Source organism: Lichenostomus cassidix, unplaced genomic scaffold, assembly GCF_008360975.1.
Source record: "Lichenostomus cassidix isolate B80296 unplaced genomic scaffold, HeHo_3.0 HiC_scaffold_664, whole genome shotgun sequence".
Taxonomy (NCBI): Eukaryota; Metazoa; Chordata; class Aves; order Passeriformes; family Meliphagidae; genus Lichenostomus; species Lichenostomus cassidix.
The window spans coordinates 1,004-67,640 of record NW_028147922.1 but is presented as its reverse complement, the minus strand read 5'-3'; the positions used below and the strand labels follow the sequence as shown (position 1 = coordinate 67,640).

The 66,637-nt window shown below is 53.4% G+C and overlaps 3 protein-coding genes across 3 annotated transcripts; 2 read left to right on the top strand and 1 right to left on the bottom strand.

The window, feature by feature from the left end:
* Positions 1-7,709: 7,709 nt before the first annotated feature.
* LOC146420547 (large ribosomal subunit protein mL45-like) lies at positions 7,710-18,147 on the top strand. Its single transcript, XM_085048143.1, has 8 exons — positions 7,710-7,853; positions 8,073-8,268; positions 9,316-9,433; positions 11,576-11,674; positions 13,213-13,261; positions 13,824-13,973; positions 15,396-15,569; positions 17,719-18,147. The coding sequence occupies exons 1-8, from the start codon at positions 7,797-7,799 to the stop codon at positions 17,776-17,778; spliced, it is 903 nt and encodes a 300-aa protein (XP_084904269.1). The 5' UTR covers positions 7,710-7,796; the 3' UTR covers positions 17,779-18,147.
* A 2,450-nt stretch (positions 18,148-20,597) lies between these two features.
* LOC146420546 (uncharacterized) lies at positions 20,598-38,378 on the bottom strand. The gene is made up of 10 exons (XM_085048145.1): positions 37,436-38,378; positions 36,600-36,708; positions 35,135-35,237; positions 34,274-34,632; positions 33,227-33,336; positions 31,707-31,945; positions 29,589-29,727; positions 28,293-28,398; positions 27,424-27,570; positions 20,598-27,174 (listed from the first exon to the last, which is right to left on the bottom strand). The coding sequence occupies exons 1-10, from the start codon at positions 38,278-38,280 to the stop codon at positions 21,091-21,093; spliced, it is 8,241 nt and encodes a 2,746-aa protein (XP_084904271.1). The 5' UTR covers positions 38,281-38,378; the 3' UTR covers positions 20,598-21,090.
* A 1,056-nt stretch (positions 38,379-39,434) lies between these two features.
* On the top strand, positions 39,435-59,598 carry LOC146420545 (suppressor of cytokine signaling 7-like). Its single transcript, XM_085048144.1, has 10 exons — positions 39,435-40,357; positions 45,160-45,224; positions 47,333-47,437; positions 48,645-48,740; positions 49,922-50,052; positions 51,904-52,072; positions 54,367-54,495; positions 56,059-56,194; positions 57,517-57,708; positions 59,441-59,598. Exons 1-9 carry the CDS (start codon positions 39,525-39,527, stop codon positions 57,683-57,685), a joined length of 1,833 nt encoding a protein of 610 aa, XP_084904270.1. The 5' UTR covers positions 39,435-39,524; the 3' UTR covers positions 57,686-57,708; positions 59,441-59,598.
* The last annotated feature ends 7,039 nt before the right edge of the window (positions 59,599-66,637 follow it).

The following is a 66,637-nucleotide window of genomic DNA, read 5'->3' as shown; positions in this document are numbered from 1 at the left end:
TTCGAGGAGGGAAGCAGGAATTCCAGAGAGGGTGCAGGGATTTGAGGAGGGGAATGGGATCCGAGATCGGGAGAAGGAGTTCTGGGTGGGGAGCAGGAATTCGAGTGAGGGAGATGGGATTTGAGGAGAGGAGCAGGAATTCTGGAGAGGGAGATGGGATTTTGGGAGGGAAGCAGGAATTCAAGTGATGGAGATGGGATTTCGGGAGAGCAGGAATTCAAGAGAGGGAGGAATAATTCGAGGAGGGGAGCAGGAATTCTGGAGAGGGAGATGCGATTCAAGGAGGGGAATGGGATCCGAGGCCGGGAGAAGGAGTTCGAGGTCGGGAACAAGGACCGAGCCGCGATTCCCTGCCAGCCGGAGGAGCAGGAGGAGCAGGAGGAGGAGCAGGAGGAGCAGGAGGAGCAGCAGCACTCGGCGGCACGAACCGCGGACGGGTCGAAAGTCCAGCCAGCTCTCAGCGCATCCCTCCAAAAAAACAACCCAGCCCGGGTTCATCCGGGGCTGCCGCGGGGCCGCATTGTGCTGCAGAGCCGCGGGGAGGGAAAAGGAGACAAGGGGAACAGCTGGAAACAGCTGGAAACAGCTGGAGCGGCGCGGGGGGTTCGGGCAGCTGCCGCCCTGCTCCGTCCTGCCACCACCCTCCGGGCGCGGGGACGCTGTGGCGTGTCGCCCGGGGAGTGTCCCCAGCTTTTGTGGCATCCTGGCGGCAAAGCCCCGCGGCCAGGGAAGGGCTGTGTGGCGAGGAGGCTCCCCGCGGGGTTGGTAGCCAGGATGGGGGGAATGGGAGCCACCCGGCTGTGCCGCGCTGGGGACAGCGCGGAGCCACCGCAGCCGGGTGACAGCTGTGTCACAGCCCTGCCGGGGGGCTTTGCCGGGGCTAAAATCCGCCTGGCAGCCCTGGGCAGGCTTGTGACCACCGGCGAGTGTCCTGGTGGCCAGCGGCGAGTGTCCTGGTGGCCACCGGCGAGTGTCACCGGCGGAGCCGCGGGGAGGTCAGCGGCGGGATCAAGCTATTCCCGGAGCAGAGCTGCTCGGCCCGGCGGGGATTGTCTCCTCGGAGCTCTAATTCCCATCCCGGCTGGCCGCGGGGTCACCGGGTGACATCCCGGCGACACTTGGTGGCCGCAGGGCTCGCGCCGGCCGAGGGCGCTTTGAGCTCCGCGCGGGAGGTGGGAGATGCTGCTGGCAGCCGGAATTCAGGGGGAAAATTAATTTTAAAAAAAGGGAAAAAGAGCGAGCCGAGGGGAAATCTCCTCCTCCTCCTCCTCCTGTCCCGGGTTGTCCTGCAGTGCCAGCCTGGGGACAGCCTGGGGACAGCCTGGGGACAAACGGGCGGCGAGCAAGGCAGGAGCTGGAATTAGCCCACCGAGCGCTGCCAGGGCTCCTTTCGAGTTAGTGAAAACAAGGGGAGGAAAAAAAAAAAAAAAAGCGAAGAAAGGGAAAAAGAAAATTCCCGAGAGATTCTTGTCTCTTTTCTTTTCTCTTTTCTTTTTTCTTTTCTTTTCTTTTCTTTTCTTTTCTTTTCTTTTCTTTTCTTTTCTTTTCTTTTCTTTTCTTTTCTTTTCTTTTCTCTTCTGTTGTCTTCTCTTCTCTTCTTTTCTTTTTTCTTTTCTTCCTCTTCTTCTTCTTCTTTTTCTTCTTTTTTCTTTTTTCTTTTTCTTCTTCTTCTTCTTCTTCTTTTTTTCTTCTTTTTCTTTTTCTTTTTCTTTTTCTTTTTCTTCTTCTTCTTCTTCTTCTTTTTTCCTCTTCTTCTTTTTCTTCCTCTTCTTCTTTTTCTTCCTCTTCTTCTTTTCTTCCTCTTCTTCTTCTTCCCTTTTCCTTTTCCTCTTTTCCTTTCCCTTTCTTTTCCTTTTCCTTCTCCTTCTCCTTCTCCTTCTCCTTCTCCTTCTCCTTCTCCTTTTTTTTCCCTTTCCCTTTCTTTTTCTTTCCCTTTCCCTTCTCCCTTCCCTCCCTCTCCCCGGACTTTCCCCTCCCCTGGCCCAGGGAGCAGCCGGAGGCACTTTGGGGCTAATCCCGCCTGGCTTAGCTCAGGAATCTCTGGCATTCGGCGGCGCGGGGAGAGCAGCGCTCCGAGCTCCCGGGGGGCTGGGGAGGAGCTTTTCCCTGGGTTTTCCCTGTTTTTGTTTTTTTTCCTGGTTTTCCCTGGCTTTCACTCTGGTTTTTCCCTGGTTTTCCCTGATTTTTCCCTGCTTTTCCCATTTTTTCCCTCTTTTTCCCCCGTTTTTCCTTTGATTTTTCCCTCTGATCAGGTTTCCCCCTGGTTTTTCCCTGGTTTTTCCCTGGTTTTCCCTGATTTTTCCCTGGTTTTTTCCTGCTTTTTCCCTGCTTTTCCCATGCTTTCACTGGTTTTCCCCTGATTTTTCCCTGATTTTCTGTGGTTTTTCCCTGGTTTTTTCCTAGTTTCCCCCTGGTTTTTCCCTGGTTTTATTCCCTGGTTTCCCCCTGGCTTTTCCCTTTTTCTTTTTCCCTGGTTTTCCCTGGTTTTCCCCTGGTTTTTCCTGGTTTTCACCCTGATTTTTTCCCTGGTTTTCTCCTGATTTTCCCCAGCTTTTCCCATGCTTTCCCTGGTCTTTCCCTGCTTTTCCCCTGGTTTTTCCCTGCTTTTCATCCTGATTTTTCCTGGTTTTGCCTGATTTTTCCCTGGTTTCCTCTGGTTTTTCCTCGACTTTTCCCTGTTTTTTCCCTTTTTCTTTTTCCCTGGTTTCCCCCTGGCTTTTCCCTGGTTTTCCCCAGCTTTTCCCCTGATTTTTCCCTGCTTTTCCCATGCTTTCTCTGGTTTTTCCCTGGTGTTTCCCCTGGTTTTTCCCTGGTTTTCCCCTGGTTTTTCCCTGGTTTTTCCCTGTTTTTTCCTTGGTTTTCCCTGTTTTTTTCCTGATTTTCCCGGTTTTTCCCCTGATTTTTCCCTGCTTTTCTCGTTTTTCCCGTTTTTCCCCATCCCCGTGTCCGTGCAGCTCTCCCGTCTCCCTCCCTCCCTCGGGCGAGTTGCGCAGGACGAAGGCAAACGCCGCCGATCCCCGCCGGGAGCTTTGGGGACACTTTGGGGGACACTTTGGGGACAGTTTGGGGACACTTTGGGGACACTTTGGGGTCTGCCGAGCCGTGCCACCCCCGAGCCGCTGTCCCTCGGGCGATTCTGCAAAAGGGAGGTCACGGCTTGGGGACATCACCGGTGACATCTCCATCCCCAACTGTCACAGCCAGGCCCCGAGTGACCCCAAAACCCCGGATTGATCCCAAACCCCAGAGTGACCCCAAAGCCCTAGAGGGACCCCAAAACCCTAGAGTGACCCCAAAACCCTAGAGTGACCCCAAAACCTCAGAGGGACCCCAAAACCCCCGAGTGACCCCAAAACCTCAGAGGGACCCCAAAACCCAGAGTGACCCCAAAACTCCGGAGTGACCCCAAAACCCTGAGTGATCCCAAAACCTCAGAGTGACCCCAAAACCCTAGAGTGACCCCAAAACCCCAGAGTGACCCCAAAACCCCGCAGTGACCCCAAAACCCTAGCGTGACCCCAAAACCCTGGCGTGACCCCACAACCCCGCAGTGACCCCAAAACCCCAGAGTGACCCCAAAACCCGGAGTGACCCCAAAACCCTAGAGTGACCCCAAAACCCTAGAGGGACCCCAAAACCCTAGAGGGACCCCAAAACCCTAGAGGGACCCCAAAACCCCGCAGTGACCCCAAAACCCCGCAGTGACCCCAAAACCCTAGAGGGACCCCAAAACCCCAGAGGGACCCCAAACCCCAGAGGGACCCCAAACCCGAGTGACCCCAAAACCCTAGCGTGACCCCAAAACCTCGAGTGACCCCAAAATCCCGGCGTGACCCCAAAACCCCGGCGTGACCCCAAAACCCCAGAGTGACCCCAAAACCTTAGAGTGACCCCAAAACCCCGCAGTGACCCCAAAACCCTAGAGGGACCCCAAAACCCCAGAGTGACCCCAAAACCCCAGAGTGACCCCAAAACCCCGCAGTGATCCCAAAACCCCGCAGTGACCCCAAAACCCCAGAGTGACCCCAAAACCCCAGAATGACCCCAAAAACCCGCAGTGATCCCAAAACCCCTGGAGTGACCCCAAAACCCCGAGTGACCCCAAAACCCTAGAGGGACCCCAAAACCCCAGAGTGACCCCAAAACCCCAGAGTGACCCCAAAACCCCAGAGTGACCCCAAAACCTCGGCGCTTCATCCCTGTTTTCCAGAAGATCCACTTTTCCCACCGGGAGTGCAGCGGGGCTCTCTCCTGGTTTTCCCCCTTCTCCAGTGAGCATCGAGCCAAAATTTTGGGATGGAGGTGCCACACCCACATCAAAATTTTGGGATGGAGGTGCCACACCCCCACCTCCGGAGGCCTGAACAGCGAGCATCACCCCAAAATTTTGGGATTTTAGTCATCTCCCCGCCCCGGCTCCCTGCCAGTGAGCGTCGAGCCAAAATTTTGGGATGGAGGTGCCACACCCACACTCACGGGGACTCGGCTCCTGAGCATCACTCCAAAATTTTGGGATTTTAGCCATCTCCCCACCCTGGCTCACCCCCAGTGAGCATCACCCCAAATTTTTGGGATGCCGCTCCATCCCCCCACCCGGGCTCCCTCAGCCGGGAGTATCAAGCCAAAAATTTGGGATGGAGGTGCCACACCCCCACTCACGGGGGCTCAGCTCCTGAGCATCACCCCAAAATTTTGGGATGCAGCTCCATCCCCCCCGGCTCCCCCCGCAGCCAGCATTACCCCAAAATTCGGGATGCAGCTCCATCCCCAGCAGTGACCATCACCCCAAATTTGGGATACAGCTCCATCCCCCTGGCTCCCCCAGCAGTGACCATCACCCCAAATTTGGGATGCAGCTCCATCCCCAGCAGTGACCATCACCCCAAATTTGGGATGCAGCTCCATCCCCAGCAGTGACCATCACCCCAAATTCGGGATGCAGCTCCATCCCCAGCAGTGACCATCACCCCAAATTTGGGATGCAGCTCCATCCCCAGCAGTGACCATCACCCCAAAATTTGGGATGCAGCTCCATCCCCCCTCTCCCCGGCGCTCGGCGGATCATCGCTCCGAGCGCAGCTCAGCCGTCAGTACACATTAACCAGCTGGCCCAGGAGCCAAAATCAACAGCCCCGGGCCAGCTGGGAGCGCGGCCAGGCTGCCCCCGAGCCCTCGGGCTAGTCACCGCCCGGCTGGGCTAGTCACCGCCGGGCTGGGCTAGTCACCGCCCGGCTGGGCTAGTCACCGCCGGGCTGGGCTAGTCACCGCCCGGCTGGGCTAGCCCGGAGCTCCCCGCGGCCAGGCTCCCCTCCCCGAGCCCCCCGGGCTAGTCACCGCCGGGCTGGGCTAGTCACCGCCGGGCTGGGCTAGCCCGGAGCTCCCCGCGGCCAGGCTCCCCTCCCCGAGCCCCCTGGGCTAGTCACCGCCGGGCTGGGCTAGCCCGGAGCTCCCAGCGGCCAGGCGCTGCCCCCGAGCCCTCCGGGCTAGTCACCGCCCGGCTGGGCTAGCCCGGAGCTCCTCGCGGCCAGGCTCCCCCCGGGCTAGTCACCGCCGGGCTGGGCTAGTCACCGCCCGGCTGGGCTAGCCCGGAGCTCCCCGTGGCGATGAGCATGGCCAGGGTGTCCCCGCGGGGATTGGGGTTTCCAGGGAATGGGGTTTGGGGTTTGGGGTTTGGGATGAGATGGGTTGGGGTTGAGTTCTGGGGTGTCGCCGGGGGGAGTTCGGAGAGACCCCCCGGGGACATTCGGGGACATTCGGAGGGATCCCCGGGGACATTCAGAGAGACTCCCGGGGACATTCTAGGGACCCCCAGGGGTATTCAGAGGGACCCCCGGGGACATTCAGAGGGACATTGGGAAGGACCCCTGGGGACATTCAGAGACACTCCCGGGGACATTCGGAGGGACCCCCGGAGGACATTCAGAGGGACACCCGGAGTCATTCAGAGAGACCCCCGAGGGACAGTCGGGGACATTCGGAGGGACCCCCGAGGGACATTCAGAGGGACACCCGGGGACATTCAGAGAGACCCCCGGGGACATTCAGAGGGACACCCGGGGACAGTCGGAGAGACCCCAGGGGTATTCAGAGAGACCCCCGGGACGTCCGGAGGGACCTTGGGGACATTCGGAGGGACACCCGAGGGACACTCAGAGAGACCTCCGAGGGGCATTCAAAGAGACCCCCGGGGGACATTCGGAGGGACAGCCGGGGGACATTCGGAGGGACCCCCGAGGGATATTCGGGGACATTCCCAGGGACCCCCGAGCGACAATTCAGAGAGACCCCCGGCGACATCCGGAGGGACCCCCGCGGATATTCGGAGGGACCCCTAAGGGACATTCAGAGGGACCCCTGGGGACATTCGGGGACATTCAGAGGGACCCCAGGGGACATTCAGAGGGACCCCCGGGGACATCCGGAGGGTCCCCAGCCCTCGGTCCCCCTCGCCCCCACCCCAGGAGCTGCGGGGATGTGAAACCCCAAAAGCCTCAGACAAACCCCACTGAGCTCTTGGGGGGGCGGGAGTTTGGGGGGCTCTGAGTGTCGGGGGCTTTGTGGGTCAGGGGGTCCTGAGGGTTTTGGGTCTGGGGGGCTCGGAGTGTCCGGGGGGCTTTGTGGGTCCGGGGGTCCTGAGGGGTAACTCTGCAGGAATTTGGGGGCTCTGAGTCAGGGGGCTTTGGGGCCGGGGGTCCTGAGGGGTAACCCTGCGGGTCTGGGGGCTCTGGAGTGTCCGGGGGGCTTTGTGGGTCTGGGGGGGGTCCTGAGGGGTAACTCTGCAGGAATTTGGGGGATTCTGGGTGTCCGGGGGGGCTTTTAGGCAGGGGTCTGGAGGGCAGCCTCTGCGGGTCTGGGGGTCTGAGTGTCCGGGGGCTTTGTGAGTCCTGGGGGTCTGGTGTCCGGGGGAGCTCTGTGAGTCCTGGGGGGCTCGGAGTGTCCGGGGGCTGGGAGGGTGCGGGGAGCTCTGGGGAGGCTCTGTGTGACCGGAGGGGTCCTGCGGGTCTGGGGGGACAAATCTGGAGGTTTGGGGGGCTTTGCAAACCTGGGGGCTCTGTGGGTCTGGGGGCTCTGTGTGTGTCCTTGGGGGCTCTGAGTGTCCGGGGGGCTTTGCGTGTCCTGGGGGGGTCTGTGCAGGTCCAGCGGGGGTCTGTGCAGGTCCGGGGGGGCTCTGCGTGTCATGGGGGGCTGTGCGTGGCCGAGGGGGGCTCTGTGTGTCCTGGGGGGCTCTGAGTGTCCAGGAGACCCCTGCTGATCTGGGGGGCTCTGCGTGTCCAGAGGTGACCCTGCTGGCCTGGGGGTCTCTGCTTGTCTGGGGGGCTCTGTGTGACCAGGGGGGTCCTGCGGGTCTGGGGGGGTTCTGCATGACCAGGGGGGTCTGTGCATGTCCTGGGGGGCTCTGCGTGTCCAGAGGTGACCCCGCTGCCCCGGGGGTCTCCAACCCCCCCAACACCCCCGCACGGGGCAGGGTGCGGATCCCCCTCCTGTCTCCCGTGCCCCGAGAGGGATCTCCCCCCCATCCCCCCATCCCATCCCCCCATCCCCCTTCCCCACCCCCCGCACTGCACCACACTCCCCCCCAGCTCTCACGGTGGGCGGAGCCTCCCCTTGGCCACGCCCCCCGCGCTCCGCAGCCGATGGAATTTTCCACTCTCGGGCGCGCCGCGTGCTCCCGCCGGCCACGCCCCTTCCCGCGCGCGCGCCCCGCTCGGCCCCGCCCACCGCGCCATGGCCCCGCCCACCCCGCGCTGGCCCCGCCCACACCCCCACCTTCCCGCCATCCCCCGCGGCGGGTCAAGATGGCGGCCGCCATGGCGGCGGAGTTAGGCCGCAGCGCGCCGCGGCTCTGCTGGAAGGTGCGGCCGAGAGGAGCGGCTGAGGGGCGGCGGGGAGCCGCGGGAGGCTGCGAGAGGCTGCGGGGAGCGGCTGCGGGAGGCTGGGAGGGCTGTGCGGCCGCGGGGTGAGCGCTGTGGGTGAGGCAGAGCGCGGAGGGCCGCGGCGCCTGCGAGGCGTGAGGGGAATTTAATAAACGATTAACAAACGTTGGCTCACTCACTGCTGTCGCCTTTCCTCAGGCTGCGCAGTCCCTGCTGCGGCCCGGCGCGGCTCTGTGGGGTGTCACCGTCCCGGTGAGGGGCAGGAGGAGATGCCCGCGGGTGCCCGAGTGGGCCCGGGAGCTGAGCCCGGCGGAGAGGGACCGGAGACTCCAATCCGCCGCGCCGGTGTTCCCCGACGAGCGCGTTGAGCGAACCTTCTACCTGGCGTGCACGGGTAAAGGGGAGCCAGCCGGGGTGGGGAGGTGTGTGACTGAGGGAACTGGAGCGATTCGGGGTGAATTGGAGAGATTCGGGGTGAATTGCTCACTCTGCCTCCTGCTGCTCTGCCTGACCTCCGGAGGTGCCTTTGTGCCTTGAGGTGTGGAATCCCAGAGTGGTTTGTTGGGAAAAAACGTCCAATTCCATTCTCTGCCATGGCAGGGATGCATTCCAGTATCACAGGACACTTCCCAGTGTCTCAGGGACACCTCCCAGTATCCAGGGGACACCTCCCAGTATCCCAGGCTGCTTCAAGCCCTGTCCAGCCTGGCTTTGGACACTTCCAGGGAATTCCATCCCCATTCCATCCCATCCCATTATCCCATCCCATTATCCCATTCCATTCCCATTTTCCATCCCATCCCATTCCATTCCAACCTCTCCAACCCATCCCCATCCCATGTCCATCTCCATCAATCCCATTATCCCATCCCATTATCCCATCCCATCTCCATCCTATCCCATCCCATCCCATTATCCCATCCCATTCCATTTCATCCCATCATCCCATCCCATTCCATCTCATCCCATCCCATCCCATCCCATTATCCCATCTCCGTCTCCATCAATCCCATTGTCCCATCCCATTGTCCCATCCCATCCCATTATCCCATCTCCATCTATCCCATTATCCCATCCCATTATCCCATCCCATTTCCCATCCCATTGTCCCATCCCATCCCAACCTCTCCAACCCATCCCATGTCCATCTCCATCTCCATCAATCCCATCCCAATTCATAGATCCCATTATCCCATCCCATCCCATCCCATCCCATTATCCCATCCCATCCCATCCCATCCCAGTACCCAATTCCCTCCCACCATCCCACCTAAACCCCAAATTTAACCCATTTCCCCTCTCCCTCCACCACATCACACATCCCAGCACCACCCCACGCCACAACCTCTCTCCCTGTCCCCACGTCCCCTCCCTGTCCCCTCCCTGTCCCCTCCCTCCCGCTGTCCCCAAGGCTCCTGCTGAGCAGTTTTCCTGTCCCCAGCTGAGATCATGGATCCCTATGTCCCCCCCGAGGGTGACGCCCGCCGCAGCTCGCTCTCCAGGGACGGCGTCAGGCAGCAGATGGACAGACTGAGGCAAACTGCTGCTTCCCAGCTGGCGTGAGTTAATGACGTTCATTAGCTCCAAGGCGGTTCATTAGTTAATTAGCTGCTGGGGAGGTTTGTTAGGTTGGGGTTGGGGGGGTTTTTGCCTGGGGTTTTGAGGGGTTTTTGGGGGGTTTTTGGGGTTAGGGGGTTGGTTTTCCTGTTTGCTTTTTGTGGTGGTGGTGGTGGTGTCTTTCCCCAGATGGGAGAATGTTCTCACCTCTTCTCATGGGAATTTCCACTCCAATTTTTTTGGAATTTTTTTGATTTTTTTTGTGGATTTTTAAAAAAATTTTTTGGATTTTTTGGATATTTTTGGATTTTCAAAAAAAAATTTTTTGGGATTTTTTTGGAGATTTTTTTTTTAATTTTTTGGGATTTTTTTTATTTTTTTGGATTTTTTGATTTTTTTATTTTTTGGATTTTTTTTTATTTTTGGATTTTTTTGGATTTTTTGGATTTTTTGGTTTTTTTTTGATTTTTTTGTTTTTTGGATTTTCTTGGATTTTTTTGGATTTTTTTGGATTTTTTTTGATTTTTTAAAAAATTTTTTGGGGATTTTTTTTGGATTTTTTGGGGGGATTTTTTTGGATTTTTTGGGTTTTTTTGGATTTTTTTGGATTTGTCTGCTCAAAGAGCTCCAAATTTTTTTTTGTTCTAGTGGGGGATCTCCAATTCTCAGCCGGGCTGAGATCTCTCTAGGATCTTTTTAATTGTTTTGATTAATTTATTTTTTATTAATTTTTTATTAATTTTTAATTAATTTTTAATTATTTATTAATATATAGATTTGTATATACAATTTTATATATATGAAACATATATATGAAGTATAATATATGGATATGGGATATATATGGCGTAATATATAATAATAGATAAGAAAAATAAATATTAAATAACATTTATTAGTATAATAAATAAATTAATAATAAATGTTAAAGAAATAATATTATTGATAAAATTAGTTACTAAATAAATTAATTTAATTAATCTTAGCTGGGCTGAGATCCCCTTTAGGATCTTTTTAATCGTTTTAATAAATTTATTTTTGTTTCTTATTACTTATTTTTTATTATTTATTTTAATATGTATATTAATATATATATATTATATTTTATATATATTATATTTATATGTTATTTTAAATGTGTATGTAACATTTTATGAAACAATATATGGATATGGGGTATATACATGGGATAATATAGAATAACATATAATAACATAATATTATTTATTAATAATAAAATTAATTATTAGTTTAATTAATCTCAGCTGGGCTGAGATCACTTTAGCATCTTTTTAATTGTTTTAATCAATTTATTTTTATTTCTTATTACTTATTTTTTATTATTGATTTTTAATATATATTAATATATATATTGTGTTTTATATATATAACATTATATATATGAAACATAATATATGGATATGGAATATATATGGGATACTATTGAATAATATATAATAAAATAATAAATATTTATTAATAATGAAATTAGTTATTAAATAAATAAATTTAATGTAATTAATCTGAGCCGGGCTGAGATCACCTTTAGGATCTTTAATCGTTTTAATCAATTTTATTTTTGTTTCTTATTGCTTACTTTTATTACTTATTTATTTTAACGTATATATTAATATATATTATATTATATTAATATATATATAACATTATATATTGAAACAATATATGGATATGGGATATATATGGGATACTATGTAATAATATATAATAAAATAATAAATATTATTTATTAATAAAATTAGTTATTAAAGAAATTTAATTAATCTCAGCTGGGCTGAGATCACTTTAGGATCTTTTTAATTGTTTTAATCAATTTATTTTTTGTTTCTTATTACTTTTTACTATTTATTTATTTTAATATATATTAATATATATTATATTTTATATATATATAATGTTTTATATATGTCAAACATTATATATATGAAACATAATATATGGATATGGAATATATATGGGATACTATTTAATAATATATAATAAAATAATATTATTTATTAATACTAAAATTAGTTATTAAATAAATTAATTAAATTTAATTAATCAGAGCTGGGCTGAGATCCCCTCTAGGATCCCTGCCCTCCCCCAGACCCCCAGCACAGCTCCAATTCCCTCTCTCCTCCCAGCCTGAGGAAGATCAAAGATCACGACCCAGATTTCAGCACCAAAACCTTCCCAGAAAAGGCTCAGGAGATCTTCATCGAGGCTCACAACTCCCTGGCCAAGTGAGAACTTCCCTGAGCCACAGGATGGTTTGTTTGCCATGGAATCACGAAATCCTGGGATGCTTTGGGGTTGGGAAGGACCTAAACCTCATCCAGTAGGATTACCAGGACAGAGAGGAACACCTTGTTCCCCTTAAATCCCTGGGAATGTCCAAGGATGGTTTGTTTTCCATGGAATCACAAAATCCTGGGATGGTTTGGGCTTGGGAAGGACCTGAACTCCTCCAGAAGGACAGAGAGGAGCACCTTGCTGGCCCCAAATCCCTGGGAATGTCCAAGGATGCTTTGTTTTCCATGGAATCGTGAATTTGTGGGATGGTTTGGGGTTGGGAAGAACCTAAACTCATCCAGTGGGATTAACAGGACTGAGAGGAACACCTTGGTGTCCCTAAGTCCCTGGGAAGGTCCAAGGATGGTTTGTTTTCCATGGAATCATGAAATCCTGGGATGGTTTGGGGTTGGGAAGGACCTGAACTCATCCAGTGGGATCAGGAGGACAGACAGGAACACCTTGGTGCCCCTAAATCCCTGGGAATTTTAAAAATTCTTAAAAAAGCAAGGATGGTTTGTTTTCCATGGAATCACAAAATCCTGGGATGGTTTGGGGTTGGGAAGGAGCTGAACTCATCCAGAAGGACAGAGAGGAACACCTTGCTGGCCCTAAATCCCTGGGAATGTCCAAGGCCAAGCAGGAATTAGTGGGGGAAAATCAGGAATTAGTGGGGGAAAGCAGGAATTAGTGGGGGAAAGCAGGAATTAGTGTGGAAAGCGGGAATTAGTATGGAAAGCAGGAATTAGTGGGGGAAAATCAGGAATTTGGGGGGAAAATCAGGAAATTGGGGGGAAAGCAGGAATCAGTGGGGGAAATCAGGAATTTGTGGGGAAAGCAGGAATTAGTGGGGGAAAAGCAGGAATTCCTGGGGGATAATCAGGAATTAGTGGGGGAAAATCAGGAATTGTGGGGGAAACCAGGAATTCCTGGGGAAAAGCAGGAATTAGTGGGGAAAGTCAGGAATTTGTAGGGAAAAATCAGGAATTAGTGGGGAAAAATCAGGAATTCCTCGGGGAAAATCAGGAATTATTGGGGAAAATCAGGAATTCCTGGGGGAAAATCAGGAATTTGTAGGGAAAAATCAGGAATTCCTGGGGGAAAATCAGGAATTAGTGGGGAAATCAGGAATTTGTGGGGGAAAATCAGGAATTTGTGGGGGAAAATCAGGAATTTGTGGGGGAAAATCAGGAATTAGTGGGGGAAAATCAGGAATTGTGGGGGAAACCAGGAATTCCTGGGGAAAAGCAGGAATTAGTGGGGAAAGTCAGGAATTTGTAGGGAAAAATCAGGAATTAGTGGGGGATAATCAGGAATTCCTGGGGGAAAATCAGGAATTAGTGGGGGAAAATCAGGAATTAGTGGGGGATAATCAGGAATTCCTGGGGGAAAATCAGGGATTATTGGGGGAAAATCAGGAATTAGTGGGGAAATCAGGAATTAGTAGGGAAAGCTCCTGTGCTGAGTTGACAGAGTGTTTCCTTTGCAGCTTTAACAAGCAGAAGCTTCACTCCCTGGTGACCGAGCGCTGCTACCCTGTAAGTTCTGCAATTTTGGGATTTCCTCAGCTGCCAGGAACCCACAGGGATCATCAATCCAACCCCTGGATTGGTTATCCCTGCCCAGGATAATCCCAGAAATCCCATCCTGGAGCTCTGGCAGGTTTGGGATCATGACCATGCCTGGGGAGCTGTTCCAGGCTATATTTTGGGGTTTCATTCCACCCTCTGGATGAAAATTTTCCCTAAAATCCATCCTAACCCTCCCCTGGCACAGCTCCAGCATTCCCTGGATCCTGTTTTTTCCCTTGATCACCTCCATGATGTGTGAAACTCCAAACTCAACCATCTGCCTCATTTTAGTGGATTTTTTCGGTGTTTTTTTGTTTTTTAAGGCTCTCAAAACCTGGTGATGCTTCATTTTTTTTCTAGATACAGCAAAAAGCTGGAAGGGAAAACCCAAAATGATTGAATATTGCTGGTGCACAGCAGTTTTTTTGTCTCATTGACATCCAAACCAAATCCTGTGCTGTTTTTTGTAGTCAGGAACGACCGAATTGCTAATTGTTGTTGTTAATTTTAAACTGATTCCTCCTGGCAGGACATGGTGCGTGGGAACAGGTACAAAACCATCCGCTGGAGGTTCCTGGAGTCCCTGGAGCCCCCCAGGGTGGTCCATGTGCGCTGTGACAGCCTGATGAACAAGGGCAACCTCTACGGGCAGGTGACAGTGAGGATGCACTCGAGGCAGGTGAGCCCTTGCAGGGAAAGGACCTTCAGTGCCATCCAGTGCCACATTTTGTCAGCCTGGGATGCTCCCAGGGATGGGGTGGCCACAGCTTCGGTGGGAAATCCATCCCAGCCCTTCCCAGGGTGGGATTTCATCTAAATTTCATCTAAATTTCAGTTTGAAGTCATTTCTCCCTGTCCTGATCAATAGTCCCTCTCTGTCTTTACTGGAAGGTCATGGTTGGGTCAACCTGGAACCTTCTCCAGGCTGAATAATTTCAGTTTTCCCAGCCTTTTCTCCTAGGAAAATCCATCCCAGCCCTTCCCAGGGAGGAATTTCTTCCCAATATTTCATCTAAATTTCAGTTTGAAGCCATTTCTCCTTGTCCTCCCATTCCTTTTCAATAGTCCCTTTCCATCTTTACTGGAAGGTCATGGTTAGGTCACCCTGGAACCTTCTCCAGGCTGAGCAATTCCAATTTTCCCAGCCTTTTCTCCTAGGAAAATCCATCCCAGTCCTTCCCAGAGAGGAATTTCTTCCCAATATTCCATCTAAATTTCAGTTTGAAGCTGTTTCTTCCTGTCCTGGTCAGTAGTACCTTTCCATCTTTCCTGGAAGGTCATGGTTGGGTCAGTCTGGAACCTTCTCCAGGCTGAGCAATCCCAATTTTCCCAGCCTTTCCTCCTAGGAAAATCCATCCCAGAGAAGAATTTCTTCCCAATACTTCATCTAAATTTCAGTTTGAAGCCATTTCTCCTTGTCCTGCCATTCCTGGTCAGTAGTCCCTCTCCATCTTCCCTGGAAGGTCATGGTTGGGTCAACCTGGAACCTTCTCCAGGCTGAACAATCTCAATTTTCCCAGCCTTTCCTCCTAGGAAAATCCATTTCAGAGAAGAATTTCTTCCCAATATGCAATCTAAATTTCAGTTTGTAGCCATTTCTACTTGTCCTCCCATTCCTTTTCAATAATCCTTCTCCATCTTTCCTGGAAAGTCACAGTTGGGTCAGTCTGGAACCTTCTCCAGGCTGAATAATCCTAATTTTCCCAGCCTTTCCTCCTAGGAAAATTCATCCCAGAGAAGAATTTCTTCCCAATATTTCATCTAAATTTCAGTTTGAAGCCATTTCTCCTTGTCCTCCCATTCCTGGTCAATGGTTCTTCTCTGTCTTTACTGGAAGGTCACAGTTAGGTCAACCTGGAACCTTCTCCAGGCTGAGCAATCCCAATTTTCCCAGCCTTTCCTCCTAGGACAATCCATCCCTCCCCTCAGTGACACCAACCCCACCCTGCTGCCAGCCCAGCACACCAAATTCCATCCTATTTCAAGTCAAAACCACCTTAAATCCCATCCCACCCCACCCCACCCCAGGCAGGACCACCTCCCACTCCCCCAGCTCACTCCTAACCCCATCCAACCTGGATTTTTTCCCTCTTTTTCACAGATTTTGGCCATTTATGACCGCTTTGGGCGCCTGATGTACGGCGGGGAGGATGTTCCCAAGGATGTTCTGGAGTATGTTGTGTTTGAGAGGTACCTGGTGAACCCCTACGGGACGTGGAGGATGCACGGCAAGATCGTCCCCGAGTGGGCGCCGCCCAAGGAGCCCATCGTGAAGGTGAGCAAGGCTGGGAATTTGGGGGAATTTGGGAGAAAGCTGAGGTGCCTGTGGGGAATGGAGTGGGTTCAGCCATGGGCTGAGCTGGTGGGTGACAGGGATTGTTCTTGGAGTGTCTGGGAGGTGGAATGGAGGCTGAGGGGTGGAAGGGAAGGCTGAGGGGTTGGAAGGAGAGGCTGAGGGGTTGGAGTGGCTGAGGGGCAGAAGGTGAGGCTGAGGGCTGGAATGGAGGTTGAGGGGTGGAATGGAGGTTGAGGGCTGGAATGGAGGTTGAGGGGTGGAATGGAGGCTGAGGGCTGGAATGGAGGTTGAGGGGATGGAAATGAGAGGCTGAGGGCTGGAAGGAGAGGCTGAGGGGTGGAATGGAGAGGCTGAGGGCTGGAAAGAGAGACTGAGGGGCTGGAGGAGAGGAGACCTCCTTGACAGTGAGGTCTGGAATGGAGACTGAGGGGTTGAAAAGGGAGGCTGAAGGGCTGGAAGGGGAAGCTGATGGCCTGGAATGGAGGTTGAGGGGCTGGAAGGAGAGGCTGAGGGGTTGGAAAGGGACAATGAGGCCTGCAAGGGGAAGCTGAGGGGCTGGAAGGGGAGGCAGAAGCCTGGAAGGGAGGTTGAGGGGCTGGAAGGAGAGGCTGAGGGGTTGAAGAGGATGATCAGGCCTGGAAGGAGAGACTGAGGGGTGGAATGGAGGCTGAGGAGTGGAAAGGGACAATGAGGCCTGGAATGGAGGCTGGGGGGTGGAAGGAGAGGCTGAGGGGGTGGAAGGGAAGGCTGAGGGGTTGGAATGGAGGCTGAGGGCTGGAAAGAGAGACTGAGGGGCTGGAGGAGAGGAGACCTCCTTGACAGTGAGGTCTGGAATGGAGGCTGAGGGGTTGAAAAGGGAGGCTGAGGCCTGGAAGGGAGGTTGAGGAGCTGGAAGGAGAGGCTGAGGGGTTGAAGACGAGGCTGAGGAGTGGAACAGGATGATAAGGCCTGGAAGGAGAGACTGAGAGGTTGGAATGGAGGCTGAGGGCTGGAAAGAGAGCCTGAGGGGCTGGAAGAGGAGACTGAAGGACTGGAATGGAGGCTGAGGCTTGCAAGAGGCTGGAGGCTGGAAGGAGAGGCTGATGGCTGGAATGGAGGCTGAGGGGGTGGAAAGGGAGGTTGAGGCCTGGAATGGAGGTTGAGGGGCTGGAAGGAAAGGCTGAGGGGCTGGAAGGAGAGGGTGAGACCTAGAATGAGATGATGAGGCCTGGAAGGAGAGGCTGAGATGCTGGAAAGGGACAATGAGGTCTGGAATGGAGGCTGAGGGGTTGGAAAGGGAGACTGAAGCCTGGAAGGGGAAGCTGAGGGGCTGGAAGGGGAGGCGGAAGCCTGGAATGGAGGTTAAGGAGCTGGAAGGGGAGGATGAGCGGTGGAAAGGGACAATGAGGCTTGGAATGGAGGCTGAGGCCTGGAAGGGGAAGCTGAGGGGTGGAACAGGACAATGAGGCCTGGAAGGAGAGGCTGAGGGGTTGGAATGGAGGCTGAGGGGTGAAAGGGGACAATGAGGCCTGAAATGGGAGTCTGAGGGGTTGGAAGGGGCGACTGAGGGGTGGAAGAGGATCATGAGGCCTGGAATGGAGGCTGAGGGGTGGAAGGAGAGGCTGAGGGGTTGGAAGGAGAGGTTGAGGGGCTGGAATGGAGGATGAGTGCCTGGAATGGGACAGTGAGGCCTGGAAAGGGAGGCCAAGGGGCTGGAAAGAGAGGCTGAAGCCTGGAATGGAGGCTGAGGGGCTGGAAGGAGAGGCTGAGGGGTAGAATGGGATGATGAGGCATGGAATAGAGGTTGAGGGACTGGAAGGGGAGGTGAGGGGTGGAAGGAGAGCCTGAGGGGTGGAACAGGACGATCAGGCCTGGAATGGAGGCTGAGGCCTGGAAGGGGAGGCAGAGGGCAGCGCTGTGCTAATTTTGGGGGTTATTTCCTCTCTTAAAAAGTTTCTCTGCCTCCTTGTGTCACTAAAAGTAGATCTTGGAGGAGCAGGAGGTGAGAATTCCAGCACAGTTCAAGGCTTCCCCTCCCCTTATCTCCATCTGATCCCACTCCTTTCCCTTTCCAAAACCCTCTGCTTTCTCCTTTTCCCCTTTTTCCTGCTCTGCCTCCTTTTATCCCCTTTATCCCTTGCTTTTGCAGACGGTGATGATTCCTGGCCCAGCCCTGGATCCCTCCCAGGAGCACCAAGGAGTCAAGTAGGAATTCCTGGGATATGGACAGCAAACAGCCCAGGAGGGAGGACTGGAAATCACATTTGGATGTGGCTGTGGAAGCAAAATTCCCTCAGGAATGGATTTGTCACTCCAAAATTGCCCATAAAGGAGTGGGAAAGAATTGGGAGAGGGATTTGGATGAGCTCTGGGCTCTGTCCAGGCAGACTGTGTTTGGAGTTTGCTCAACCTCACCCTTGCTGAGTTTCCATGAGGATGAGGAACCTCAGGAGCATCCACAGTCCTGGAATTCCATCTGGGAATTCTGTCCAGACGTGGGATATTCCTCCCTTCCCTGGGAGGAGTCACAGACCTGCTGCTCAGTCATTAAAACTTCCACCAGTGGCTGTTGGCACAATTTTTTCCCCATCTCTCTTTTTTCTCTGTTTATTCCCAAACTCATTTTTTTTAACAGAAACCAGGGAAAAGCTGGAAAAGGAGACTCTAAATCCAATCCTGTGGGGAGTGGGTGGCTGTGATTTGGCTCCTGAAGGGAGATTCCTGGAGGAGCAGCAGCACAGCCCTGAAAATTGGATTTAATTCCCTTTTTGACTCCTCTCAAGGGTTTGGGGTTTGTTCAGCAGAGCTGATCCCAATTTCAGCAAGGGACTGCCACCATCCTGTGGACTTGGTGACGTTTGCAGCTGACCCTGGTGCTGCAGGAACCAGGAAAATATTGGAAAAACACTTTTTTTTTCACGGCTGGGGATAAACCTCCTCACCCATCCCTGCTCTGCTCAGCCAATTCCCCTCACAAAATCCTCACTCCTCACCCACAAACAAACCCTTTTCTCCTCCTTTGCCTTGCTTTTTAAACTCAGCCACTTCCAGGCCGTGGGAGAGTTGAGGGAGTTTTTATTTCCTCCCTTGAGAGCGATTTTGCAGAGCTGTAAAAAAGGGAATTTTGGCTCTTTTTTTGGGAGGGCAGAACCTCCTCTTTGTGCCTTGCCAGGAGAGCAGCCAGCACTGGAATCCCTGCCATCCCCTTTGGAAGTCACAGAGGTGTCACAATCCCAAAAAAAAAAAGCTCAGGAGCTGAGCCAGGAGCTTGGAATTCCTCCTGGATGTGTCTGGAATTCTTCAGCCCAGAGGGAGCAGAAAATTGGGATTTTTCCAGCCTGGAAATAGGGGAGTTTTGGGGTCACATTGTGGATTTCACTCCCTGAAGGAGATGTGGAGAGAGAGTTTTTCCAAGGGATGGAAGGATGGAGGGAATGGGTTTAAATGGGAATAGGGTTGGGTGGGATTTTGGGATGGAATTGCTCCCTGTGAGGGGTTGGGATGGAATTCCCAGGGAAGTTCTGGCTGTCCCTGGATCCCTGGGAATGTCCAAGGATGAGTTTTGGGATCATGGGAGGTGACCCTGGATGGGATTTAAGGTCCTTTTCCTCCATCCCTGGGATTCTGTGTGGTTTTTTCCCAGCCCTGGCTCTGGATGAAAAGGGGGATTTTGGGGTGGAATGTGGATTTTTAGGGAGAATGGGGTTGCCAGCTCCTCTCCAGCCTCTGCCTCTCAACCCTTTCCCTGCTGGATTTCTCCTCCAACCTCCCCCAGTGCCATCCCAGCTCTTCCCCACCCCACAAGGAGCCTCTCGGAGCACAATCCGTAGATAATTCCATTTATTTCCTGTATTTACACCTAATTACACCACCGGGAGCTGCTGGGCCTTCAACCCCACAGCCCCAAACCCCAAATTCAGCTCTGGGGCTGGGCAGGGGGAGCAACTTGGAGCTCCAGGCTTTCCCTCTGAGAGCCTTGGGTGCTCCTGGAGGGATGGATGGATGGATGGATGAATGATTGGGTGGAGAGATGGATGCAGGGATGGAAAGATGGATGAATGATGGAAAGATGGAAAGGTGGATGGATAAATGGATGGATAAATGGATAAATCAGGGATGGATCCATGGATGGATGGAGGAAGGGATGGATGGATCATGGAGGGATGGATCCATGGAGGGAGAAAGGGATTGGTGGATGATGAATGAATGGATGGATGGAGGAAGGGTTGAATGGATCCATGGATGGATGATAGATGGATGGATGGATCAGGGATGGATCCATGGATGGATGGAGGAATTAATGGATCCATGGATGGATGATGGATGGACGAGTGATTGGGTGGAGGGATGGATGCAAGGATGGAAGGATGGAGGGATGGATAAATCAGGGATGGATGGAGGGATGGATGGATGGAGGGATGGATCCATGGTTAGATGATGGATCAGGGATGGAACCATGGATGGATGGATGGATGGATCATGGAGGGATGGATCCATGGATGGAGAGATGGAGGGATGATGGATGGATGGATCAGGGATGGATGGATGATGGATGGATCCCTGGATGGGGGGATGGAGGGATGGGGGATGGATGGATAGATGCATCAGGGATGGATGGATGGATGGATGGAGGAAGGGATTAATGGATCCATGGATGGATGATGGATGGATGAATGGTTGAGTGGAGGGATGGATGGATAAATCAGGGATGAGTCCATGGTTAGATGATGGATGGATCCAGGGATGGATCCATGGATGGAGAAAGGGATGGAAGGATGAATGGATCCATGGATGGAGAGATGGAGGGATGGTGGATGAATGGATCTATGGATGGATGGATCAGGGATGGATGGATGATGGATGGAAGGATGGATAGATGGAGGAAGGGATGAATGGATCCATGGATGGAGGGATGGAGGGATCAGGGATGGATGAATGATTGGATGGATGGATGAGGGATGGATGGATGGATGATGGAGAAATGGATGTAGGGATGGATCCATGGATGGATGGATGGATCAGGGATGGATGGATCAGGGATGGATGGGTGATGGAGGGATGGATGGATAGATGGATGGATGGATGGAGGAAGGGTTGAATGGATCCATGGATGGATGGAGGGATGGATCATGGAGGGATGGATCATGGAGGGATGGATCCATGGATGGAGAAAGGGATGGAGGGATGATGGATGAAAGGATGGATGGATGGATGGATGGACAGATGGAGGAAGGGATGAATGGATCCAGGGATGGAGGGATGAGGGATGGATGAATGATTGGATGGATGGATGGATGCATCAGGGATGAATGGATAGATGGAGGAAGGGATTAATGGATTCATGGATGGATGATGGATGAATGGCTGGGTGGAGGGATGGATGGATAAATCAGGGATGGATCCATGGACAGATGATGGATGGATCAGGGATGGATGGATCCATGGATGGACAGATGGATGAAGGGATGAATGGATCCATGGATGGGTGGATGATGATGGATGACCCCACTGCTGCTGGCACTCACTCCCCATCCCCATCCCGGTCACTCCCAGGACAGCTCCTGGTGACATCCATGCTCTCCTCCTCCTCCCACGGACACACCTCAGAGCTTCTCCCTGTGCCCATGCTGGCTTTGGCAGACACTGCAGCATCCTCTCCAGCTTCCCATGGACAAACCTCAGCCAGGCCACGGCCTGGGCTGGCCCTGCTGCCCATGGCTGGCTCCTGGACAGTGGGCAGCAGCCTGCAGAGGGGTTTGTGCTCAGCTTGTGATCTGCCCTTGGATTTTTCCAGCTGGGCTGTTCCAGTGCCAGCTCCAGGCTCTGCCATCCCTGCAGGGGAAGCTCTGGGGGATCCCTGTGGCTGCAAACCCGCCTGGGAGCTTTGCTGCTCTGACCCAGAGGGCTCTGTGGCTTCCCAGGGGCAGATTTCAGATTTCCTGCTCTCCGTGCTCTCAGATTTCTTGGATGGATCCTTCCCTGGTGGAGTTTCCAGGGGGAGCTGCTCAGTGTCCAGGCTCTCCCAGGGACAGATGGATTCCCGATCCTTGCTGCTCTTCTCCAGAGGTTTTGTCACTTCTTTTTGTGGGATTTTCTCCTTCCCTGGAAGTGTTCCCTTCTCTAGCTGAGGCTCAGCCACTTCCCAGGGGCAGATTTCAGCTTTGGCAGTGGATTTGGACTCCTGAGCCTCCCAAGGACAGATCTCTGACTTCTCACTGCTCTGGGATTTCCCTGAAGGAGCTTTGGGCAGTGCTGAGCTCCCAGTTTGGGGTTTGGCTGGAGGCTGCTCAGTATCCAGGCTCTCCCAAGGACAGATGGACTCTCGACCTTTGCTTCCTTTATCCAGGGGTTTTGTCACTTCTTTTCCTGGGATTCTCTCCTTTCCTAGAAGTGTTCCCTTCTCCAGCTGAGGCTCAGCCACTTCCCAGGGACAGATTTCTGCCTTATCCCTGGATTTGGGCTCCTGATCCTCCCAAGGACAGATCTCATCCTTCTCCGAGCTCTGGGATTTCCCTGAAGGAGCTTTGGGCAGTGCTGAGCTCCCAGTTTGGGGTTTGGCTGGAGGCTGCTCAGTGTCCAGGCTCTCCCAAGGACAGATGGACTCTCGATCTTTGCTTCCTTTATCCAGAGGTTTTATTTCTTCTTTTGGTGGGATTTTGTCCTTCCCTGGGGCTGTTCCTTTGTCCGGCTGAGGCTCAGCCACTTCCCAGGGACAGATTTCACCTTTGTCAGTGGATTTGACATCTTGAGCCTCCCAGGGACAAATCTCTGCCTTCTCCGAGCTCTGGGATTTCCCTGAAGGAGCTTTGGGCAGTGCTGAGCTCCCACTTTGGGGTTTTCCCGGGGGCTGCTGTGTGTCCAGGCTCTCCCAGGGACAGATGGACTCTCGATCTTTGCTGCTTTTTTCCAGGGATCTCTCTGGGCTGGCCAGAGCTGCCTGGCGAGTGAGAGGTTTGTCCCCCTTGGAGCTCCCAGGAGGGACTTGCTTTGCCTTGGGCTGCTGGGAGGGAGGCTCAGCCACTTCCCAGGGGCAGATTTCAGATTTCCTGCTCTCCGTGCTGTCGGCTTTCTTGGATGGATCCTTCCCTGGTGGAGTTTTCAGGGAGAGCTGCTCAGTGTCCAGGCTCTCCCAGGGACAGATGGATTCCCGATCCTTGCTGCTCTTCTCCAGAGCTTTGGAGGCTTTTTGTGGGAGTTTCCCTGGGGCTGTTCCTTTCTCCAGCTGAGGTTCAGCCACTTCCCAGGGACAGATTTCAGATTTATCACTGGATTTGGACTCCTGAGCCTCCCAGGGACAAATCTCAGCCTTCTCCGAGCTCTGGGATTTCCCTGAAGGAGCTTTGGGCAGTGCTGAGCTCCCAGTTTGGGGTTTGGCTGGGGATTGCTCAGTGTCCAGGCTCTCCCAAGGACAGATGGACTCTCGACCTTTGCTACTCTTCTCCAGAGCCTTGGAGACTTCTTTTCTTGTGAGTTTCTCTTTTTCTGGGACTCTTCCTTTCTCCAGCTGAGGCTCAGCCACTTCCCAGGGACAGATCTCAGCTTTGGCAGTGGATTTGACATCCTGAGACTCCCAAGGACAGATCTCTGCCTTCTCTGAGCTCTGGGATTTTCCTGAAGGAGCTTTGGGCAGTGCTGAGCTCCCAGTTTGGGGTTTTCCCGGGGGCTGCTCAGTGTCCAGGCTCTCCCAGGGACAGATGGACTCTCTGTCTTTGCTTCCTTTATCCAGAGGTTTTGTCACTTCTTTTCCTGGGATTCTCTCCTTTCCTGTGGCTGTGCCTTTCTCCAGCTGAGGCTCAGCCACTTCCCAGGGGCAGATTTCAGATTTATCATTGAATTTGGGCTCCTGAGACTCCCAGGGACAAATCTCATCCTTCTCCGAGCTCTGGGATTTCCCCGAAGGAGCTTTGGGCAGTGCTGAGCTCCCAGTTTGGGGTTTTCCTGGGGACTGCTGTGTGTCCAGGCTCTCCCAAGGACAGATGGACTCTCGATCCTTGCTCCCCTTGTCCAGAGCTTTGGAGACTTCCTTTTCTGGGATTTTCTTCTTCCCTGGGACTCTTCCTTTCTCCGGCTGAGGCTCAGCCACTTCCCAGGGACAGATTTCAGATTTATCACTGGATTTGGACTCCTGAGCCTCCCAAGGACAAATCTCTGCCTTCTCACTGCTCTGGGATTTCCCTGAAGGAGCTTTGGGCAGTGCTGAGCTCCCAGTTTGGGATTTTCCTGGGGACTGCTGTGTGTCCAGGCTCTCCCAAGGACAGATGGACTCTCGATCTCTGCTGCTCCCCTTGTCCAGGGATCTCTCTGGGCTGGCCAGAGCTGCCTGGCGAGTGAGAGGTTTGTCCCCCTTGGAGCTCCCAGGAAGGACTTGCTTTGCCTTGGGCTGCTGGGAGGGAGGCTCAGCCACTTCCCAGGGGCAGATTTCAGATTTCCTGCTCTCCGTGCTGTCGGCTTTCTTGGATGGATCCTTCCCTGGTGGAGTTTTCAGGGAGAGCTGCTCAGTGTCCAGGCTCTCCCAAGGACAGATGGATTCCCGATCCTTGCTGCTCTTCTCCAGAGGTTTTGTCACTTCTTTTCCTGGGATTCTCTCCTTTCCTGTGGCTGTGCCTTTGTCCGGCTGAGGCTCAGCCACTTCCCAGGGACAGATTTCAGCTTTGGCAGTGGATTTGACATCCTGAGACTCCCAAGGACAGATCTCTGCCTTCTCTGAGCTCTGGGATTTCCCCGAAGGAGCTTTGGGCAGTGCTGAGCTCCCAGTTTGGGGTTTGCCCAGGGGCTGCTCTCCTTTTTCCAGAGCTCTAAATCCCGCTTTTTCTCCCCCTTTGGAAGTTCCTCGCGTGTCCTGACTCCATCTCTCCTTCCCCGGGGGAGCTGCAGCCTCCTCCCACGGGCAGATCTCTGATTTTGGGCGCGGCTCCTCCTGCACTTCCCAGGGACAGACATTTGCCTTTTTGCTCTCTGCTGTTCCAACCTGCCGGGATGAAGATTTGGGCACAGCTGGGGATTTTCCTGCCAGCTCCACGCCTTCTCGTGTTTTGGGGAATCCCTGCCGCTCCGGTGTCCCTTCCGGTGTCCCCTCGGTGTCCCAGGGACAGATTTCTGCTGGGACACTCCTGCCCTGCTCGCGGCTCTCCCACGGGCACACCTCAGCCCTGCTGCCCTCCGCTCGCTCCGGAGACACTTCGTGCAGCTCTGATGGTTTTTCCCCGCCCGGAGAGCGCTGGGGATGTCCCTCCTGGCCGCTTGTCCCCGAGGCTGAGCCCTCCGGCTGCTCCCCAGGGATGATTTCTGGTTCAGAGCCGGAACCTCCCGCAGCACGGAGCTGTCGCTGCGCTCCCTCCTCGCTCCAGCTCCTCCCCGGCGCAGTGTCCGAGCTGTCCGGGATCCCCCCGTCCTCCCGGGGGGCGATCGCCTCCTGGCGCAGCAGGGCTGCCCTTCCTGCGGGCATTCCGAGCCATCCGGGCGGGCAAACCTTGTCCCCGGGCGGCCAAACCTTGTCCCCCGGCGCTCCCCGCACGCTGCTCGGTGGGCGCTTCTCCTCCTCACGGTGGTCCCGGGGCTGGGGTGACCTCCTGGTCGCCTCGAGCCTGCCCGGTGTCCCTTGGTCGGGAATGTCGTTCCCCACATCCACCGCAGGAGCTTCGTCGCCTTCCCGGGGCTGTGCCCGCGCCACCTCCGGGCTCTCGGGGCGACATCCTTGGTGGCCCTCGCTGGGTGGCTTCAGACCTCCATCAGCATCCGCGTCCTGCCGGGCAGCGCTGGGCTCTTCCGCCGCTTTGTCCCCATGGAGTGTCCCCTCGGCCAGGCTGTCCCCCTGTCCTGTCCCTCTGTCTCCCCAGCCCGCGCTGGGCTCTTCCGCCGCTTTGTCCCCATGGAGTGTCCCCTCGGCCAGGCTGTCCCGCTGTCCTGTCCCTCTGTCTCCCCAGCCCGCGCTGGGCTCTTCTGCCACTTTGTCCCCTTCGCCTGTCCCTTCGGCCAGGCTGTCCCGCTGTCCCTCTGTCCCGCTGTCCCCCCAGCCCGCGCTTGGTTCCTCTGCTGCTTTGTCCCCATGGAGTGTCCCCTCGGCCAGGCTGTCCCGCTGTCCCTCTGTCCCGCTGACCCCCCAGCCCGCAGCCTCCCCGGGCATGGCGGCATTGTTGTTCTGCTGCAGCGCGGGGCTCTCGGGGCTCTTCCCGCTGCTCTGGGGGCTCCTGGCGGTGGGCTCCGCGCTGAGCCCCCCGAGGGACTCCCCAGCCGGGCTGGGCTTCTCCCTCCTGCCGCTGCCCCTCTTCCTGAGGCTGCCCTCGCTCTCCCTCCTGCCCTTCAGGATGCTCTTCCCCCTGGAGCGGTTCAGGGCTTTGATGGCGAGCCCCAGGCTCCGGAATGACTTTTGGGGTGGCGCTTTGGGGCCGGGGGTGGTGGCCGCGGTGTCGCCGGGGGTCCCTGAGTCTGCTGCCGCCTCGGCGGCTTTTTGTTTCCTGCTCAGGATCTCGTCCTGGATCAACTCCCAGGGACAGACGTGAGCCGAGCTGGCGCTCGGGGTCAGCCGCCTGGCCTTCCCCGGGGGGGACGCGCGGCTCGCGGTGTCCCCTGCTGTCCCCTCCTCCTGTGCCGGGAGCTCCGGGGGTGGCTCCGGGGGTGGCTCGGTGCTGTCCCCGCGTGTCCCCGAGCGCTGCAGGCTCTGGTAGCGCACAGGAGGAGGAGGAGGAGTTTTCCTCACGGTCACCCGGACCCTCCTGGCCGGGTGGGCGCTGTCAACGCTGACGCTCTTGATGGGCGCGTAGGTGACATGTTTGTGTCCCTTAGCCTCACCCGGCGGGACCGTGTCCCCCGGAGAGTCCCCCCGGCCGGCGCTCGGGGCTGTCGCTGTCCCCTCGGGGAGCCCCGGCGCCGAGAGGTGGCGACTGCCGTGCCAGCCGTCCCGGGCGGCAGTGCGGGCGGCCAGCAGCGCCACTTCCCTCGCCCCGGTGACAACGCTGTGCGACTTCTGCAAGGGTGGGGCGCGGCCGGGGGGTCTCCGCCAGGACCCCGCCAGGTTCTGGGCGCTGGCCGATCTGCACACCAGCGGGGCCGCGTCCAGCGAGTCGCTGTCCGACGGCTCCACCTCCGTCACCTCTGTCACCTCTGTCACCTCTGTCACCTCCGCCACCTCCCGAGGCTCCTCGGGCGGGCTGGGGCTGCGCGACCCTGGCCGGGAGTCCCTCGGGTGTCCCTCGGAGCTGCGGGATTTGCGCGGGGCGGAGGAGCGGCGCCGGGAGCTGTCATCCCGCACCCTCGGGATGCCATCCCCCAGCCGCTTGGCCGACGAGCTGCGGCGGGACAATGTCCCCGCTCTGTCCCCGGCGCTGCTCCGGCGGGACAATGTCCCCGCTCTGTCCCCGGCGCTGCTCCGGCGGGACAATGTCCCCGCTCTGTCCCCGGCGCTGCTCCGGCGGGACAATGTCCCCGCGCGGTCCCCGGCGCTGCTCCGGCGGGACAACGGCTCGGCCAGTTCAGCCCCGCCGCGGCGGAGGATGGAGCGGACGAGGCTGCGGCGGGAGCTGCGCTTCCTGGGCAGGTGAGGGTTGTCGGTCGCCATCCGCCACGTCTTGTGCGCCTCCAGCTGCCGGTAGAGCTTCTTCAGCTCCTCCTGCGCCGCGGGAGGGGAGGACGCGGCAGAGAGAAGGGAAAGGAGAAACCCTACAGCGGGGAGCTGCGGCCGGAGCGCCCCGCCAGCCCCGCCGTGTCCCCTTGTCCCCAAACCCCCCGCGCCGCTCGGGTCCTCCCACCCTGCTCCCCCTCGTCCCCTCCCTCTGCTTTGCGCCAGGAAAAGATTGCGACAGGCACCTCTTACTCTGCGCGGCTAGCGTCAAAAGAAGGTCCTGAGTGTGCCACCCACCCGAATGTCATCGGGGTCGAGACTGCGCTCGCTCCAGGCGGACGCGATGCTGCTGTTGAGGCAGGAGCCCGAGCGCCGCATGTCCAGCTCGTCCTCGTACACCTCGGCCGTGATCTCCTCCCGCAGCGGCGAGCCCGAGTGCAGGAACTGCGCGGGGACAGGGGACAAGTGACCCGCGGGGGTGTGGCAGCGCCCCGAGTCCCGGGGGGAGTGATGGAGGTGAGGAATGGTGGGATTGGTGAGGTTGGGAAAGCTCTCCGAGGTCACGGGAGTTCTCCAGCACTTCCAAATTCCCTCAGGAGTTCTCCATCTCCTTCTCCAGCTCCCTCAGCCTCTCCTGGTGCTCCATTACCTTCCCCATCTGCCTCAGGAATTCTCCAGCCCTTCCCCAGCTCCATTCCCAGCTCTCCATCCTTCCCCAGCTCCGTTCCCAGTTCTCCAGTCCTTCCCAGCTCCATTCCCAGCTCTCCATCCCTTCCCCAGCTCCATTTCCAGCTCTCCATCCCTTCCCCAGCTCCATTCCCAGCTGTCCATCCTTCCCCAGCTCCATTTCCCAGTTCCATTTCCAGTTCTCCAAACCCTTCCCAGCTCCATTCCCAGCTCTCCAGCCCTTCCCCAGTTCCATTCCCAGTTCTCCATCTTCTTCCCAGCTCCCTCAGGAGTCCTCCATCCCTTCCCAGCTCCATTCCCAGCTCTCCAGCCCTTCCCAGCTCCCTCAGGAATTCTCCAGCCTTTCCCATCTCCCTCAGGAATTCTCCATCTCTTCCCAGCTCCACTCCCAGTTCTCCAGCCCTTCCCAGCTCCATTCCCAGCTCCCTCAGGAATTCTCCAGCCCTCCCCAGCTGTGTTTTTTCCCCCAGACTCCTCACCTTGGGGATGAAGAGCAGCGCCAGGGTCATGGTGATGGTGCCGTGGGTGTGAGCAAAGAAGAGCAGCAGAGTCCAGTCGGGGTGCAGCGAGGGGACAATCAGGAACCTGCAGGGGACAGGGAGGGCAGCGCTGGGGTCACACTGCAGCCCCCTCCCCACCTAGAGACACCACAGTCTCTCCCCTTCCCATCTCGGGATGGTTCCTGAGCGTCCAAACCCCATTTCCTTTGGGGTCCAGAGCACCCAAACCCTTCCCACCTCGGGATGGCTCCTGAGCACCCAAACCCATTTGATTTTGGGATTCATAACACCCAAACCCTTTTTCTGTTGGGGTCCAGACCACCCTTCCTACCTCGGGACAGTTCCTGAGCACCCAAATCCCTTTTATTTTGGGGTCTATAAGACCCAAACCCTTCCCACCTTGGGAGAGTTCCTGAGCACCCAAACCCCATTTCCTTTGGGGTCCTGAGCACCCAAACCCTTCCAACTTTGGGATGGTTCCTGAGCACCTAAACCCCTTTTCCTTTGGGGTTCCTAACAGCCAAACCCCTTTTCCTTTGGGGTCTACAAGACCCAAACCCTTCCCACTTCGGGATGGTTCCTGAGCACCCAAACCCCATTTTTTTGATATCCAGAACACCCAAACCCCTTTTCCTTGGGGTCTACAAGACCCAAACCCTTCCCACCTCAGGACAGTTCCTGAGCACCCAAACCCCATTTCCTTTGGGTTCCTAACACCCAAACCCCATTTCCTTTGGGGATCCAGAACACCCAAATCTCTTTTCCTTTGGCGTCCTGAACACCCAAACCCCATTTCCTTTGGTATCCAGAACACCCAAACCCTTCCAACTTCAGGACAGTTCCTGAGCACCCAAACCCCATTTCCTTTGGGGTCCAGAGCACCCAAATCCCTTTTTTTTTGGAGATCCAGAACATCCAAACCCTTCCCACCTCAGGACAGTTCCTGAGCACCAAACCCCATTTCCTTTGGGTATCCCAAACACTCAAACCCCATTTCCCTTGGGGTTCCTAACACTCAAACCCCTTTTCCTTTGGAGATCCAGAACACCCAAATCTCTTTTCCTTTGGTGTTCCTAACACCCAAACCCCATTTCCTTTGGGGTTCCTAACACTCAAACCCCATTTCCTTTGGGGTTCCTAACACTCAAACCCCATTTCCCTTGGGGTTCCTAACACTCAAACCCCATTCCCTTTAGGGTATCCAGAACACCCCAACCCCACTCCAGGACGTTTCCCCATCCCCTCCAGGGTGTCCATCCCCTTTCCCAGCCCTACCTGACCAGGTGGAAGGCTGAGGACACCAGGAGCTCGTTGTGCAGGGCGATGCCCATGTAGCGTGGCTCGTGGAACGCCGAGGGCACGGAGCGGGTGGCGAAGCACAGGAAACTGCCCCAGAGCAGGAACAGCATCTCGGCTGTGGGGACAGCGGGGTGTCACCCTGAGACCCCACAGCAGGATGTCACCCTGAGAACCCACAGCAGGGTGTCACCCAGAGACCCCACAGCAGGGTGTCACCCTGAGAATTCACAGCAGGAACAGCATCTCGGTCTGGGGACAGCAGGGTGTCACCCGGAGAACCCACAGCAGGGTGACACCCTGAGAACCCAGAGCAGGAACAGCATCTCAGCTGTGGGGACAGCAGGGTGTCACCCTGAGAACCCACAGCGGGGTGTCACCCTGAGAACCCACAGCAGGGTGTCACCCTGAGAACCCACAGCACGGTGTCACCCAGAGACCCCACAGCGGGGTGACACCCGGAGAACCCACAGCAGGAACAGCATCTCAGCTGTGGGGACAGTGGGGTGTCACCCTGAGACCCCACAGCGGGGTGTCACCCTGAGAACCCAGCGGGGTGTCACCCTGAGAACCCACAGCAGGAACAACAGAACCCACAGCAGGAACAGCATCTCGGCTGTGGGGACAGTGGGGTGTCACCCTGAGACCCCACAGCGGGGTGTCACCCTGAGAACCCACAGCAGGAATGGCATTTCGGCTGTGGGGACAGCACGGTGACACCCTGAGACCCCACAGCAGGAACAGCATCTCAGCTGTGGGGACAGCGGAGTGTCACCCTGAGACCCCACAGTAGGGTGTCACCCTGAGACCCCACAGCGGGGTGTCACCCTGAGAACCCACAGCAAGAACAGCATCTCGGCTGTGGGGACAGCGGGGTGTCACCCTGAGACCCCACAACCCGCGGTTTTGGGGGGCTAGGCTGGTGCTCTACACCTTCACCCCAAGTGCTGGGTGGGGTTTGGGGTGTCCCACGGCACAGGTTTCCCAAAATACCAACTGCTGGGCCAGGGGGTTGAGTTTGGGATGGTCAAAAGTGAGCTGGGGCACCCCGAGGGACAGGGGAGGGAAAATCCCATATGGCACGTTTATGGGATGAGGTGCTGGGGCTGTGGGAACACTCAGATTATTGCAGCTTCACTAGGGAATGAAAACCCCATTTATGGGATGGGGACCACTAGGTCTTTGCAGCTTCCAGGAGGATTAAAGGGACAAGGGAGTGAAAACCCCACATGGCACATTTATGGGATGGGCTGTGGGAACACTCAGGTCCTCACAGACTTTGGGTAGATTAAAGGGACAAGGGAACAAAAACCCCACATTTATGGGATGGGGTTCTGGGGCTCTGGGGTCTCCCAGGTCCTTGCAGCTTCCAGGAGGATTAAACAAACAAGGAAATAAAAGTCCCACATTTATGGGGTGAGGACTACTGGGTCCTTGCTGCTTCCAGGAGGATTAAACAGACAAGGGAACGAAAACCCCACATTTGTGGGATGTGGTCCCAGGCCTGTGGGGACTCCCAGGAGGATTAAACAGACAAGGGAATGAAATCCCCACATTTATGGGATGAGGACCCACAGTCTCCAGGAGGATTGCACATTCAAGGGAACAAAAACCCCACATTTATGGGATGTGGTCCTTAGGCCATGATGACCTCCAGATCCTTGCAGTCTCCATGAGGATTAAACAGACGAGGGAACAAAACCCTCACATTTATGGGATGAGGACCCCCAGCCCCCACGAGGGCTGCACATTCAAGGGAACAAAAACCCCACATTTATGGGATGAGGACCCCCAGATCCTTGCAGTCTCCATGAGGATTGCACATTCAGGGGAACAAAAACCCCACATTTACGGGATGAGGACCCAAAGCCTCTCTGAGGATTGCACATTCAGGGGAATGAAAACCCCACATTTATGGGACGAGGACCCAAAGCCTCCCTGAGGATTCCACATTCAGAGGAACAAAAACCTCACATTTATGGGATAAGGACCCACAGCCTCCACGAGGACTGCACATTCAAGGGAACAAAACCCCCCATTGCTGGGCTGGCCTCCTCAGGCCGCGATGACCCCCAGGCCACGTGCAGAGCCCCTCACCGATGACCATCATGTAGTCCCAGCAGTCGTGGCCGCAGATGCTGAAGCGCTGGCCGCGGGCGGTTTGGGCGCCGATGACCAGCGGGATGTTCCGGCGGGAGTTCTGCAGCATGCCGATGGTCCAGGCGGCCAGGAACCACAGCACCAGCAGCAGCACGGGCGCCAGCAGGCGCAGCACCCGCGGGCTGGACACCGGGGCAGAGCGGGGCGCCGAGCGCGACAGGAACAGCTTCAGCACCCTGTAGGAGAGACCCCGGCCCACTGAGAGACCCCCGGCTGTGAACTGAGACCCTTGCCCAGGAACTGAGACCCCCACCCAGCCCACCAAAACCACCCCCTGCTCGACACTGCGGGAGAGCGGGGCGCCGAGAGCGACAGGAACAGCTTCAGCACCCTGTGAGGGAGAGAGAGAGAGACCCTGCTGTGAACTGAGACCCCAGCCCGGGAACCGAGACAGGAACAGCTTCAGCACCCTGCAGGAGAGACCCCGGTCCACTGAGAGACCCCCGGCTGTGAACTGAGACCCCTGCCTGGGAACTGAGACCCCCGGCTGTGAACTGAGACCCCTGCCCAGCCCACCGAGACAGGAACACCTTCAGCACCCTGCGGGAGAGAGACCCCAGCCCATCCTAGTGAGACCCCAGCCCACTGAGACCCCCGGCTATGAACTGAGACCCCTGCCCGGGAACCGAGACAGGAACAGCTTCAGCACCCTGTGGGGTGAGAGAGAGAGACCCCAACCCATGAACTGAGACCCTGGCCCACTGAGACCCCCGGCTGTGAACTGAGACCCCAGCCCACCGAGACAGGAACAGCTTCAGCACCCTGCGGGAGAGAGACCCTGGTTGTGAACTGAGACCCCCACCCAGCCCACTGAGACCCCCGGCTGTGAACTGAGACCCCCACCCAGCCCACCGAGACAGGAACAGCTTCAGCACCCTGCGGGAGAGAGACCCCAGCCCACTGAGACCCCAGCCCAGCCCACTGAGACAGGAAGAGCTTCAGCACCCTGCGGTGTAGGGTGTGAGACCCCTGCCTGTAAACTGAGACCCCCGGCCGTGAACTGAGACCCCTGCCCATCAACTGAGACAGGAACAGCTTCAGCACCCTGAGGGCGGGAGGGTGAGACCCCCGGCCATGAATTGAGACCCCCGGCCATGTACTGAGACCCCCACCCGTGAACTGAGACACTGTGGGGTGGGAGGGTGACACCCCAGCCATGAATTGAGACCCCCGGCCATGTACTGAGACCCCCACCAGTGAACTGAGACAGGAACAGCTTCAGCACCCTGTGGATGAAGGGGTGAGACCCCCGGCCATGCAATGAGACCCCAGCCCAGCCCACCCAGACCCCTGTCCATCCCAGTGCAGGGAACCCAAACCCCCAGCTTGTCCCACTGAAACCCTTGCCAATCCCACTGAGACCCCAGCCCAACCCAGTGTGGGGGTCCCGACCCCCCAGGCCGACCCCCAAACCCCCCAGGGCGGGGGTCCTGCCCCCCAGCCCCCTCCCCAGCCACCTGTAGAGCTTGAGGGTGATGGTGCCATAGACGATGGCGAAGCCCAGCATGCGAACCCAGCGCAGGACGATGCAGCGGAAAATGCTGGGCTTGAAGTACAGGATGAACACCTGGAGCGGCAGAGAGAGGAATTGGGGCTGGATTGACCTGGCAGGGTGTCAGATCAGGGGCTGGATCCACCTGCCAGAACCTCGGGATTAGGGGTTGGATCCACCCTCCTCATCCTCAGGATCAGGGGCTACATCCACCCTGTGGCAGCCTCGGGATCAGGACTGGATCCAACCTCCAGAATCTCGGGATCAGGGCTGGATCCACCCTGTGACAGCCTCAGGATCACGGGTGGATCCACCCTCCAGAACCTCGGGATCAGGGGTTGAATCCATCATCCTTGGCCTCGAGATCAGGGGTTGAATCCCACCCTCCAGAACCTCGGGATCAGGGGCTGGATACAAACACCAGAACCTCGGGATCAGGATTGGATCCTCCAGAACTTTGGATCAGGGGTTGAATCCACCCTCCTCATCCTCGGGATCAGGACTGGATCCACCCTCCAGAACCTCGGAATCAGAGATTGGATCCACCCTCCTCATCCTCGGGATCAGGGGCTGAATCCGTCATCCTCATCCTCGGGATCAGGATTGAATCCCACCCTCCAGAACCTCGGGATCAGGATTGAATCCCACCCTCCAGAACCTCGGGATCAGGATTGAATCCCACCCTCCAGAACCTCGGGATCAGGGTTGAATCCCACCCTCCAGAACCTCGGGATCCACCTGCTTTCCAGGCCAGCCCCACGCCACCCTCCCCGCTGACCCCACAGTCCCCCGGGCAGCCCGTGCGGGCGGGGATTTGGGATTTGGGCAGGGATTAACTCCCGCAGCCAGCGGCAGAAAAGGGATTTGGTTTTCCGAGAAGGTTTATACCGCAGCCCCCAGGGGCCGCGCCAGCCAAATTAACAATTAGCTGGAGCCGTGCCCTAATTGGGGCAGCTCCATCCTGGGATCGCATCCTGGAGCTTCCCGGCCCTGCGGCCAGCTGGACACTCACGGGGAAGTAGAGGAGGAGGGAGCCGAAGAGGATGGTCTCCAGCAGGATGATCCCTGAAGTCCGGATCCTCTGTGGGGACAGCGGGGTGAGGGTGGGATGGAGCCCTGCGGGGCAGGGTGACAGCAGGGGACACGGGGACAAGGGGACAGGGGGACAGCTTGCCTTGCTGCGGCGGAAGTGGTAGGAGACCAGCATGCTGAGGAAGATGGCCAGCATGCAGCAGGCCTGGCAGGACAGCACGGCTGCCCGCAGCACCGGGTCCTCCTGGATCAGGCACGGCGTGTCGTCCTCGCAGGTGGGACAGCCCGGGCGGCACGGCCGGCAGCCCAGGCGGGACATCCCGTCTGTGCCTGGTGGCCCTGGGGACAGAGGGGTGGCTGGTGGGGTCACTGCAGCCAGGTGGGGTCAGTGCATCCCAGGTGGGATGTCCCCATCCAGGTGGAATCACGACAACCCAGGTGGGATCACCATATCCCAGGTGGGATCACCACGCCCAGGTGGGATCAGCACACCGAGGTGGGATCCCCACATTCAGGTGGAATCACCTCATTCAGGTGGGATCACCACATCCCAGGTGGGATCACAGCATCCCAGGTGACATCCAGGTGGGATCATGACAACCCAGGTGGGATCTCCACATCCAGGTGGGATCCCCACATTCCAGGTGGGATCACCTTATCCAGGTGGGATCCCCACACCCAGGTGGGATCACCTCACCCAGGTGAGATTCCCCACATCCCAAGGCTTGGTGGCACCTCCCACACCAGGGCACGAGTTCTGTGTCCCCAAAGCCGCCCAGCCCTGTCCCCACCGCTGTTTCCACGGGGACAGCAGTGACCCCAGGCCGGGCATGGCACCCACCTGCCCAGGCACCGCTGGCCGCTCCGCCGGCCCGGTAAAAACCCGGCTTGCACCTGCACAGGTACCTCCCGAGCACGAAGCCGCGGCTCTCCTGGGGGACACACTGAAGGAGACAGCCTGAGACACGACCCCCGCTGTCCCCCTGTGTCCCCGCTGTGTCCCCCTGTCCCCTCCCGACCACCTGACCCCTCACCATCCATCCTCCCCCACAGCCGCCAGGTTAAACATTGGTTAAACATTTCAGAATTAAAAGCCCAAGCTTGGCCCCAAATCCCTCCCTAAAACCTAAATGGACACCTAATGCAGCCGAGCGCCCTAATCCTGCCCAGCCGTGACGGCAGCCCGGGGCCGGCCGCTGCTCCCTAATCCCCGCCGCGGCATCACCCCGCCCCGAGCGGGCAGCGCTGGCCGCTCCGCCGGGCATTGTTGTCCCCTGGAGCCATGCCCGGAGCCATGCCAGCAGCTCGGCCAGGCCCTCTGCAAGGCATGGCCGGGAGGAAACAGGAGCTGGCGGCGCCTTTCCCGCTTGGGGACAATTCGGGTGACAGCTCGGGGGGACAGCGGGGTTCGCCCTGGTTGTGCCAAACCCCGAACCGCTCGGGCAGCGCTGGGTGGGCACGGCTGGAGGCACCCCCCCGATGTCACTGTCACCCCCCCGATGTCACTGTCACCCCCAGCCCCCGTCCCTCGGTCCCCGCGGTGCCCGGGCAGGGAACAGCAGGGTGACACTGGCGGTGGGGAGGGAAGATTTGCACAATAAACCTCTCGGCGCGGGGCGAGAGCAGCTGAGCGGAGCAGATGGATCGGCAGCGAGAGAGGATAAAGCTCTGGCCGGAGGGAGGGATGAGGGGCGCGGGCAGCCCGGTGGGGCTCCGGGGGTGGCTGGGTCTGGGGTCTCCCAGCCCTCCGGGGGTCCGGGGGGATTTGGGTGCGGGGTCAGGGGTGATTTGAGTGCTGAACGGGTGATTTGGGTGCTGAACGGGTGATTTGGGTGCGGAGTCCGGGGTGATTTGGGTGCGGAGTCCCGGGGTGATTTGGCTCCGGGGGTGATTTGGGTGAGGATTCCGGGGTGATTTGGGTGCTGAAGGGGTGATTCGGGTGCGGGGTGATTTGGGTGCAGGCTCCAGGGGTGATTTGGGTGCAGGCTCCAGGGGTGATTTGGGTGCGGAGTCTGGGGTGATTTGGGTGCAGGGTCCGGGGGTGATTTGGGTGCGGAGTCTGGGGTGATTTGGGTGAGGAGTCAGGGGTGATTTGGGTGCCGAACGGGTGATTTGGGTGCAGGGTCCGGGGGTGATTTGGGTGAGGAGTCAGGGGTGATTTGGGTGAGGATTCCGGGGTGATTTGGGCCCGGGGTGATTTGGGTCTGGGGTGGTTTGGGTGAGGATTCCGGGGGTGATTTGGGTGAGGATTCCGGGGGTGATTTGGGTGAGGATTCCGGGGGTGATTTGGGTGACGATTCCGGTACCTGGGTGCTGTTGAGGTCACAGCGATGCGTGTCCGAGAACCAGCCCGGCCCGCTGGAGCACTGGTCGATGGCCACGTCCCGCAGCTCCACGTCCACCCGCACGACCCCTCTGCGCCCAGGGTCGGGGTCAGCCCGGGGGGTGGCGTGGGGTGTCCCCGTGTCCATCCCGCGTCACCCATCCAGCATGGCCGAACCCCAGCGGTGCCTCTGGGGCAGCCGCGGTGGGCGTGGGGCGATGACAGGGGTCAGGGGTGTCCCCAGAGCCCCGGACAGGAGTCAGCCGTGTCCCCAGAGCCCCGGACAGGGGTCAGGGGTGTCCCCCAGAGCCCCGGACAGGGGTCAGCCGTGTCCCCAGAGCCCCAGACAGGGGTCAGGGGTGTCCTCAGAGCCCCGGACAGGAGTCAAGGGTGTCCCCAGAGCCCCGGACAGGAGTCAGGGGTGTCCCCAGAGCCCCGGACAGAGGTCAGGGGTGTCCCCAGATCCCCGGACAGGGGTCAGCGATGTCCCCAGAGCCCCAGACAGGGGTCAGGGATGTCCCCAGAGCCCCGGACAGAGGTCAGGGGTGTCCCCAGATCCCCGGACAGGGGTCAGCGATGTCCCCAGAGCCCCAGACAGAGGTCAGGGGTGTCCCCAGAGCACCGGACAGGGGTCAGGGGTGTCCCCAGAGCCCCGGACAGGGGTCAGGGGTGTCCCCAGAGCCCCGGACAGGGGTCAGCCATGTCCCCAAAGCCCCGGGCACAGAGGGACACGGGCAGGACACTGTCACACCCCGCGGTGGGCGACACCCCCATCACCCACAAGGGACACCCCCAACCCCTCTGGCCATCCCCACTCACTTGAACTCGGGGCTGAGGTCCGGCTTGAGCCCGTAGAAGGCAGAGGAGAGCGTCACCACCCAGGTGGGCACAAAGCGACCCTCGCGACACTCCAGGAACGGCGGCGACCACCTCACGTGGCCCGCGTCCCCCACGTAGCTGTCCCCGCGCTGCCACTTGGGGGTCTCCAGGCTGCGCAGGTCGTTGCTGAGCACTCGCTTGCGGAGCGCCGGCAGCCGCTGCGACTTGAGCGCGTTGAACCACTCGTTGTCCCAGCTGAGGTTGCCCAGGCTGGGCGCGGCGCCGGACACGTCCTGCAGCAGGAGCTGCCCGTCGCCTTTGGTGGCCTGCAGCATCAGCCGCGGCTTGGGGGCCAGCGGGTGCGCGTCGAGGGCCAGCACCGCCCTGCGCACCCACGGGTGGCCCTCGGCCAGGCTGCGCACCAGCGCCTGGTACCACTCCACGTCCTCGGCCACGCTGGCCTCGCGGATGTCGTTGGTCTGGAAGAGCATGTTGAGGAAGTTGGCGGCGTGGGCCAGCGCTTCGGGGGCTGCCCGCAGGGCTGTCCGCACCGCCGGGGGAGGTCCGGCACCGGGGGCAGCCGCCGCCGCCACGGCCCCGCTGCAGTTGGCCCGGGCCAGGCGCTGGACATCGCCGGTGCGCAGGAAGGCCAGCGCTGCCGCCGAGCCCTCGCCGTCCGCCGGCGCTGCGGGCTCCGGGGTGGGCGCCCACGAGGATGAGGGGGCCGGCGACCATCCCGCCGGCCGCGGGGGTCTCTCCGGCGGCCGCTGCCCCGCCGCGAGGATGGAGAAGTGCACCAGCACCGCGGGGAAGCCGCAGAGCAGCGGCCAGCGGCGCGGCGCCATGGCTAGGGCTCAGCGGAGCCCCCCCGGCCGGGCTGGGGGGCGCATGGCGGGCAGGGACCCCCGAGCTGCCCGGAGCCCGCCCCGCGCTCTGCCAGCCCGTTCTCCTCCCTCGGCGATGCCGGAGCAGACGTCACCGGCTGCGAACGGTGTTCAGCGGCTGGCGCTGCCCGGAGCCCCCCCGCCCGCCCCCGCGCCGCCGCTCTGTCCCCAGCGCTGCCCGGAGCCCCCCGAGCCCCGGGAGGACCCCGCTCCGAGCCCCGGGGACCCCCTCAGCCCGGCCCCTCGGGCTGGCCGCCGTGCGAGCGCATCCTGATGGGAAGCCATGGCAACGGGACCGGGAATTTTCCTGCCCGTGTCGCTCTCCCCGCCGCCCCTCGGCAGCCGGAGGGGACAGAGCGCCCGCGGGGTCCCCTGAGGGTCTGGGGATCCAATGCGGGGTGTCACCCACTCGGGATGTCCCTGCGGGGCTGGGATGGGTGGGCAAGGGCAGCAGCTGAAGCCCACCTTCCCCCCGCTGTGGTGTCCTGACTCCCGCGCAGCACTGCCCGCGGTGCACAGGGGAAACTGAGGCACGGCAGGCTGCTCGGCTTCCCTGCTCCGGCCTGAAGCGACGGTCACCTTCCCCTTCCCGCGGGGAGTGCGGGGAGAGCCGGTCAGCTCAGCTCCGCTCCGGTTAGGATGCGCTGCCCGGGAGAACCGGACAGGAGCCGTGCGGGAGCCGCGTGCCTCAGTTTCCCCACCGCATCCCGCGCTCCCGGCGTGCGGGATGAGTCCGGCGTCCTCCGCCGCCCCCCGACCCCGCCATCCGTGTCCCCCCTGTCCCGGTGGGTGCCGGTGCCGCCGGTGGGTGGGGGCTCGGGGAGGGTCCCGGTGCTCGCAGCGGTTCTGCCCGCGGCTGCGGTGGGTGAGGGAGCTCGCGGCGGTTCCCGGTGCCCGGTGCGCGTCCCGCCGCATGTCCCCGCGTGTCCCCGCGTGTCTCCGCGTGTCCCCGCGTGTCCCCGCGCCCCTCCACGTGCGGCCGGGGGGCTCGGGGGCGCGGCCTGCGCACCGGGGCGGGACCACAGCCACCGGGAGAGGCGGGACCGGCGCCGGGGGGCGCGGCCAGCGGCGGAAGCGCGGGGGCGGGGCGGCGGCGGCGGCGGAGTGGGGGGGGGCGCCGCGGCCGTGCGAGGGCGGCGGCGGCGGCCGCCGGTCCCGGTGCGGTGCCGGTGCCGCTCCCCGCGGGCCATGCGGCGGCCGTAGCCATGCAGCGCGACGGGGATGCGGCGGCGGCCGCCGCGGCCTCGTACCGGGTGCTCAGCCGGCTGCTGGGCTATGGCACCGGGCCGGAGGCGGGCGCGGCGGGCGGTGCCGGTACCGGTACCGGCGCGGCGGGCGCGGCGGGCGCGGGGCGGCTGGCGGGGGTCGGCCCGGCGCTGCGCAGCCCGCGGCCGCAGCTGATGGTTTTCCGCAACGCGGCGGCCGACGCTCGGCCCGGCGAGGAGTGCGGCCCGGCGGCGGCGGCGGCGGCGGGCGGGGGGGTCCCGGGGGGCGGCGGGGCCGAGCTGTGCCCGCGGCACCGCTGCGCGCTGGAGCCCAAGGCGGCGGCGGCGGCGGCGGGCTGGGGAGCGGCGGCGCAGAGCGGGCTGGAGCTGCAGCTGGCGGCGCTGGGGCTGCGCCCGCCGGGGCTGGGGGCGAAGGGGGCGGCGGGCGCGGCGGGAACCCCCTGCCCGTGCCTCGGGCCGCCCGCCGGCGAGGAGACCAGCGACGCGCTGCTGGTGCTCGAGGCGCTGGAGCCCGACGAGGGCGGCAGCGGCTCCGAGGACGAGCAGGGATCCCCCGGGCGCGGAGCCGCCCGAGCCCCCGGCAGAGCGGCGACCCCCGGCCCCGCACCGCCGCCCGCAGCCCCCGCGGGCACCGGCACCGCTACCGGCACCGGCGGCAGGAAGGGCTCGCTCCGCATCCGCCTCAGCCGCCTCTTCCGCACCAAGAGTTGCAGCGGCGGCTCGGCCACCGGGGACGCCGCCAGCGCCGCCGCCTCGGCCGGCAGCCTCACGGATGTGTGCGGGGCCCGCGGCCGGGAGCAGGAGCCGGGCAGGTACGGCGGCACCGGGAGCACCGGGGATGCGGCGGGGACACCGGGGATGCTCTGGGGACATCGGGGATGCGCTGGGGACACTGGGGATGCGGTGGGGGCACCGGGGATGCGCTGGGGACACCGGAGATGCGGTGGGGACACCGGAGGCACCGGGGATGCGCTGGGGACATCGGGCGTGCGGTGGGGACACCGGGGATGCGCTGGGGACACCGGGGGTACCGGGGACACCGGGGATGCGCTGGGGACACCGGGCAGTGTCCCCATGCCCCGGGGGTGACGCGGCGCCGCTCTGCGATGCTCTCCCGGAGGCACCGGAGCATCCCGGAGCGGCTGCCGAGGCCTCGGTGCTCTCCCGGCTGGAGCAGCCGATCCAGGCCTGCATCCTTCTCCCGGAAAATCCTCGGGAGAAGGACCGGGAGCAGGGCTTGGAGCTTCCCTGGAGATCAGGAACCCCGAGGAGCACATTTTGCTCCCCAAATTCCTGGCAGGAATTTGGTTATCCGGGTGAGGTTTGGGCTCTGCTCTCCGGGGATGAGGGATGGGGTGACTCCGGTTGTGCCCAGGGGAGGTTTAGGTTGGATTTTTAGGGGAAAAAATTGGATTTTTGGGAGGATTTATCCGTGGGGAAGGTGGCTGGGCACTGGGAGAGTGGTGTCCCCATCCCTGGAAGCGTCCGGGATGCATGGATGTGACACTTGGGGACATGGCTTGGTGGCAATTGGCAATTCTGGTGGCACTTGGGGACATGGCTTGGTGGCAATTGGCATTTCTGGTGGCACTTGGGGACGTGGCTTGGTGGCAGTTCTTGGTGGCAATTCTGGACTCGCCGATCTCGGAGGGTTTTTCTGGATTTTGTGATTCCATGACTGAGGTGACAGCTGCAGGAATCGCTGTCCCCTCTGGTGACACTGCTGTCCCCAAGGGACACATTCCCTGTCACCTCCTGCCTGCTGCAGGATGGTCTCCCGAGGTTCTGGTGGTTCTGGTGGTTCTGCTTTTGCTCCTCAGCTCTTCCACGCAGGAGGAATCATTGGGACGAGGTGACAAATCCCGGGATTTCCTGGTGTGGGACACCACTGTCCCTCCTGCTCCTCATCCCTGTCCCATCCTGCTGCTCCAGTGTCCCTGCTGAAACCACTTCCCACAACATTCCCACCCCAAATCTCTCCAGCTCCGAGTTTTGGGAATTACTGGGATGGTTTTGGTGTCACCCCACAGCCTGTGGGGTTCACAAACCTCCAGGGATTTGGGGTGTGGAGCAGCAGGAAGTCTTTCCTCCAGGCTGGAGCTGCTGGCCTGGGGTCAGGTGTGACCTGGCGTTTGGGGGCAGAGCCCTCAGGGGCTGAAATGACCCCAAAACGACCCCAAAATGATCCCAAAATGATCCCAAAATGAGCTCTGCTTCAAAGCAGGGGTGAGGCAGGAGCTGGCAGCTCCCAGCCCTGCGGCTGGGCAGGTGGTGAGGCTTCTCTGGAGCTTCTGAGGAACCTCCTGGAGCTCCTGAGGAACCTCCCTGGAGCTCCTGAGGAACCTCCTGGAGCTCCTGAGGAACCTCCGTGGAGCTCCTGAGGAACCTCCCTGGAGCTCCTGAGGAGCTTCTCTGGAGCTCCTGAGGAACCTCCCTGGAGCTCCTGAGGAACCTCCCTGGAGCTCCTGAGGAACCTCCCTGGAGCTCCTGAGGAACCTTCCTGGAGCTCCTGAGGAACCTCTCTGGAGCTCCTGAGGAACCTTCCTGGAGCTCCTGAGGAACCTCTCTGGAGCTCCTGAGGAACTTCCCTGGAGTTCCTGAGGAACCTCTCTGGGCATGTGGCGAGCTGGAGCAACCTTGAGTGGTGGCTTCTGCCCCAAAAATGGCTCAGAGGGTCCCAAAAATGCCTCAAAAGGCCCCAAACGAGGTGTCTGGAAGGACAGAAGGCTTTGCTGGTGGGTCTTCCTGTGGTCTGGGAGTTTGGTGGTCACTGTGATGGTCATTTTGGTGGTCCCTTTGATGGTCAGTGTGATGATCATTTTGATGGTCACTTTGGTGGGACAGTCCCTTTGGTGGTGACTTTGGTGACTTTGGTGGGGTGGTCCCTTTGGTGGTCACTGTGATGGTCACTGTTATGGTCACTTTGGTGGTGACTTTGGTGGGACGGTCCCTTAGGTGGTCACTTTGATGGCCACGGTGGCCACTTTGGTGGTCATTGTCGTTGTGATGGTCATTTTGATGGTAACTTTGGTGGGTTAATCCCTTTGGTGGTCACTGTGATGGTCATTTTGATGGTCACTTTGGTGAGACGGTCCCTTTGGTGGCCATTTTGATAGTCATGGTGGCCACTTTGGTGGTCATTGTGATGGTCGTTTTGATGGTGACTTTGGTGGGACGGTCCCTTTGGTGGTCACTTTGGTGGGATGGTCCCTTTGATAGTCACTTTGGTCATGGTGGCCACTTTGGTCATTGTCATTGTGATGGTCATTTTGATGGTGACTTTGGTGGATTAGTCCCTATGGTGGCCACTTTGATGGTCATGGTGGCCACTTTGGTGGTCATTGTCATTGTGATGGTCACTTTGATGGTCACTTTGATGGTCACTTTGGCGGGATGGTCCTTTTGGTGGCCACTTTGGTGGTCATTGTGATGGTCACTTTGGCGGGATGGTCCTTTTGGTGGCCACTTTGGTGGTCATTGTGATGGTCACTTTGGTGGTGACTTTGGTGGGTTAGTCCCTTTGGTGGTCACTTTGATGGTCACTTTGGTGGTGACTTTGGTGGGTTAGTCCCTTTGGTGGTCACTTTGATGGTCACTTCAGTGGTGACTTTGGTGAGACGGTCCCTTTGGTGGCCACTTTGATGGTCACGGTGGCCACTTTGGTGGTCATTGTGATGGTCACTTTGATGGTGACTTTGGTGGGAAGGTCCCTTTGGTGGTCACTTTGGTGGTCATTGTGATTGTGATGGTAATTTTGGTGGGATGGTCCCTTTGGTGGCCACTTTGATGGTCATGGTGGCCACTTTGGTGGTCATTGTCATTGTGATGGTCACTTTGATGGTGACTTTGGCGGGATGGTCCTTTTGGTGGTCACTTTGGTGGTCACTTTGGGGGTGACATTGGTGGGATGGTGCCTTTGGTGGCCACTTCGATGGTCACGGTGGCCACTTTGGTGGTCACTGTGATGGTCATTTTGGTGGTGACTTTGGTGGGGTGGTTCCTTTGGTGGTTCCTTTGGTGGTTCCTTTGGTGGTCACTTTGGTGGGATGGTCCCTTTTGTGGCCACTTCAATGGTCACAGTGGCCACTTTGGTGGTCATTGTCATTGTGATGGTCATTTTGATGGTGACTTTGGTGGTTCCTTTGATGGTCACTTTGATGGTGACTTTGATGATCACTTTGGTGGTGACGTTGGTGGGACAGTCCCTTTCATGGCCACTTTGATAGTCATGGTGGCCACTTTAGTGGCCATTGTGATGGTCACTTTGGTGGTGACGTTGGTGGTATGGTCCCTTTGGTGGTCACTTTGATGGTCACGGTGGCCACTTTGGTGATCAGTGTGATGGTCACTTTGATGGTGACTTTGGTGGGACAGTCCCTTTGGTGGTCACTTTGATGGTCACTTTGATGGTGATGTTGGTGGGATATCCCCTTTGGTGGTCACTTTGATGGTCACGGTGGCCACGTTGGTGGTCATTGTCATTGTGATGGTCACTTTGATGGTAACTTTGGTGGGTTAGTCCCTTTGGTGGTCACTTTGATGGTCACTGTGATGGTCATTTTGGTGGTGACTTTGGTGGGGTGGTTCCTTTGGTGGTTCCTTTGGTGGTCACTTTGGTGGGATGGTCCCTTTGGTGGCCACTTCAATGGTCACAGTGGCCACTTTGGTGGTCATTGTCATTGTGATGGTCATTTTGATGGTGACTTTGGTCGTCCCTTTGGTGGTCACTTTGATGGTGACTTTGATGGTCACTTTGGTGGTGACGTTGGTGGGACGGTCCCTTTCATGGCCACTTTGAGAGTCATGGTGGCCACTTTAGTGGTCATTGTGACGGTCCCTTTGGTGGCCACTTTGATGGTCACAGTGGCCACTTTGGTGGTCATTGTGATGGTCGCTTTGATGGTGACTTTGGTGGGACGGTCCCTTTGGTGGTCACTTTGATGGTGACGTTGGTGGGATGGTCCCTTTGGTGGTCACTGTGATGGTCATTGTGACTGTGATGGTAATTTTAGTGGGATGGTCCCTTTGGTGGCCACTTTGATGGTCACGGTGGCCACTTTGGTGGTCATTGTCATTGTGATGGTCACTTTGATGGTGACGTTGGTGGGATGGTCCCTTTGGTGGTCACTTTGGTGGTCACAGTGGCCACTTTGGTGATCAGTGTGATGGTCACTTTGATGTTGACTTTGGTGGGACAGTCCCTTTGGTGGTCACTTTGATGGTCACTTTGATGGTGATGTTGGTGGGATGGTCCCTTTGGTTGCCACTTTGATGGTCACGGTGGCCACTTTGGTGGTCATTGTCATTGTGATGGTCATTTTGATGGTCACTTTGGCGGGACGGTCCTTTTGGTGGTCACTTCAATGGTCACTTCGGTGGTCACTTCCCATGCAGCTCCTTGCCCTAATTAGACATTTCCCCATTTTCCCATTATTTCCCCATTTTCCCATTATTTCCCCATTTTCCCATTATTTCCCCATTTTCCCATTATTTTCCCATTTTCCCCATTTTCTCCCATTAATTCCCCATTAATTCCCCATTATTTCCCCATTATTTCCCCATTATTTATTTCCCCATTTTTCCCATTTCCCCATTTTTCCCATTTTTTTCCCAGGAAACACAGACTGACGAGAACCCAAAGTGCCTTTTCCCCAGTGGTGTTCAGCCCGCTGTTCACAGGTGAGCTTTGGGGGAAATTTGGGGTTTTTTGGGAAAAATCTTTGGGTTTTGGGGAAATTTGGGTTTTTTTTGGGGAAAAACCTGTGGGGTTTGGGGTTTTTTTGGGAAAAATCTTTGGGTTTTGGGGAAATTTGGGGTTTTTTGGGGAAAAAATCTTTGGGTTTTGGGGAAATTTGGGTTTTTTTTGGGGAAAAATCTTTGGGTTTTGGGGAAAAACCTTTGGGTTTGGGGGAAATTTGGGGTTTTTTTGGGGAAAAATCTTTGGGTTTTGGGGGGTTTTGGGGAAAAACCTTTGGGTTTGGGGGAAATTTGGGGTTTTTGGGGAAAAATCTTTGGGTTTTGGGGGAAAAACCTTTGGGTTTGGGGGAAATTTGGGGGTTTTGGGGGAAAATCTTTGAGTTTTGGGAAAATTTGGGGTTTTGGGGGAAAATCTTTGGTTTTGGGGAAATTTGGGGGTTTGGGGGGAAAAATCTTGGGTTTTGGGGAAATTTGGGGTTTTGGGGGAAAAATCTTTGGGTTTTGGGGAAAAACCTTTGGGTTTTGGGGAAATTTGGGGTTTTTTTGGGGAAAATCTTTGGGATTTGGCTTTTTTTGGGAAAAAATCTTTGTGTTTTGGGGAAATTTGGGGGTTTTGGGGGAAAAATCTTTGGGTTTTGGGGGAAAAATCTTTGGGTTTTGGGGAAAATTGGGATTTTTTTGGGGAAAAATCTTTGGGTTTTGGGAAAATTTGGGGTTTTTGGGGAAAATCTTTGGGTTTTGGGGAAATTTGGAGGTTTTTGGGGAAAATCTTTGGGTTTTGGGGAAATTTGAGGTTTTTTTGGGGGGGAATTTTGCTTTCGTGGGATATGGGAATTCCTGGGATGTGGGAATTCCTGGAATATTGGGATTCTTGGGATTTGGGGATTTCTGGGATAAGGGAGTTCCTGGGATATGGAAGTTCCTGGGAAGTTTCCCATTATTTTTTCCCATTATTTTTTCCCATTATTTTTTCCCATTATTTTTTCCCATTATTTTTCCCCATTATTTTTTCCCATTATTTTTTCCCATTATTTTTCCCCATTATTTTTTCCCCATGTTTTTTCCCTTGTTTTTTCCTTGTTTTTTTCCTCGTTTTTTCCCATTTCCCCCCAATTTTTTCCCATTATTTTTTCCCATTATTTTTTCCCATTATTTTTGTATCATTTTTCCCCATCATTTTTTCCCATTTTTCCCGTTTTTTCCCATTTTCCCCATATTTTTTCCCATTTTTCCCATTATTTTTCCCCATCATTTATTCCTATTTTCCCCCCCATTTTCCCCCATTTTCCCCCATTTTTCCCCCCATTTTTCCCATTATTTTTTCCCATTATTTTTTCCCATTATTTTTTCCCATTATTTTTTCCCATTATTTTTTCCCATTATTTTTTCCCATTATTTTTTCCCATTATTTTTTCCCATTATTTTTTCCCATTATTTTTCCCCATTATTTATTTTCCCCATTTTTCCCCATTTTCCCCATTATTTTTTGCATCATTTTTCCCCATCATTTTTTCCCATTTTTCCCGTTTTTTCCCATTTTCCCCATATTTTTTCCCATTTTTCCCATTATTTTTCCCCATCATTTTTTCCTATTTTCCCCCCCATTTCCCCCCATTTTTCCCCTATTTTCCCCCCAATTTTTCCCATTATTTCCCATTATCTTTCCCCATTATTTTTCCCCATTATTTTTCCCCATTATTTTTCCCCATTATTTTTCCCCATTATTTTTCCCCATTATTTTTCCCCATTTTTTCTCCATATTTTCCCCATTTTTTCCACCATTATTTTCCCAATTTTTCCCTCATTTTTTTATTTTTCCGCCTTTTTTCCCCATAGTTTCCACTATTTTTCCCCTTTTTTTCCTCATTTTTTCCCCATTTTTTCCCTTTTTTTGCCATTTCCCCCCATTTTTTTCCCATTTTTTCCCATTATTCCCATTATTTTTTCCCATTTTCCCCCAATTTTTCCCCATTTTTTCCCATAATTTTTTCCCATTTTTTCCCATTTCCCCCCCAATTTTTTCCCATTATTTCCCATCATTTTTCCCATCACTTTTCCCCATTTTTCCCATTATTTTTCCCGTTTCCCAGGTGAGACAGTGTCGCTGGTGGATGTGGACATTTCCCAGCCTGGGCTCAGCTCTCCTCACCCCCCGACTCCCCCACCGCCGCCCCGCCGCAGCCTCAGCCTGCTCGGTACTGCCGGGGTGGGAATTCTGGGAATTGGCCTGGGAATTGGCCTGGAATTGTTCTGGGAATGGTCATGGGAATTGGCCTGGGTTAATCTGGGAATTGTCCTGGATAATCTGGGAATTGTCCTGGGAATGGGCCTGGGAATTGTCATGGGAATTGGCCTGGGAATTGTCCTGGGAATTGTCATGGGAATTGTCCTGGGAATTGGCCTGGGAATTATTTTGGATCCTCTAGGAATTGTTCTGGGTTCCTGGGGATTGTTCTGGATATCCTGGGAATTGTCCTGGGAGTTGTCCTGGAATTGTTCTGGGAATTGTTGTGGGAATTGTTCTGGATATCCTGGGAATTGTCCTGGGAATGGGCCTGGGAATTGTCATGGGAATTGTCCTGGGAATGGGCCTGGGAATTGTCCTGGGAATTGTCCTGGGATAATCTGGGAATTGTCCTGGGAATGGTCCTGGGAATGGTCCTGGATATCCTGGGGATTGTTCTGGATATCATGGGAATTGTCCTGGGAATTCTGGGAATTGTCCTGGGAATTATTCTGGGAATTGTCCTGGATAATCTGGGAATTGTCCTGGGAATTGTTCTGGGAATTGTTTTGGATCATCTGGGAATCTCCCTGGGAATTATCCTGGATCCTCTGGGATTTATTCTGGATCATCTGGGATTTATCCTGAATATCCTGGGAATTGTCCTGGGAATTATCCTGGGTCCCTGGGAATCACCTGGATCCCTGGGAATAGTTCTGGATATCCTGGGAATTGTCCTGGATGTCCTGGGAATTCTTCTGGGAATTCTTCTGGATCCCATGGGAATTGTCCTGGATCCTCTGGGAGTTATCCTGGATTCCCTGGGAATTGTTCTGGACAATCTGGGAATTTTTCTGGGTCCATGGGAATTGTCCTGGGAATTATCCTGGATCCCCTGGGAATTGTCCTGGATACTCTGGGAATTGTTCTGGAAAAGGCCAAAATCCCCCTTAATTTTGCTAAAAAAAGCCAAAATCCCCTTTAATTTTGCTAAAAAAAGCCAAAATCCCCCAGAATTTTGCCAAAAAAAGCCAAAATCCCCCAGAATTTTGCCAGCAAAGCCATCCCCACCCCAGAAATCCCCAAAAACCACAAACACTCCTCTGGGAATCTTCCCCATTCCCTTTCCCAATCCGTTTTCCCGTTTTTTTCAGCTTTTCCCTGTTTTTCTCTCCTAGATGACATCAGTGGCACTCTGCCTGTCCTGGTGGCTCCGATGGGATCTTCCCTGCAGTCCTTCCCTCTGCCGCCTCCTCCTCCTCCCCACGCCCCAGGTCAGCTTCTCCAAGGGTTTTTTTTGGGGAATTTTGGGGTTTTTTTGGGGAATTTGGGTTTTTTGGGGGAATTTCCTGCTCTGCTCTTAAGTCTTTTCCCTCTTGGAAACTGTTTTTCTGGGGTTTTCCTGCTCTTCTCCAAGTTTTTCCCTCCTGGAATCTGCAATTTTTTGGGGTTTTCTTCTTCTGTGCCAAGGTTTTCCTCCCCTGGAATCTGTGCTTTTTTGGGGGAATTTCCTGCTCTACTCCAGGGCTTTTCCCTCCTGGAATCTGTTTTTTTGTGGAATTTCCTGCTCTTCTCCAAGGCTTTTCCTTCCTGTAGTTCAGTTTTCAAGGAATTTGTGCTTTTTTGGGGTTTTCCTGCTCTGCTCCAAGCTTTTTCATCCTGGAATCTGTATTTTTTTGGGAATTTCCCACTCCTCTCCAAGGTTTTTCCCTCCTAGAATCTGCAATTTTTTGGGGTTTTTCTGCTCTGCTCTAAGGCTTTTCCCTCCTAGAGTTTGTGCTTTTTTGGGGGAATTTCCTGCTCTTCTCTCTGTGGGTGACAGTGACAATGACACTGACCTCAGGTTGTCTCTGTGGGTGACAGTGACAGCGACCCTGGGCTGTCTCTCTGTGTGACAATGACAGTGACAGTGACACTGACTTCAGGCTGTCTTTCTCTGTATGACAGTGACAGTGACTCTGTAGGTGACAGTGACAGTGACCCTGGGCTGTCTCTGTGGGTGACAGTGACAATGACAGTGTGACAATGACACTGACCCTGTCTCTCTCTCTGGGTGACAATGACAGTGACATTGACCCCGGGCTGTCTCTCTGTGTGACGGTGACAGTGACAATGACAGTGACCCTGGGCTGTCTCTGTGGGTGACAATGACAGTGACACTGACCCCAGGCTGTCTCTCTCTGTATGACAATGACCCCAGGCTGTCTCTGTGGGTGACAGTGACAGTGTGACAGTGTGACAGTGTGACAGTGTGACAGTGACAGTGTGACAGTGTGACAATGACAGTGTGACAGTGACAGTGACAATGACAATGACAGTGTGACAATGACACTGACCCTCTCTCTGGGTGACAATGACAGTGTGACAATGACACTGACCCTCTCTCTCTCTGGGTGACAATGACAGTGACAGTGACAATGACAATGACATTAATCCTGTCTCTCTCTCCCCACAGACGCCTTCCCCCGGCTGTCCCCGCTGCGTCCCCCCGATGTCCCCGGCCAGCCACCCCCTGGTCACCTGCAGTGTCCCCTGGGCCGCGCTGACCCCAGCAGCTTCGCCGCCAGCCTGCGCGAGCTCGAGAAGGTGTGGGGCTGGAAGTGCACCTGGTTTTGGGGTGAAAAATCCTGATTTTGGGGTGAAAAATCCCAGTTTGGGGTGAAAGCTCCTGGTTTGGGGTGAAAAATCCTGGTTTTGGGGTGAAACGTCCTGATTTGGGGTGAAAAATCCTGGTTTTGGGGTGAAAAATCCTGGGTTTGGGGTGAAACATCCTGGTTTGGGGTGAAAAATGCTGGATTTGGGGTGAAAAATCCTGTTTTTGGGGTGAAACATCCCGGTTTGGGGTGAAACATCCTGGTTTTGGGGTGAAAAATCCCTGTTTGGGGTGAAAAATCCTGGTTTTGGGTGAAAAATCCTGGGTTTGGGGTGAAAAATCCCTGTTTGGGGTTTGGGGTGAAATCTCTCTGTTTGGGATTTGGGGTGAAACCTCCTGGTTTGGGGTGAAACCTCCTGGTTTTGGGGTGCAAAATCCCTGTTTGGGGTGAAAAATGCTGGTTTTGGGGTGAAACATCCCTGTTTGGGGTGAAAAATGCTGGTTTTGGGGTGAAACCTGCTGGTTTTGGGGTGAAAAATCCCTGTTTGGGGTGAAAAATGCTGGTTTGGGGTGAAAAATCCTGGTTTTGGGGTGAAAAAATCCCTGTTTGGGGTGAAAAATCCTGATTTGGGGTGAAAAATCCTGGTTTTGGGGTGAAAAATGCTGGTTTTGGGGTGAAACATCCTGGTTTGGGGTGAAACCTGCTGGTTTGGGGTGAAACTTCACTGGTTTGGGGTGAAAAATGCTGGTTTTGGAGTGAAAAATGCTGGTTTTGGGGTGAAAAATGCTGGTTTTGGGGTGAAAAATGCTGGTTTTGGGGTGAAAAATCCTGATTTGGGGTGAAAAATCCTGATTTGGGGTGAAAAAATCCCTGTTTGGGGTGAAAAATCCTGATTTGGGGTGAAAAATCCTGGTTTTGGGGTGAAAAATGCTGGTTTTGGGGTGAAACATCCTGGTTTGGGGTGAAACATCCTGGTTTGGGGTGAAACATCCTGGTTTGGGGTGAAACATCCTGGTTTGGGGTGAAACATCCTGGTTTGGGGTGAAACATCCTGGTTTGGGGTGAAACATCCTGGTTTTGGGGTGAAAAATCCTGGTTTTGGGGTGAAAAATCCTGGTTTGGGGTGAAACATCCTGGTTTGGGGTGAAACCTGCCTGGTTTGGGGTGAAATCATCAAAAATTCCCAAAAATTCCCAAAAATTCCCAAAAATCCTCAAAAAAATCCTCAAAAATAAAAAAAAAATCCCCAAAAAATCCCAAAAAATCCCCCAAAAAATCCTAAAAAATCCCCAAAAAAAAATCCCCAAAAAATCCCCAAAAACTCCTCAAAAAATCCCAAAAAATCCCAAAAAAATCCCTAAAAATCAAAAAAAAATCCCCAAAAAATCCAAAAAAAATCAAAAAAAAAAATCCCAAAAATAAAAAATCCCAAAAACTCCCCAAAAATTCCTCAAAATCCCCAAAATCCACAAAATCCCCAAAAATCCCCAAAATCCTCTAAAAATCATGAAAATCCTTCAAAATCCTCCAAAATCCTCAAAAATAAAGAAAAATCCCAAAACCTCCCAAAAACCCCAAAATTAAAAACTCAACCCCTAAAATCCGCTAAAAAATCCTCAAAAATCCTCCTAAAAATCCTCAAAAAATCCTCCAAAAATAAAAATTTCAAAAACCCCCAAAACCCCAAAGAAACCCCCAAACCCCCAAAATCCCCCCAAAATCCAAAACCCCCCAAAAAATCCCCAAAAAAAACCCCAAAAAATCCCCAAAACCCCCCCAAAATCCCCCAAAAATCCTCAAAACCCCCCAAAAAACCCCACTGTGCAATCCCCCCATCCCGCAGTGCGGCTGGTACTGGGGCCCCATGAACTGGGAGGATGCCGAGATGAAGCTGAAGGGGAAGGCGGACGGATCGTTCCTGGTGCGCGACAGTTCCGACCCGCGCTACATCCTGAGCCTGAGCTTCAGATCCCAGGGCATCACCCACCACACCCGCATGGAGCACTACCGCGGTGAGATACCGGGGTTTGGGGGATTTGGGGTTATTGGGATTTGGGGATAGCTTCAGGTCGCAGGGCATCACCCACCACACCTGCATGGAGCACTACCACGGTGAGTTAGTGGGATTTGGGGTTATTGGGATTTGGGGTTAGTGGGATATGGGAGTTCACACCCGCATGGAGCACTACCGCGGTGAGATACCGGGGTTTGGGGTTAGTGGGATTTGGGGATATTGGGATTTGGGGATAGCTTCTGATCGCGGGCATCACCCACCACACCCGCATGGAGCACTACCGCGGTGAGATATCGGGATTTGGGGTTATTGGGATTTGGGGTTACTGGGATATGGGGATTATTGGGATATAGAAGTTCCTGGGATCTGGGGATTCCCAGGATTTGGGGTTAGTGGGATATGGGAGTTCACACCTGCATGGAGCACTACCGCGGTGAGATACCGGGGTTTGGGGATTGGGATTTGGGGTTACTGGGATTTGAGTTATTGGGATGTGGGGTTATTGGGATTTGGGTTAGTGGGATATGGGGTTATTGGGATTTGGGGTTACTGGGATGTGGGGTTAGCTTCTGATCGCGAGCATTACCCACCACACCCGCATGGAGCACTACCGCGGTGAGATACCGGGGTTGGGGGATTGGGGTTTGGGGTTATTGGGATGTGGGGATAGCTTCAGATCGCAGGGCATCACCCACCACACCCGCATGGAGCACTACCGCGGTGAGATATCGGGGTTTGGGGATTGGGATTTGGGGTTAGTGGGATTTGGGGTTATTGGGATTGGGGTTACGGGGATATGGGGATTATCAGGATATAGGAGTTCCTGGGATCTGGGGATTCCCAGGATTTGGGGTTACTGGGATATGGGAGTTCACACCCGCATGGAGCACTACCGCCGTGAGTTATTAGACTTTGGGTTATTGGGGTGTGGGGTTATTGGGATTTGGATTTATTGGGATTTGGGGTTAGTGGGATACGGGAGTTCACACACGCATGGAGCACTACCACGATGAGCCCAGAGTGGGGTACTGGGATTTGGGGTTACTGGGATGTGGGGTTATTGGGATTTGGGGTTATTGGGATTTGGGGATAGCTTCAGGTCGCAGGGCATCACCCACCACACCCGCATGGAGCACTACTGCGGTGAGATATCGGGGTTATTGGGATTTGGGGTTATTGGGATTGGGGTTACGGGGATATGGGGATTATCAGGATATAGGAGTTCCCGGGATTTGGGGTTACTGGGATATGGGAGTTCTCACCCGCATGGGGCACTACTGCGGTGAGTTAGTGGGATTTGGGTTAGTGGTATGTGGGGTTAGTGGGATTTGGCGTTATTGGGATATGGTGATTATTGGGATATAGAAGTTCCTGGGATTTGGGGTTAGTGGGATTTGGGGTTATTGGGATATGGGAGTTCACACCCGCATGGAGCACTACCACGGTGAGTTATTGGGATTGGGGGATTGGGATGTGGGGTTATTGGGATTTGGGGTTATTGGGATTTGGGGATAGCTTCAGGTCGCAGGGCATCACCCACCACACCTGCATGGAGCACTACCGCGGTGAGATATCGGCATTTGGGGTTAGTGGGATTTGGGGTTATTGGGATATGAGGATTATCAGGATATAGGAGTTCCTGGGATTTGGGGTTACTGGGATATGGGAGTTCACACCCGCATGGAGCAGTACCGTGGTGAGATATTGGGATGTGGGTTAGTGGGATTTGGGGTTAGTGGGATTTGGGGTTATTGGGATGTGGGGATAGCTTCAGGTCACAGGGCATCACCCACCACACCCGCATGGAGCACTACCGCGGTGAGATACCAGGGTTTGGGGATTGGGATTTGGGGTTATTGGGATTTGGGGTTACTGGGATATGGGAGTTCACACCCGCATGGAGCACTACCGCGGTGAGATACCGGGGTTGGGGGATTGGGATTTGGGGTTATTGGGATTTGGGGTTATTGGGAGTGGGGTTATTGGGATTTGGGGTTACTGGGATATGGGGTTACTGGGATATGGGAGTTCACACCCGTATGGAACACTACCGCAGTGAGTTATTGGGATTGGGGTTAGTGGGATTGGGATTATTGGGGTTTGGGGTTATTGGGATTTGGGGTTATTGGGATACGGGAGTTCACACCCGCATGGAGCACTTCCTCAAAAATCCCCAAAAAATCCCCAAAAAACCTCAAAAATCCCCTAAAAAATCCCCCAAAATCCTCCAAAAATCCCCCAAAAATTCCCCAAAAACCCCTGGACTAACCAGCCCCCCTCTGTGCCTCTCAGGGACGTTCAGCCTGTGGTGTCACCCCAAGTTCGAGGACCGCTGCCAGTCGGTGGTGGAGTTCATCAAGAGAGCGATCATGCACTCCAAGAACGGCAAATTCCTCTACTTCCTGCGCTCCAGGGTGCCTGGTGAGACTGGGGATGAGGGGATTTTCTGGGAATATTTTTTTTTTTGGGAATGGTTTTATGGGATTTTTTTTTTTCCTTAGAATGTTATTTTTTTTCTAGGATTTTTTTTTTCTGGGAATTTTTTTTTCCTGAGAATTTTTTTTTTCCTGGAAATGTTTGGGTTTTTTTTTTTTCTTTTGTTTTTCTGGGAATGTTTGTTTTTTTTTCTAGGAATGGTGTTTTGTTTTTTCTGGGAATGGTTGGGTTTATTTCCTGGGAATGGTTGGTTTTTTTTCTGGGAGTGGTGTTGGTTTTTTTTTCTGGGATCAGTGCTGCTCTGTCCTGACAATCAGAGATTTGGGTGATTTTGGGGCTCTTCCATTCCATTCCCAACCCAAACCCAAACTATTGCGTGATTCCGTAATTCCCATGGATCCCAGCCTTGGAAGGCTCTTCCATTCCATTTCTAACCCAAAACCCGAACCATTCCATGATTCCATAATCCCATTCCATTCCATTCCCATCCCAAACCATTCCATGATTCCATATCCCAGCCTTTTCCATCCCATTCCATCCCATCCCATTCCATTCCATTCCCAACCCAAACCATTCCATGATTCCATAATCCCAGCCTTTTCCATTCCATTCCCATTCCCATTCCATTCCCATCCTAAGCCATTCCATGATTCCATAATCCCTACAGATCCCAGCCTTTGAAGCTCTTCCAACCCAAAGCACTCCATTCCATCCCCAGCCCAAACCATTCCTTGAATCCTTAATCCCTGTGGATCCCAGCCTTTTCCATTCCATTCCATTCCATTCCATTCAATTCCATTCCATTCCATTCCAATCCCAGCCTTTTCCATCCCATTCCATTCCATGATTCCATAATCCCAGCCTTTTCCATTCCAATCCCAGCCTTTTCCATTCCATTCCCATTCCATTCCCAATCCAAACCATTCCATGATTCCATAATCCCCATGGATCCCATTCCATTCCCATTCCATTCCGTTCCATCCCATCCCATTCCATTCCGTTCCATTCCCATCCCAAACCATTCCACAATTCCATAATCCCTATGGATCCCATTCCATTCCATCCTATTCCCATTTCATTCCCATCCCATTCCCAATCCAAACCATTCCATGATTCCATTATCCCAGCCTTTTCCATTCCATTCCATCCCATTCCATTCCATTCCATCCCATTCCATTCCATCCCATTCCATTCCATTCCATTCCATTCCATTCCCATCCCATCCCATCCCATCCCAAACCATTCCATGATTCATAAACCCATTCCATTCCATTCTATTCCATTCCATTCTATTCCATCCCATTCCCAATCCAAACCATTCCATGATTCCATAATCCCTATGGATCCCATCCCCATTCCCATTCCCATCCCATCCCATTCCCATCCCATCCCATCCCCATCCCACCATTCCACAAATCCCTACAGATCCCCACCATCCCATCCTCCTGCAGCTCTCCTCTCTCCCCTCACCACCCTTTCCCTCCGGAATTTTCCTCCCTTCCCAGCACCATCCTGACCCCCAAATTCCCGTTTTTTTCTCCCAAAAAGGTCTCCCTCCCACGCCGGTGCAGCTGCTCTATCCGGTGTCCAGGTTCAGCAACGTCAAATCCCTGCAGCACCTCTGCCGCTTCCGCATCCGGCAGCTCGTCAGGATCGACCACATTCCCGAGCTGCCGCTGCCCAAGTGAGTCCTGGGGTGGATCCAGGGGGAATTCCAGGGGGAATTCCCTGGAATGGATACCAGGGGGGAATCGCAGGGATGAATCCCAAGGGGGAATCCAAGGGGGGAATTCCAGGGGTGAATTCCAGGGATGAAGCCTGGAGGGAATTCCCAGGAATGAATTCCAGGGATGGATCCAGGGGGAATTGCAGGGGGAAATTCCAGGGATGGATCCCAGGGGGGAATTCCCAGGGGGAATTTCAGGGGGATTCTAGGGGTGAATCCCATGGATGGATCCCAGGGGGAATTCCCAGTGGCGAATCCCAGGGGTGATTCTCAGGGGTGAATCCCACAATCCCAGGGGTGAATCCCAAGGGGAGATCCAGGGGGAATTTCCAGGGATGGATCCCAGGGGGGAATTCCAGGGGGGAATCTCAGGGGTGAATCCCAAGGAGGAATCCAAGGGGGGAATCCCAGGGGGGAATCCAAGGGGAATTCCAGGAATGGATCCCAGGAGGGAATTCCAGGGATGGATCCGGGGGCAATTCTGGGGGAGAATTCCAGGGGGAGTTCCTGGAATGGATCGCTGAGGGAATTCCCAGGGATGGATCCCAGGGGGAAATCCCACAAGTGAATCCCAATGGTGAATCCCAGGGGGAAATTTCCAGGGATGAATTCCCAGGGTGAATCCACAGAAATGGATCCCAGGGGGAATTCCAGGGGTTGAATTCCAGGGGTTGAATTCCAGGGGTGAAGTCCAGGGATGGATCCCAGCATTTTCCCAGCTCTTCCTGGCATTTTCCCAGCTCTTCCCAGTGTTTTCCCATCCCTTCCCGCTGTTTTCCTGGTGTTCTCCCAGCTCTTCCCGGCGTTTTCCTGGCATTTTCCCATCTCTTCCCGGCATTTTCCCATCTCTTCCCAGTATTTTCCTGGCATTTTCCTGGCGTATTCCCATCTCTTCCCGCTGTTTTCCAGGCGTTCTCCCATCTCTTCCTGCTGTTTTCCTGGCATTTTCCTGGCATTTTCCCATCTCTTCCTGGCTCTTCCTGGCATTTTCCTGGCATTTTCCCATCTCTTCCTGGTGTTTTCCCTGCATTTTCCCAGCTCTTCCTGGTGTCTTCCCGGCATTCTCCCAGCTCTTCCCGCTGTTTTCCCATCTCTTCCCGTGTTTTCCCGGCATTCTCCCACCTCTTCCCGGTGTTTTCCAGGTGTTTCCCCATCTCTTCCCATCTCTTCCCGCTGTTTTCCCGGCATTTTCCCGGCATTTTCCGATCTCTTCCCGCTGTTTTCCTGGCATTTTCCCGGCGTTTTCCCATCTCTTCCCACCTCTTCCCGCTGTTTTCCAGGCCGCTGATCTCCTACATCCGCAAGTTCTACTACTACGACCCGCAGGAGGAGGTTTACCTGTCGCTCAAGGAGGCTCAGCTGCTCTCCCGGCACAACCCGGAGCCGGGATCGCCCGCCGAATCCTCGGCGGGATCGTCCGCCGAATCCTCCACCGAATCCTCCACGTAGCCGAGCTGCCGGCGGCGCTGACGGTGAGGGAGTGTTGGGAATGGTTGGGGAATGGTCTGGGAATGATCTGGGATGGTTTGGGATCATCTGGGATTGTCTGGGATCATCTGGGATTGTCTGGGAATGGTTTGGGAATGGTTGAGAATGGTCTGGGATCATCTGGGATTGTCTGGGAATGGTTGAGAATGGTCTGGGAATGATCTGGGATGGTCTGGGAATGGTCTGGGATGGTCTGGGATCATCTGGGATTGTCTGGGAATGGTTGGGAATGGTCTGGGATTTTTTGGGATCATCTGGGATTGTCTGGGATCATCTGGGATTGTCTGGGAATGGTTTGGGAATGGTTGAGAATGGTCTGGGAACGGTTTGGGATTGTTTGGAATGGTCTGGGAATGGTTTGGAATGGTCTGGGAATGGTTGGGAATGGTCTGGGATGGTTTGGGAATGGTCTGGGATTTTTTGGGATCATCTGGGATTGTCTGAGAATGGTTTGGGAATGGTCTGGGATGGTTTGGGAATAGTCTGGGATTTTTTGGGATCATCTGGGATTGTCTGGAATGGGTCCGGGATGGTCTGGGAATGGTTGGGAATGTTCTGGGATCAATTGGGAATGTTCTGGAATGGTCTAGGATGGTCTGGGATTGTTTGGGATCATCTGGGATTGTCTGAGAATGGTTTGGGAATGGTCTGGGATGGTCTGGGATTTTTTGGGATCGTCTGGGATGGTCTGGGAATGGTTTGGGAATGGTCTGGGATCAACTGGGAATGTTCTGGAATGGTTTGGGAATGGTCTGGGATTGTTTGGAATGGTCTGGGATCAGCTGGGAATGGTCTGGGAATGGTTGGGAATGGTCTGGGATGGACTGGGAATGGTCTGGAATGGTCTGGGATCGTCTGGAATAGTCTGGGATGGTCTGGGAATGGTTTGACATGGTCTGGGAATGGTCTGGGAATTCCCCAAGAATGGCCTGGGAATGGTCCAGGAATTTTTGAGAATGGTCTGAGAAGAATGGTTTGGGAATGGTCCAGGAATGGTCTGGAAATGGTCTGGAAATGGTTTGGGATCAACTGGGAATGTTCTGGAATAGTCTGGGAATGGTCTGGGATGGTCTGGGAAATGTTCAGGAATGATGTGGGAAAGATGGTTTGAGAATGCCCTGGAGGAGCCCTGGCTGCTCCCTCTGGGGACTTTCATCATTCCCAGCTTTCTTTGGGAATGGGAAACAAGATTCCATGGTTTTCCCCCATTCCCAACTTCCCACGGAAACGGGGAACAAAGCTTCCTGTCCTTGTTCCCCTTGGGAATGGGAACAAGATTTCCTGGTTTTCCACCATTCCCAAACTTCCTTTGGAATGGAAAACAAAGCTTCCTGATCTTTTCCCATTTCCATCTTTCCATGGAAAGGGCAACAAGATTCCATGGTTTTCCACCATTCTCAGTTTTCTTCGGGAATGGGAACAAGATTGGCCTCTCCTCATTCCCAAAGTTTCTTGGGAATGGGGAAAAAAATCTTCCCATCCTTTTTCCCATTCCCAAACTTTCTCTGGAATAGAAAACAAAGCTTCCCGTCCTTATCCTATTCCCAGTTTTCCATGGAAAGGGGAACAGGTTTTCCAGCTTTCCTTGGGAAAGGAAATAAGATTTCCTGGTCTTTTCCCATTCCCAGTTTTCCTCGGGAATGGCGACAAGATCCCGTGCCATTCCAAGCTCTCCCATCCCATCTCATCGCCATTCCCTGCTTTTATTCCCGGCAGGAATTCGCTGTTGCCCTCCAGCCTGGCGCGGCGGGGAGGAGGAGGAGGAGGAGGAAGAGGCAGAATTCCCGCAGAATTCCCGCAGAATTCCCGCAGAATTCCTGCTCTTTTCTCCGGAGGAGAAGGCCTGGCATTCCCGAGGAGCCCAGCAGAGCAGGATCAGCTCCCAGAAAAACCGGGAATTCCGGGAAAAACGGGAATTCCGGCGCCGCGGGATCCTGGCGGAACAAAGAATGTCACGGCACTGTTGTTGTTGTTTGTTGTTGTTATTCCCAAGTTTTCCTGGAAGTTTTCCGTTTGGATGTCTTTGGAATTATTATTTTTTTTTAATATATTTTGATTTTTGGCGGAAAAAAATTGGATTTTTTCATCCCTGCCTCGGGAATTGCGAGGTGGAGAGGGAGGGAAGGTCTGGATTTTTTTTTGGGAATTTTTTTTCCGGGAAGATTCTCCGTCGATCCGAGGATGGATGTGGCAAGGCTGGGATGCTCGCCGGGGAGGGAGAAACATCTGGGAAAAATCGGCGGGAAGAACATCTGGGATGAACATCTGGAAAAAAACTCCTGGGAATGAATCTCTGGGAAAAATCGGCAGGAAAAACCTTTGGGATAAACATCTGGAATAAAACTCCTGGGAAAAACTTCTGGGATGAACATCTGGAATAACTTCTGGGAATAATCTCTGGGAAAAACATCTGGGATGAACATCTGGGATAACTTCTGGAAAAAACTCCTGGGAATAAATCTCTGGGAATAAATCTCTGGGAAAAACATCTGGAAAAACTTCTGGGATAAACTTCTGGGAAAAACCATCTGGGGAAAACCTCTGGATGAACATCTGGAAAAAACTCCTGGGAATAAATCTCTGGGATAAACATCTGGGAAAAACATCTGGAATAACTTCTGGGAAAAACATCTGGAAAAAATATCTGCGAAAAACATCTGGAAAAACCTCTGGGAATAATCTCTGGAAAAACTTCTGGGAAAAATCTCCGGGAAAAATTTCCAGGAAAAACCTTTGGGAAAAACCTCCAGGAAGAATTTCCAGGAAAAACCTCCAGGAAAAATTTCCAGGAAAAACCTCTGGGAATAATTTCTGGGAAAACTTCTGGGAAAAACCTCCAGGAAAAACTTCCAGGAAAAAACTTCCAGGAAAAACCTCTGGGAATAATTTCTGGGAAAACTTCTGGGAAAAACTTCTGGGATAAACCTCCGGGAAAAACTTCCAGGAAAACCTCCAGGAAAAACTTCCAGGAAAAACCTCTGGGAATAATCTCTGGGAAAAACCTCTGGGAATAACCTCTGGGAAGTGCAGAACTCCAAGCAGCTTCCCAAAATTTGGGAAAAGAGCTCCAAATCCCTTGGAAAATCCTGAAAAAAGTCTGGAGCTAAGGAAAGAAGGAAAAACTTGGAATTCTGTGGGAATGGTCGGTGCTGCGGTAGAATTCCCGGAAAAAAAAATCCTGGAAAGGTGGAAAAGTGGGAAAAATTCCTGAACTGCAGGTTGGGAATTCCCAGCTGATTCCAGAATTTGGGAATGGAGAGATTTTCCCTTTGGAATGCTGAGGATTTTCCCGGGAATTTCCCTCGGGAATGGAAAATCCGGGAGAGTTGATTCCTCTTTTCCCTGTTTGTTTTTTTGGGGGGCAGAAAATTCCTTCCAAAATCCCTAATTCCTTCCCAATCTTTGGGAATTCCGTGGTGGAGATTCCAGCCAGGCTGGGAATTCCGGAAAATTCCAGAGATTTTTTGAGAATTCCAGAGAATTCTGGAAAATTCCAGAGATTTTGGAGCATTCTGGGAAATGCTGGAGAATTCCAGAGATTCCAGAGAATTCTGGAAAATTCTAGAGAATTCCAGAGAATTTTTAAGAATTCCAGAGCATTCCAGAGAATTCTGGAAAATTCTAGAGAATTCCAGAGAATTTTTGAGAATTCCAGAGCATTCCAGAGAATTCTGGAAAATTCTAGAGAATTCCAGAGATTTCAGAGAATTCCAGAGAATTTTTGAGAATTCCAGAGAATTTTTGAAAATTCCAGAGATTCCAGAAAACTTTGGAGAATTCCGGAAAATTCCAGAGAATTATGGAGAATTCTGGAAAATTCTGGAGAATTACAGAGAATTCCGGAAAATTCCAGAGAATTCCAGAGATTTCTGGAGAATTCCAGAGAATTTCAGAGAATTCCGGAAAATTCTGGAGAATTTCGGAGAATTCTGGAAAATTCCGGAGAATTCCAGAGAATTCCAAGGAATCCTGCTGGATCTGGGAATCCCAAAATTTGGCTAATCCCTGTCCCAGAATTCCACGATTTTCATAGAAAAAATTCCCTTTTTTTGCCACAAAAGGTGCTACAAATTCCTGGGATTTTTTTGGGGGAAAAAAATTCCCAATCCTTGTAAAAAAATTCCAGTTTTTTTTTCCAGGTGGAACTGAGCTTGGAAATCCATGGAAATACCTCATCCTTCCCAAAAAAATCTGGGAAAAGGATTTGGGGGATGATGGATTTTTGGGAATTTGAGTCCTTGAGGTCCTTTGGAATTTTGGGAATTTTGGGATTTGTTCACTTTTCCAAATCCTCTTGGATTTTTGGGAATTCTGGGATTTTTTTCCATATTTCCAAATCCTCTTGAATATTTGGGAATGGAGGAATTTTTCCACATTTCCAAATCCTCTTGGATTTTTGAGAATGGAGGAATTTTTCCCAAATCACTTTGGATTTTTGGGAATTCTGGGATTTTTCCACATTTCCAAATCCCATTGGATTTTTGGGAATGATGGAATTTTTCCACTTTCCCAAATCACTTTGGATTTTTGGGAATTGAGAGATTTTTCCACATTTCCAAATCCTGTCATTTTTTGGGAATGGAGGAATTTTTCCATCTTCCCAAATCACTTTGGATTTTTGGGAATTCTGGGATTTTTTCCATATTTCCAAATCCTCTTGAATATTTGGGAATGGAGGAATTTTTCCATATTTCCCAAATCCTTTTGGATTTTTTGAGAATGGAGGAATTTTTCCCAAATCCTTTTGGATTTTTTGAGAATGGAGGAATTTTTCCCAAATCACTTTGGATTTTTGGGAATTCTGGGATTTTTCCATATTTCCCAAATGCCTTTGGATTTTTGGGAATGGAGGAATTTTTCCATTTTCCCAAATCCTGTAGTTTTTTGGGGAATTAGGGGAATTTTTCCATTTTCCCAAATCCCTTTGGATTTTTTGGGAATGAGGGATTTATCCCATCACTCCTCCCTGCTCCTCCAGAGCATTTTGGGATCATTTGTGATCCCAAAAACTCCACCCTGAGGAGATCCTGATCCCAAAAAATCCACCCTGAGGAGATCCCAATCCCCAAAAATCCACCCTAGGGAATTTCCAATCCCAAAAAATTCACTTTGGGAACTCCCAATCCCCAAAAATCCATCCTGGGGAATTCCCAATCCCAAAAATCCATCCTGGGGTGTCTCAGTCCCTAAAAATTTTGGGATTTTTATCCTCCCAGTGCCTAAAAAATCCATCCTGGGGAGATCCCAGTGTTCCCACTGACCCCAAAATTCAATTTTGGGAATCTCCCAATCCCCAAAAATCCATCCTGGGGGATCTCAATCCCTAAAAATTTTAGGATTTTTCTCTTCCCAGTCCCCAAAAATCCATCCTGGAGAGATCCCAGTGTTTCCACTGACCCCAAAATTTAATTTTGGGAATTCCCAATCCCCAAAAATCCGTCCTGGGGTGTCTCAGTCCCTAAAAATTTTGGGATTTTTATCTTCCCAGTCCCAAAAATCCATCCTGAGGGATCTCAATCCCTAAAAATTTTAGGATTTTTATCTTCCCAGTCCCCAAAAATCCATCCTGGGGAGATCCCAGTGCTCCCAGTGACCCCAAAATTTAATTTTGGGAATTCCCAATCCCCAAAAATCCACTCTGGGAAACTCCCAGTGTTCCCAAAATCCACTCTGGGGAGATCCCAATCCCCAAAAATCCACCCTGGGGGATCTCAATCCCTAAAAATTTGGGGATTTTTATCCTCCCAGTCCCTAAAAATCCACCCTGCAGAGATCCCAGTGTTCCCAAAATCCACCCCAAATATCCTCCTGGTGCTCCCAGTGACCCCAAAATTTAATTTTGGGAATTCCCAATCCCCAAAAATCCATCCTGAGGGATCTCAGTCCCTAAAAATTTTGGGATTTTTCTCCTCCCAGTCCCTAAAACTCCACCCTGGAGAGATCCCAATCCCAAAAAATCCACCCTGGGGAATTCCCAATCCCCAAAAATCCACCCTGGGAAACTCCCAGTGTCCCCAAAATTCAACTCTGGGGAGATCCCAATCCCAAAAAATCCACTTTGGGAATTCCCAATCCCCAAAAATCCATCCTAGGGGATCTCAATCCCTAAAAATTTGGGGATTTTTATCTTCCCAGTCCCTAAAAATCCACCCTGGAGAGATCCCAATCCCAAAAAATCCACCCTGGGGAATTCCCAATCCCCAAAAATGCATCCTGGGGGATCTCAATCCCTAAAAATTTGGGGATTTTTATCTTCCCAGTCCCCAAAAATCCACCCTGGGGAGATCCCAGTGCTCCCAGTGACCCCAAAATTCAATTTTGGGAATTCCCAATCCCCAAAAATCCACTCTGGGAAACTCCCAGTGTCCCCAAAATTCAACTCTGGGGAGATCCCAATCCCAAAAAATCCACTTTGGGAATTCCCAATCCCCAAAAATCCATCCTGGGGTGTCTCAGTCCCTAAAAATGTTGGGATTTTTCTCCTCCCAGTCCCCAAAAATCCACCCTGGAGAGATCCCAGTGTTCCCACTGACCCCGAAATTCAATTTTGGGAATTCCCAATCCCCAAAAATCCATCCTGGGGGATCTCAATCCCTAAAAATTTTGGGATTTTTATCTTCCCAGTCCCTAAAATTCCATCCTTGAGAGATCCCAGTGTTCCCAAGAATCTCCCAATCCCCAAAAATCCATCCTGGGGGATCTCAATCCCTAAAAATTTGAGGATTTTTATCTTCCCAGTCCCTAAAAATCCACCCTGGAGAGATCCCAATCCCAAAAAATCCATCCTGGGGAATTCCCAATCCCCAAAAATCCATCCTGGGGATCTCAATCCCTAAAAATTTTGGGATTTTTATCCTCCCAGTGCCCAAAAATCCATCCTGGGGAGATCCCAGTGCTCCCAGTGACCCCAAAATTCAATTTTGTGAATTCCCAATCCCAAAAAATCCACTCTGGGAAACTCCCAGTGATCCCAAAATCCACTCTGGGAAGATCCCAATCCCCAAAAATCCATCCTGGGGTGTCTCAGTCCCCAAAAATTTTGGGATTTTTCTCCTCCCAGTCCCCAAAAATCCACCCTGGGGAGATCCCAGTGTTCCCAGTGACCCCAAAATTCACTCTGGGGTGTTCAAATCCCAAAAATCCATCCTGGGGTGTCTCAGTCCCTAAAAATTTTGGGATTTTTCTCCTCCCAATCCCTAAAACTCCACCCTGGAGAGATCCCAATCCCAAAAAATCCATCCTGGGGAATTCCCAATCCCAAAAATCCATCCTAGGGGATCTCAATCCCTAAAAATTCTAGGATTTTTATCTTCCCAGTGCCCAAAAATCCACCCTGGAGAGATCCCAATCCCAAAAAATCCATCCTGGGGTGTCTCAGTCCCCAAAAATTTTGGGATTTTTATCTTCCCAGTGCTCCCAGTTCAGAGTTCACCCCAAATCCCAGGAATCCCACTGGATCCAGCTTTGCCTTTTGGGGAGAGATGAGGAAAAAAATTCCCAAAATCCCTTTGGAATTAAAAAAAAAAAATTAAAAAGCGATTTTCCTTTATTTTATTTTATTATTTTATTTTATTTTATTTTTTTATTTTATTTTATTATTTTATTTTGTTTTATTTTATTTTTTTTTATTTTATTTTATTTTCTTTTTATTTAATTTTACTTTGTTATTTGATGTTATTTTACTTCATTTCATTTTGTTATTTTATGTTATTTTATGTTAGTTTTCTTCATTTTATTTTACTTTATTATTTTATTTTATTTTCCATTATTTTCCATTTTTTTCCTATTTTATTTTCTGTTCTTTTATTTTATTTTCTGTTTTACTTTATTTTACTTTATTTTTTTATTTTATTTTATTTATTTTCTGTTATTTTCTTATTTTATTTTCTATTTTACTTTATTTTACTTTATTTTACTTTATTTATTTTCTGTTATTTTCTTATTTTATTTTCTGTTCTTTTATTTTATTTTCTATTTTACTTTATTTTACTTTATTATTTTATATTATTTTACTTTACTTTCTGTTATTTCCTTATTTTATTTTCTGTTATTAATTTATTTTCTATTTTACTTTATTTTACTTTACTTTATTTTACTTTACTTTCTTTTACTTTATTTATTTTATTTATTTTCTATTATTTCCTTATTTTATTTTCTGTTTTACTTTATTTTACTTTATTTTCTGGTTTTTCCTTTTTTTCTATTTTACTTAATTTCACTTTATTTTCTTTTACTTCACTTCACTTTATTTATTTTCCTTTATTTCACTTTATTTTCCTTATTTTCCTTCCCTTCATTTTTTAATCCTCCTCATTTTCATTTTTTTTTCCCCTAAAAATTTTTAATTAATTTTTAATTTTTTTTTTTTTGGGGGGTGTGTGCTTAATTTATTCAAACAGTGGCTGTATAATTTATTTTCATAAACTATAAAAGAAAAAATTACTAAATGGTTAAAAAAAGAGAAAATAATAATAATAATAATAAAAAAAAAACCAAACAGACTTTGCAGGCCAATCTTTCAGATTTAATTAATTAAAAAAAAATAAGAAAATAATAATAAGAATTAATAATAATAATAATGTTTTTTTGATATGAACCACAAATGCACTTTTGGGGTGTGTTTGGTTATTTTTTTGGGGTTTTGCTGTGGGGTTTCTCTGTATATATTGTATTTATAGGCATGTTTGGCCTCTCGTGGGGGAATTTTAGGATTTCTGTGGAATTCCTGGATTTTTGGGATTTTTTGGGGATTTTTTTGGGATTTTTTTGGGTTTTTTTGGGGGTTTTTTTGGTTTTTGGGGATTTTTGGGGATTTTTTTTTGATTTTTTGGGGTTTTTTGGGATTTTTTGGGGATTTTTTTTTTATTTTTTTTGGGTTTTTTGAGATTTTTTGGGGTTTTTTTTTGGGGTGGT

Coding starts and splice junctions, on each gene's coding strand:
- LOC146420547 (XM_085048143.1), top strand. CDS start 7,797: ATGGCGGCCGCCATGGCGGCGGAGTTAGGCCGCAGCGCGCCGCGGCTC. Junction 7,854..8,072: donor CGCCGCGGCTCTGCTGGAAG/GTGCGGCCGAGA, acceptor GCCTTTCCTCAG/GCTGCGCAGTCCCTGCTGCG. Junction 11,675..13,212: donor GCTCACAACTCCCTGGCCAA/GTGAGAACTTCC, acceptor TTTCCTTTGCAG/CTTTAACAAGCAGAAGCTTC.
- LOC146420545 (XM_085048144.1), top strand. CDS start 39,525: ATGCAGCGCGACGGGGATGCGGCGGCGGCCGCCGCGGCCTCGTACCGG. Junction 45,225..47,332: donor GTTCAGCCCGCTGTTCACAG/GTGAGCTTTGGG, acceptor CCCGTTTCCCAG/GTGAGACAGTGTCGCTGGTG. Junction 54,496..56,058: donor CCTGCGCTCCAGGGTGCCTG/GTGAGACTGGGG, acceptor TCTCCCAAAAAG/GTCTCCCTCCCACGCCGGTG.
- LOC146420546 (XM_085048145.1), bottom strand. CDS start 38,280: ATGGCGCCGCGCCGCTGGCCGCTGCTCTGCGGCTTCCCCGCGGTGCTG. Junction 31,946..33,226: donor ATCACCCTCAAGCTCTACAG/GTGGCTGGGGAG, acceptor TCTCTCCTACAG/GGTGCTGAAGCTGTTCCTGT. Junction 28,399..29,588: donor TCAGCCTTCCACCTGGTCAG/GTAGGGCTGGGA, acceptor TGTCCCCTGCAG/GTTCCTGATTGTCCCCTCGC.